Source organism: Rattus rattus, chromosome 17 (assembly GCF_011064425.1).
Source record: "Rattus rattus isolate New Zealand chromosome 17, Rrattus_CSIRO_v1, whole genome shotgun sequence".
NCBI classification, from domain to species: Eukaryota; Metazoa; Chordata; class Mammalia; order Rodentia; family Muridae; genus Rattus; species Rattus rattus.
In genome coordinates this window covers 11,595,837-11,667,925 of record NC_046170.1, presented here as the reverse complement: position 1 = coordinate 11,667,925, position 72,089 = coordinate 11,595,837, and positions in this window count along the sequence as shown.

Below are 72,089 nucleotides of genomic sequence, written 5' to 3'. Positions count from 1 at the left end.
ACAATGCCCAGCACAGAGAACCACCACAGGTGTGGTAAGGGAAAATCTAGTCAGAACTCGAAGAAATGAAGGAACAATTCTTAGTGTTAATGGACATTGCCCAAAATGTCAGTCTCCGCTTTCAGGGCTGATGGAAATTTTTTATAACAAATAGAAGTTGTGTATTGAGTAATCTGAACATTGTTCATAGTGGATGTTGTTGGATTCAAATGGTCAGTGGCTGAATAGACAAATTGCTAGCTAGATTATTGGCAGGTAGACAGGAATAAAAGGAACTTTGGTATTGTTGTTTGTTTCTTTCTTTTGTTTTTTGTTTTTTCTGAAATGCCAATATTTAATTTATTTTTTGTTTATTTTTATTTTAAATTGCATAAGTGTGTTTGTATGTGTGTATGTCCGGGCACACATGCACACACACATATATGTTTTTTTGTCTTTGAGTCTGCTTATTCTAATGTATATGCAGCAAAATCAAGAATTGATTTGGATTCATTTATAAAATGTATTCCATCTTAACAGCTAAATTTGTACTCATACTGGAAATATAACTAGGAGAGTCTCAGTATCTTGACCTGTGTCACAACATGGCTAGTGGAGCAACCATCATGTATTATTGCAAAAGAAAAAAAAAAGCAACTTCTTGATTGAATGGGTAGATGTAAACATTTGGCAACTTCCTGCATGAGTGCAAATGAAAAATGATTATATTAGGGCTGTGATTTTTTCTATAAGAATGATTTTCTTTGTGTGGCAGTAGGATGCTTTCAGGAAATTATTCTTTCTGGCTATGAAGGTGTTTCATTATCAAAATGAACCTGCATTCAGTCTTCTAGAGTAACTTTGTTTCCTATGTTCATTGAATGAATTACTCTTGATGTTTGATAATGAACTAGAACATGGAACTATCAGGAGAGTAATCAATCCCCCTGCCCTGTATTTAAAGAATCTGTGTATTCCAGTTTATAGTAGGTCCAACCATCATTATCCAAAATGAAAGGTGACTTAGGGAGACACTTGATAGCTTCATGGGTCATCTCTTTCTCTATCCATGGAATACTCTAGTGGTCATATGAGTAATCAGAAGATATTTATCAAATGTCAATGCAACCCAGTAGGTATGAAACAGATCTCCAGATGCCCCAAGTTGAACAATGTCCCAGGTAAAAATTATAGTGCTGCTTTTTTAATAAAAGACACATATGTATCATTTACATCTCTGTCGACCATCAGTATTCATGTGACTACTTGCTGACAGATAGCAATAGTTACACCTAATGTGGAATACTCTCCTCCCAGCACAACATGGCCATTGAACTCTTAGCAGCTGTGATCCCAAGGCATGAAGCACTCTCAGAAGATTTGATTGATTAGCATTTTGTCAGACAGAAGAGGTGATATTGTGTACCTCATTCCTTCTGGGGTATATATAATAGTTGCTGGAAAATGTGTTTTTCTTTGACAGCATCACTGTTCCTACCCTCCTGTATATAGCCATTTTATGCATGCAGGAGCAAGTAACCCTAGTTAAACTCACTGGGCCATACCTGAATGGGATTTTTTTCTTTGTTTGTTTGTTGTGCTCCATCTAGGGGAGAACAATGTTTTCTTGTCTCTCTAGGAAAAGTTCACACAACAGTCTATATTTACACATGAATACAAAGAGAGAAATAAAAGTAAAATTAAAGATAAAAAAAAGAAGCAGAGTAAAGAGGATGGAGGGAAGGGGAGAAGAAAGAAGACATAAAGGAATAAAGATGGGGGTGGGAATGGAGACAAAAGGGAAGAGCAGAGCAGAGCACAGCACAATACAGCACAGCACAGCACAGCATAGCACAGCACAGCACAGCACAGCATAGCACAGCACAGCACAGCACAGCAGAAAGTAAATACTTGAGTAGAACCGAGCTTTTCTGCTGTTTGCTGTGCTCAGCTGTTTTTGTATACTGGTCTCCACTCTCTGCCTTATGTTTTAATTACACTGAAGCTTTCAAAGAAAACAGGTTTGATGACCACAGCTGTGTTTGAGGTCAGAGATAGGTCAAGAGGATATGACATAGGATTCCCAAAACATCTGCCACTGTAATGTACCAAAGACTGTCAGGAAGTCTACATCTGGCATCTGCAGTGGCCACACATGCACTAACTGCTGCATACACCAAGAATCCACAGATGTGTCCCTGAGATAGACCTAACTCCAGGAATTAACACCATGAATGAATGTTTAGAAATAGCATGAAAGCCAAGAGTAGATGCTTTGAAATATTCATCTCCATGAACGTTCTTTGCTTGGCTTCTGAGTGTTAAATTTTCATCGGTATCTTTGCTGTCATTGAGCTGCCTGGACATATACTGACTTCTACCTGGTACATTGCTGGGCTCAGTCTGGGGACTGGAATTGGAGTCTGGGCATGGCAGAAATTGTTTCTTCAGGGTCAAACAGCCTTATAATTTGGATTAAAATAACCTTTTATAATATCTTTACCTATTCATATGAATGGAAAGATAGAAGACATTAAAATGGGAGAAACAAGGTTTCCTTCTTTCCTTCAAAGGGGGGAAACTGAAAGAAAGAAGGAAAGAAGAAGGGAGGAGGGAGGAAGGGTTGGAGAAGGAGTAACACAATGCTGGCTGGAATTCCAAGCATCACAGCATCGTGGCTCCTGGGTATTCTCTAGATTTTCCAGAGCTCTCTGAAAACATAATTTTTCATTATCCAGTCTTGAACAGTTGTCAGTAAAAGATGGGCCTTTTGTTATCACAGATAATTAAAGGAAAAGAAAAAAGATAGGCTTGTTGAATCGTTGTAGACATTTCAAATATAAGAAGTAACAGAAAGGACCTACCTCAAGAGAGTAATTTCTCTGACCTAAGGCTGTGAGGCTCAGAGGCTCTGCCCACACCCTCATCAGTTGCAGGAATCATAAGCCAGAGCTCCAGAATGTCGTACAAGTAGGCAAGACTATCTTATTTATAGTCCTGCCATAGAGGACTCGGGTGATTAACCATCTCTAATGAGCGTAATGGAAGACAATGACAGCCGTTATTTACCTCAGGACAAGTTAAGGAGAAAATGCATGTTGGCTGGAAATCTCTTATGCAACTTGTAAAGGGGGTTGTGGTAGAGGCAGTTGGTGGTTGAGAATCAATGAGGCCTAAACCTAACTTTCATTTTCTGCTCATATGTAGGATGTCTGTGTCCAGACCAGTGTAGTGAGCAATGGTAACTCACAGTTACAGTCAGAGAGGGAACTGCCATTTATGGAGCATCTACCATGTGCTTAGAGCAATTTCATCTGCTTCATATATTATTTTATTTTCTAATGTGACCTCAAATCAAAAGCTTACAAAATAGCCATTTTAGAAATAAAGAAAAAAAAAACCAACAAAACAAGAACTCCATTTCCTTTGAGAAGATGCTTATTTAGTGAACATGGTGTTTGCTTAGTTCTCCAAAAGTAAGAAATACTGGGATGTTTAAATGTAGATCTGCATGAACACCAAACCAAAATATTATTGCTTAGGACAGTTTAACACTAATATTTACCCACAATCAACGGGTTAGGGTACCTGCTATCAAGCATGAAGACTTAAATTCTATCCCTGGGACCCATGTGGTAGAAGAGAACCAGGTCATATGTGTTATCCCCTGACCTTTACCTGTGAGCCGTTGCACTTGAACACCTCCTCCACCTACCCACTCACCCAAGCCTAAGATAACAAGTGAAAAAAGTACATTATGATATAAACACTTATTCTAACTGAGTGCTAATTTTCCATCTCTGCTTCTGGAGGAGATTTGTCTTAGTTTGAGCAACAGTACTATTACCATAATCTTGGTGGCTTAAACAGAGAAATTTCTTTTCCTACCATTTCGAAAGTTGTCACCTTGAAGACTAATGCTCAGTGGGGCAAAGGAGCTCTCTTTCTTGAACTTAGCCTCCTGCGTTCTCACTGGGTGCTCTTGGTTATGTCTCTGTCTCTTTATATAAATATATGAGTCTCCTTGGAGCAGAGCTTCACCCTTTTTACCTTACTTAAACTCAGTTACCTCCCAAAAGGGTTTCTTCAAATTCAGTCAACTCTAGGGGTTAGAGCAATAACACAGGAACTGAGAAGAAATTCAATTCTGCCCATGAAAGAGATAAAGGAGATACATGAAGAGTCAAAATATTTGTATAATTGATAAGGCCTGTAAATCTGAATGACAGGGTATTTAAAGTTTGTCTGCTCCTATCTTCTTTAGACTTAGGCAGCTAGCTCTTTAATAAAACATAGATGGAGATGTATAAGTTTCTCATAGCTTTTTCCTTCTTTTAAAGTCTAGCTGGTACTCCGTCTCTTTTAAGATCGGCCTCAGTCCTTGGGGTATGCCCCCGTTGTCTATCTCACAATTCACATCCAACATTGCTCTCTGTGTGTCTTTGTTTTTCTTCATTTCCCTCCTGCTGTGTTTTCTTCCTGTGCAGCTGAGTTTTTTCCTAGGAACAGAGAAAACATCTCATCCTTCTTATGTCTCTATTACCGGCTTAGTAAAGATGGATGGCTCACCTACTGTTGGCAAGCTTGTTTGCTTTCCCCCTTGGAGATCTGGGTTGAGCAAGCAAGCATAACTTTGGAGTGCACAGAGCATGAACTACTTTCTTGATGAAAATTTAATCTTCCAAGGAATACTACAAAGGAAACTTGATGAGTAAATGGGATAGGAAATGAAAAGTAGAATCTCTTTCACACAGTACAGCCAGAAGTCTGTGTGTCTGGAAGTTGAGTGACAATGGAATTGGCCTCTCCACTCTGCTTGGAATTTGGTATGTTACTTTGACTTGGGGCACTTAGATTTTCTTTATTATTTCTCATAAAGCCTCATCTTTTCTGTCCTGGCAAGTCATCCAGTAGAACCGTTGGTCAATTATGTGTCATTTTGAGAGTATGTTCCAAACCACTTGACCTAAAGTAACACTGCTAGTCATCCTCTTGAATTCCTCAGTATGCCTTTATTCATAAACACGTAACATGATCTTTGCTTTATGTTTTAGTTAATGGGCTGTTTTCTTGATAATTGTTGAGTCTCTAAGAAGTTCCATGAAATCAGAGATTGTGTCTACCTTTCCAAAATCTTCTCTGTCCCTAAGTGTTACCACAATAGAAAACTTTTACTGAGTGAATTGAATAATGTATTGAATACCAAATAAAAATTAAACAAATTAAATAATAATAATAATATTAATGATAATAATAATAACAATAATAGTCTAATAGGATTTATCATGATGTCTGACATATGGTCTTCAATTTGGATGACCAGCCATATGCCACTGTAGAAATGCTGATTCTCAAGACTCAGCCTAGATATGGTGAATCAAGGAGTCTGGGCACAGGCTGTAGCCATTTACAATATCTCAAGATTACCAGGTACCTGTGATATATGCTCAGGCTTGAGGACCACTCGTCCAGCCATGCTTTTTAATTTTTGATGTACAAATGAGCCACATGGGATGTCTCAAAGAAGAATAAATTCTTGTTCAGGTGGTCTGGCTGTGGTCTTGTGATTCTGTATTCCTAACAAGCTCTGAATTGTGCTCGTGTTGCTGTCCACGAACTTGCCACTCAAGTAATCTTTGCAGCCATCTGGGGAGCTTTAAAGATTACTGATGCTAGTCCCATCCTCAGACATGCTGGTTTAATCGGTCTGCAGTGCAGCTGGACTAGGTCCTTTTAAAAGCTCCGTGGGCGATTGTAATGTTCAGGCAAAACTGAGACTTCAGGACCTTGAAAAGCTGTCAGGTGAGTGTATCTACATACTGCTACTCACTGCTGTCCAGACAGGTGGATGCACTCTCTGGACAAGGGATGAGGGCATTTGGGGGCAGAGCATGAAAGGAACTACCCTGAGAATCATTGCTGTTCCGAAGGGTGGGACTACAGAAGACTCAGATATTCTGTGAGGAATTTGAGACAATGAAGAAGAAACTGGAAGCTGGGTGAGAAACTAAGTCTCTCAGCCTGCTTACCAACACAACCACTCGATATAAGGATTTGATGATGCTCAGTCAATACAGACCCAATGAGTAAAAAAAACACCAATGGTTATTTGCTCCTTGAGATGAAACTTCTACAATGAACAAGTGTTCCAGGGATTATTTATCTTGGCAGGTTAATTAAAAATGACTCCAATAATTAGTTTTATGTGTTCAATTTCTTTGTTATTTGGAGAGCTTCTTTTCAGAGATTGCACAAAAGCTTCTGAATGGAGCCTCCCCTGACTTCTCTGTGCCTCTTTTGAACTTGCGTTCTGAAAAGCACACCATGCATTCAGAGCCTCCTTTAGTTTTGAAATAAACCTTTCTTTTGGCCACCAAACCTCAGATACATTAGGTCACATTTTGAGATAAGAAGACATAAAAGTGTTTTTTCCCCTTGCTTTTTCTCTTGTTCACTTGTCCTATGGGGCTCCTTAAAGAAGAGTAACCTATATTAGGATGTTTCATGAGTGCCATACCAAGTGATCAATAATGAAATAAATAAAAATGCCTTTTATAATAAATTAAATTACTAAATAAGATTATGTATATAATAGACAAGGCACAGGAAAATACTCAAGCCCTGAGTCTACTGCTCAACTTTTTCTGATCATATCTCATGCACTATTTTCTCTACTGCTATTGTATATTTTAGAGTTTCTGGATACTATATACATCCTGAAGGATGAACACGAAGGTGTCTGGAGACATTATGTAGATACACTATCTTTGATGAGTGTGAAGGCTTGGACTCTCATACTGTCTGTGATGGAAACTCATTTATTATAGAGGCCAGGCCTAGCTTGCGTTAAATCAACTTATGCTCTCAGATCATAGATGGTGATTACAGAATCTAATCCTGGTTTATCAAATTATTTCCTTGGAAAATTAAAGCATTGTGGTAGAAAGACTTGCATCCTAAAAGTACAAAAGACGTAGTTAAATATGTCAGCAGAGGGAGTTCTTCAGCCAGGTCCATTGTGAAGATGAAAGGTGGTTCCTGGTCAAGGAGCATGGGAACTGAGATTCAGTTACTTTGAAAATTTTATCAACCCCCAAATAAAAATTTTATTCTATTGCAATTATCACATTAAAAATTTTTAAATTACTTTTTCTGTTTATAGTTTATATCTAATGGCCTCTGAACTAGATAGCGTAGTTCTAAACTTAAGGTCTGTGAACTCATTCTCTGACTAAGAGGGACTTTAGAGTCTTCATGGCTATCTCGGTCACCAAGTTCTGGGGTCCAATGACTATATCAACTTTATGGACACCCAGAGAACTTTCAAAAAATCCCCCCCAAAAGGCCTTGAATAGTATAGTTTCAATTAAATAAGAACATAGATACTACTATTTTATGGAACAATGCATTTCCATTACATTAAAGCATTAGGTTGTGAAGATGTTGGGTCTCTCCTTGCCTATGGGTGTTCCACCAAGGTAGGAATTAACAAAAGTGGAATTGCCATCTGGAGCACACCTATCAACCCAGGAAAGCTATCTCACTGATTCACAGGGTCACCTCACATGAAAGTGTAGTGATGAGTTTAGCTAAACCTCTTTGGCTCCCAGTGGATTGCATTCCCAAGCACCCAGCAGAGCCCTCTGGATTTGAGAATGAAATACACACACACACACACACACACACACACACACACACACACACCAGTTAATATTAAATGCTTTGACTAGCTCAAAGGTTGGGCAGTTCTAAACCTTCCCACTGCTAACAAACATTCCCCTCTGGTACTTCTGAGTTAACATCTTTTAAAATCTCTATTTCATCTTTGCCACCCCAAACACAATTGAGGAAATATCCCATGTGGCCACTTTCCTTGATTCTCACATGACAAGAGGCCTTTAGGCCTGGTCTTTCTTCTTCCCCGTCATGGTAATATCTGCTTTCTTCCTCTTTTCTAGTTCCTAGTCCACACAAATCCAAGGTCCTGCCTCAGTCTAACTGCCCAGCCCTTGGCCATTGACTCTTTATTGACTGATCAAAAAGCAAGTGGGGATAAGGAAGTTTAGCATTTGAGCACACAGATGCCCAATTTGGGGTGGTGGTGGTGTGTGTGGTTTAATCCAAAAGATTAGAACCAATACCCAACATGAAGGTAATATGATGAAGGTGACTTGTGCCTGACAGAAAGTGATGTGAGACCCAGAGCATTAGTTTACTTTATTGTGTTTTACCTTCTCATTTTTGTTTTTGGGAAAATGGACAAAGCTTTGCAGCCATCCAGTCTTGATAAACTCATGACAAAATAGAGTTTGTAGCTAGAGTGTTCCATAGGCCCCTCTGTTTCTTCTAGATTCAATGACTAGGCAATTCAGATTTGGTTCTGTTCTATTGGCTATTGCCTCTTCACATTGCCAGAGATGAGCCTGCTATTGATGGAGGCACAGATGACCAAGTTTCTCAGATGCAGTTCAATGAGCATGCAGGTACTTCATCTTGAAGTCAGACCAGAAATAGAGCACAGGCTAATGGATGCAAATAATTGGTTATTTCATGGAAAGGTGTTGCAATTTGACTTGAAGGATAGCATAGATTCATTTGAGCCACTTGACATCTCCAAGAGCTTTGGTTTCCCAATCACAAACGCTAAGGCTAATTGGATGTAGTGGTCTCACTGTTCTGGACTTTATTATCCAATACAGAGGATTATCTTCCTAATAAACTTGTGAAGCGCATGTGCCCTTGTCTCACCATTGTTGTTTTTGCCATCATTGTGACTACTGTCATTATTGTGTCACTACTGTTCCCTGGATGACGGAACTCTAAGCCTTTGTAAGAGGAGACACATTAATTCAGGGCCCATGGTTACTAAGCAGTGGAGGCAAAATTCAGAGCCATGTCCTTAGTCCAACATTTTTGGAGGGAAGAACATCTGCATGTGTTTTAGATTTTATGGGAACAGATGAAATACCATATGGTTCATACTTTGGGGGAAATATGAAACAAATAAAACTTGCATTTTAAGAGATGAGAAGGGCATTTGTTGGATATGGGAAAGTCTTGATTTAAAGAAGTGTTGTTGAGTGTCTGGTACTCAAATAGTACCTACAGCAGAAACTAATATTACAGTTATAAAAGAGGAGAACTGTTGGATACCAGGGAAGCCTGGGAAAGGAGCCTCGTAGGCAGGTTACTACTTTTAATAATAGTTAATTGTTCAGACTTATATGCATTGAATTCTTCTCACTGACACCTCAATCTGTGTAATCAGCATTATAATTCTTAGCTAACATGAAGTTAGGAAAGAAAAAATGTTGAGTTACCCTAGGTCACAGAAATATAAGTTGGCCAAGCTAAAAATTCTGGCCCAAATTTGCTTTGTCACAGAGTTCATGTTCTGAACGACTATTCTATGACTTCCTTATTTGCTTTATGGTGATTTTGAATATTTAATACAGTATTACTTCCATGGTGCTTCTCTATCACTAGTGTCATATGTTGTAAAGAAACTATATTGTCTGGTTTTCCTAGCATCTGCCACTCCTTTCTTCTCTGTGTTAACACCAAAAATGCCAAGTATTTTTAAGTGAAGGAACAGGTAAGAGTAAGTGCTTTTACACTCTTTTTTTTTTTTCTTCTTTTTTTCCCATCTTTATTAACTTGAGTATTTCTTATTTACATTTCGATTGTTATTCCCCTTCCCGGTTTCCAGGCCAACATCCCCCTATCCCCTCCCCCTCCCCTTCTGTATGGGTGTTCCTCTCCCCATCCTCCCCCCATTACCACCCTCCCCCCAACTATCACGTTCACTGGGGGTACAGTCTTGGCAGGACCAAGGGCTTCCCCTTCCACTGGTGCTCTTACTAGGCTATTCATTGCTACCTATGAGGTTGGAGCCAGGGTCAGTCCATGTATAGTCTTTGGATAGTGGCTTATTCCCTGGAAGCTCTGGTTGGTTGGCATTGTTGTTCACATGGGGTCTCAAGCCCCTTCAAGCTCTTTCAGTCCTTTCTAAGATTCCTTCAACGAGGGTCCCATTCTAAGTTCAGTGGTTTAATGATGGCATTCGCCTATGTATTTGCTGTATTCTGGCTGTGTCTCTCAGGAGAGATCTACATCCGGTTCCTGTCGGCCTGCACTTCTTTGCTTCATCCATCTTATCTAATTGGGTGGCTGTATATGTATGGGCCACATGTGGGGCAGGCTCTGAATGGGTGTTCCTTCTGCCTCTGTTCTAAACTTTGCCTCCCTATTCCCTCCCAAGGGTATTCTTGTTCCTCTTTTAAAGAAGGAGTGTCTGATCATATCTGCTGGAACACTCTTTATTCCTCTTGGTACTATGTAACTAAGCCCAGAGCCAGGGGGAGTTCAGTCCTTTGGGAGCATGAATCATTCTGACTTTTAATATCATTACTAGGTAGAGCACATGGACGGTTCTCCAGCCTTTGTCTTAGTTTAATCTCCTATAAAGCACTATTTATGTATTCCATGTACAGGATATAAGAAGACAAGTGTGAGGTTAAGTATTACATTTTCCCATTAAAGGTTACAGTCACCTCTTACAGGAACACCAGTGATTGACATTGGTGGGTTAGGAAGAGCTATATATTTGGACCCAAAATGAGATCCCTTCCAGAAGGCTCTGGTGTATCTGAAACCTCATGTGAGTACTGTGGTTTGATATGGTTTCTTCCCTCTGAAATTTATGCTGGAGTTTAAGCCCCATTGTGAGATACAAAATAGGTATTTTATAGAGAGGCAGATGGAGACAAGGAGATGGGAAAAGGCAGCAAGAAAGGTAAAGATAGAAGGAGGGGGGGAGAGAGGGAGAGAGAGAGAGAGAGAGAGAGAGAGAGAGAGAGAGAGAGAGAGAGAACAAGAGGCAATCTATCATACGTGATCTTTATGAGGTCATAAGAAACCTTTTTTTTTCAAACTTATGCTATAGTACTGTATTATTAACAATAGGAAAAAGTCCAAATACATGGACCATTCAGGGGACTTTTAGAATAGCCAGGGGCAGGTGAGCTTACATGAAGCCTGTACATAGGGGGCTTAGATGCTCATGTCTAGAAACCTCACGTGTTACACTTAGTCAAGGGTTATTTTGGAGGTAACTTTTTACCCACCATAGGAGGGTTTTGGGTTTCCAGTTTTTTAATGACTTCATACTCTAGTTCTGGGAATTGCTGGTCTGATTTTTGTCCTAGTTCATGTACCTGGCAGTGTGATCTATAACTAAGAATCACTGGGCTACAGAGTTGCTACCAATATGAAGGGCTGAGTTCATGCAGCTATTTTGTTTACAGCTCAGGCACTCAAAAGAGGAAGACATAGTTAAAGGCTGGGGGTGACATGGATGTGAGGAAACCCATAATGACTTCTTAGGAATAACTGGAGGGTGCTGATATACTTACTAAGAGAGGTCCTTATGAGACCAAATTCCTGTGAGGATCATTATCCACTGATAATCAAATTTTTCAGCTTGAATATCAATGATTTAATTGTGGGGAGATGTGACATAGAAAGATATGTCCCTCCCTCTTTGTGTGTGTGTGTGTGTGTGTGTGTGTGTGTGTGTGTTGTGTTGTGTATGTTCACCTAGACTGAAAGTGTCTTGCAGCCCAGAGCCTGTCTTTGCCATGCATTCAGTGTGTGACATTGTGTCATTCTTCCCAGTCACCCTCAGCTAATTTTATTTATAGCAATTAGACAATGTCCTAAACTTTGTCTAAACTTATAAGACAAAGGAACTAAAGGTAGACAAGGAGCTTTGTAGGAGTTAGAATTATCCATACTAATTTCCTGCTGCAGCTGCCAGCACTGTCATTGAATGTTGTATATCAAGGTCCCTAAAGTCACTTGCTAAGTAACCCAACCCTGTGTGAAATGTCTAGGCTGCTATTTTTCCCAGGCAAGACAGGGTTAATAGCTAATGGACACACCATAGTTTAAATCACTGGTTCTATCTGTCTTTGGATCTGATTATGTTATGGAAGTGATTTTATGGTCTGAGTGGGAGGGAGACAGAAAAGGAAAAACTCACTTTGCAGGAGGATATAATGGATCCAAGGGGTTTGATTAAAAGTCTAACTTTAGAGACAATGAGATTGTGACTCAGTAGGTAAAATTGCTGTTACCAAGCCTGATGACCTGAGTTCAGCTTCCAAGAAATTGAAGGAAAGAACCTACTCCCTCAAACTGTCATATCAATTCTATATGTCTAAAGCATGTGCATAGGTGTATACATGCATGCAGATACATTCCATAAATACATGTAACAAAAGAAAATTAAATTTAATTTTAGATAAACAAGTTTTATTGTTGTCTAGAAATCAAATAATATTATTTTCCCCTAGAAGTTTCTTGTGTATGTTATCAAGATTTAGAGGGTGACCATTTATTGAGTGTGGTTGGGACCAGAGAATAGTTTCCATCTATATCACCTAGACATGGCTGTTATTTGCCTAAAAATCAGAGGGTTTTGTTAATTCTCTTCTTTATAGGGAAAACTTGTTTCTATTCCTTGAGTCAAAATTTGACACATATTTACTGTGAATACAGGCATTCATGAATGAATGCATGTGTCTGTCCATCTGTCCATCCATTCATCCATCCATCCATCCATCCATCCATCCATCCATCCATCCAGTCCCTTCTTCCTTCCATTGTTCCTGGAAAGCAAGACATAGTGGGCTCCAAATAATCTGATAGAACTTCTGTGTGGCTGTGTCCAAGTTACTTAACTCCTTCAGGGTTTGTTTAGTTCTCTATTTTATAAATTATCATCACACAACCTGTACCACAGGTGTATTGCAGGATAAAGAATACATCCATTTTTCTGATCCAAGAGAAATGTGGGTTTCAATTTGGGGATTCGTGTGAGCAAAGATTAAATCAACAGCAGAACTTAGTGACTTAGAAGACTATGGCTGTGTTTGAAGGAGTGCTAACCACTAGTTAGAAAGTGGATAGAAAGCTGATTTGCAATGTTACCGGGTTTGTTTGTTTTGTTTTGTTTTTAAAACCAGCCTTGGTATCTTCCTATAGTCCAAGTTTTTCAAGTGATTCTAAAGCAAGAACATAAGCTCAAAGACTGCCTGGAATTCAAAGTGAGTTCAAAGCCAGCCTAGGCAACTTGGCAAGGCCTGGTTTCAAGCTAAAATTTAAAAAGGCTAGGGACATAGATCAGCGATACAATGTTATTCTAGCAGGAATAATACCTATAGGTTTAGTCCCCAGCATTGCAGACAATTCCATCAAAGAAAGCTGAGTTTTTATGTATAAGTGACAATGAATTACAGAACCAAGGCAGAGTAGATTATTAAAGTGGGCAGAGAAAACATTATATTTTACATCATAAGTATTGGAGAAAATGAAAAGCAAATTAGTCTTTTTTTCTTTATGGGGATGAGGTATGTGATCAGATACTAGACAGTTTTGTATTCTAGGCCAAGGACATAAAGCTTTCCAATAAAGGCAATGGAGAATCATCTACTGTCAAGCAGGCCGATAGCTAGTTTATCAATAGATTTTTAGGAAAAACACTTTGGCATCATGGAGGAATGTGAATTGGCTAGATGAGACACAGTTTGCAGACAGAGGGACTAGATAGAAATGTCTCTCTTCTAGTCAGCTTTCATTTGTTTTTTCCTGCTCAAAAAACAAGCACACATTCACAAACAACACAACACAAAATTCTTAGCTCCCAACAAACTGTCTTTTATTACAACCCCAGAGCTATAAAAGTGGTGATGTATATAAAAGTAGTGCAGGATGTTTTCAGTAGCTTTATGAAATCAAAACAGCAGTAGATAGTTAGAAGGGGAATGCCCTGCATCAGTTTATAACCATCTGAGTTCGGGAAGTTGCAGAAGCAATGTAATCATACTTTTATAGCTCTACCCTGATCTTTTCTACTCAGATAGCTGAAACCCTAGCAAATCAACAATATTCAGCAGCGAAGTATGCGAATCATTGAATGTTGATGGTCCAAGAAGGTATAAGTTTGATAGAAGAGGCATTATTTCATCAGAGTGCTGTGACTACAGTTAAGAGTGACCCTTCCAAATCAAGCTCCCAGACCAATGACATTGTCAGTGAAAATTATTCATGCCACACACTTGGACAACTATGCCTTTACTTGACACCTGTCACAATTAGGGGGAAATGACTTTCACAAATTTATAGGTATAGATTTTGGAATCCACAGAAACTGAGAAACCTGCCTATGATCAAGTGGTTAAATTCATTGTCTTTATAGATAGCACCTTGGATGGATTATAAATTACATGCCTTATCTACCTGTACCTGTTGATTTTCTCTCTGCATGTCTCTGTAGATCATTACTTTACAATACCATTCCTTGGGGATCTAGAATGAAGTGTTTAATTAAGTTATTTCCCTACAGATGAGGCAAATCCCACTCAGGGGTTTCAGAAAGGATGCTGCCCCATTCATTAGCAAAATTGTCTGTCTAGGGTCTTTGGTAGACTAGAGATGATAACAAACATTCCAATTATAACACAGTCAACTAAAGGGACATTTACTTGAAGTAAATTATTTGGTTGTTGCAAGGTGTTTTGAGGGTCACCAGAAACACAGACTCTTATGGGTACTACGTAGCATGTTCTGTATCTAATAATATGTCCTTTAACTTTGTTTCCTACCTCCATTCAAGCTCGGATTAGTCTAACACTCTATTAATCTTTATAAACATAGATGAAAGATGAGAGATTTGAATACATAATACTCTTTCAATTAATTAATTTGTACTTATGTTCTTATGGTTTAGGAAGAAATCCAAGGCCTGCAATAGTAATCTTACAAATCTACTCATAAAGGTTTGGGAAATGACCCAAAGCACTTGATGTGGAAGTAGGAATATTGGAGTGTGCTTTTCTAGAACCTGCATTAAAGCAGGGCAGGCTTGATAAATCTCAACACATCTATCTAAACTGCTTAGAGTTGATGAATTATGGGTTCAGTGTGTATCTCTGACTCAATACATAGACGGAGGTGTGATCAAACATGATGCCTGATGTCAACTTCAGGGCTCCAGATACATGCATACACATGGGTACAGGTATGCGAATGTATGTGCATGCACACCCTTGTTATTACCTACACATGCATGTGTACATATCACATAACTGTATAATAGAAAATAAAACTTCTGAAAATATAAAAGCTAAACTGGGCTTTATGATCATGATCTCACTAAACTCTTGCTATTCAAATTCTTATATGGATTCACAGAGGTTTTGATTTAGTAACATCTATGAGTTGCACTAATAAAGAAAATGATGGCCTTCAAATCAGCTATTACTTAGAGTACATTCAACAAACTGTAATAAACAGATAGGAAATCTGAAAGTGTAAAGAGCTGGGCTTGAAAATATATCGGCTCCTTAGTCAGCCAATGTTCATTCTAGTTCAGTAGTTAATGTTAGTTCAACCAACCCTTAAATATATTGTAAGTAAGAATTAGATTAGATAATGTAAGTTTATTTCTGTGCTAGGCACCTACTGAAAATTAAATTCCTGATTGCTATCATAAGTAGAAATACTAACAATAAAATATATATTGGACACTTACATTGCGATAGACAGTGTCTTCAGTGACTTGTGGACTTTAAGTTATTCAGCCTGTTTGGGTAAGAGTTATAGTCTTAATTATAAATCAAGGAAACTGAGGCTTGGAGACATTATGCAGTTTGTTCAATGATTCCAAGCCAGTAATGGTGAACTAAAATTAGGGCTTCATAGTTTATATTCATAACCTCTATGATATGCAAGTACTCTCATAATAGCAAGAGGCATTCTACAGACAAGGAAGGAAATGTCTAGATGTTACACTGAGAGTTCAAATCCGAATCCAAACTAGGGAATGATTTAGGGTACAAAGTAGAGGCATTGGATCATATTAAAAGCATCTGATAAGATTCATTAATATTGCCAGTCTGACTGGGAGCTTGAGAGATGAGTCACAACGTGTACAGAGAAGCAGGTAGCTTATTCAGTGACATGAGCTTTACTTCTGGAAAACCCAACTACATGTCTACAAAATCCCCTTCATCACACTTCATGCAGAACACTTTATGTTCAGATAAATGGATCTGTATCAAATTTATCTCCCCTAGCTCACAAATTGTGGCCTTGACTTAGCCAACCATATCTATTAGTCAATAAATGGGGCTGTCAAGCCACTTTAAAACAAAGCCAAAAAATTGAATGAAATGCCAAGCATAAAGGACCAACATGGCAGCTGTCTTACAGCTGCGTTCCAGTGAGTTTGGTCCTCCGGATGAGACCTAGGGCTATTCAGAAAAAGACAATGGTGGTGCATTTGAATTTTCTCAGATAGCACTACCTCCTCAAGGAGCATTCCATTGGCTGCTCCGATTAGCGTCTCTCATTATGGACATCCACAGGTGTCTACACTTAGGTCAGATTCACAGGGAAAGTTATCCTAAAATTATCTACAGCTTTCGGTGTTCCATGTTCTTCTAAAACTGTAAAAGTAAGCCTGCTAGTATTACTTTTAGGTTTCTAAGAACCTTTCAGGAAAAAAGACATGACTTTCTACTTCTGGAAGGGGTGTGTTTGTGAAGAGCCTTTGACATACCAGTCCCTGTCATCTGCTCCTTGCCACCTGAGCCCCCTAAGGAGTGCTGTCAGATAAAATGCAAGAAGCTCACATAAATTGGCATGGAAGACAGTCAAGAAACACATTTAAAAAGTGCACTAGTTAAGATATACTTACCCTGAAAAATATGTGCGAGTATATTTGTACAAAATTGTTTGTTGCTTTTCTGAAAGGCAAGTTTCACTGGATATTTATTTACTATACTTGCTATCCATACTGCTAAGGCCTAGCAAGTTTAGCGGGATAGAACAGCTAAAATAAGACAGATCTAGAGAATCAAATCCTCAAGTCACTTTTTTGACCATATGGCCTTGAGGTGGCAATTTCTTATATGTAAGAGTCAGTATAATGAGAGATAAGAACATTTATTTTTGAGTTACTATGCAGGATAATATAGATTTTTCAATTTGGTGGGGTCTAGATTTACCAAATACATCTGAATGTTCACAAGAAAGCTTCAGGCATTGGTTAATCAAAGCAGGCACAGCAACCCTGATTGTGGCTCTCACTATTCCAACGGAATCCCAGGGAGAAAGCTGGATAAACCCAGACCCCATTTCTATCCTTCTTCACTTATTGACTACGGGTGCAATGTGACCAACCACCTCATGCTCCTGCTACCAAGACTTTCCAACGACGATGAGCTGTGCCATAAAACTGTAAGCAAAAGGAAATACTTTCTTCCAAGTGTTGCTGTTGTTAAGTATTGTGTAAGAGCAGGGACAAAGAAATCAAGACAATTACTGCAAAGATAAAATAAACAGATTGGCAAAACAGCATGACTGGTGTACCTCCTAGGGCAGTATACCTCTCTCATAATGTTCTGCTCTGTTTGTTAAAGGCCTTCACAGCTAGTAAGTCTTCCTTAAGCTGCACAGACCTGTAACTATTCCCATTTCTCTATGCTGCCCAGTGGGTAGGTTCCTTTGTCTTTGAAACCTGTATAGAACTCTGAAAGTTTTATGTCCTAGTTTCTCCTCATAAGTCTCTCTGATACAAGCAAGCAACTTCACTCTATGGGAGGAAGACTCATATTCCTTTCTTGGGCTTTCCATGTAGCACGTTGCCATGCCTTGCTTCAACATATGATCCCCATGAGCTGGCTTCCCTACGAAATCATTTGTTCATTTTGCTTCTGTTTTCAAAGAATAAGGATAAAGTTTAGGCTGTGGCATGTTGGTTGCATCACTGGTCATGTTGAAATCCAGATTCATTTTATCCAATGCATGGGATCAACCATGGAATGGGAACCATGAAGTAACCCTCCTGTCTGTCCTTGAATGTAGAAACAGTAGCACTCATAATCCACGAGGAAGGGGTTATATCCAGTTATAGGTAAGATATGGATGCTCGGTAGAATTAAATGATCTGTGCCCATATCACACTGATTGTAAGGAGGTAGCAGGGCCAAGATTTAAACTAAAGCCTGGCTCACACCAAAGAGCATCTCTTTTCCTCTGCCAGCACTGCTTTTGCCTGTTCACTCCCATTTTGTGTGCAATGATAAGGAAATGAAGCATTTGGTTTGTGAGCCAAGAACACGTGTCCCCCGACTCTCGCCCCCACACTCCCTGACAAGGGAGCAATAAACAGGGTCTTGTGAAATCTTCGTAATACACTTAGGGATAGTAGCCAGGAATGCTATTCTGGCTGGACATAGAATGCCCCGAGCCCTCAACATTTTGCCTTTTACGTTTCCTCAACCACAAACCTATTCATTGCCACAGAGGCTGTAGTATAGCTGTTTCCTTGTTTCAAGCCTGAGAAATCTCGTTAGGGTCTTGCCTTGGTGGCTGCTGGGGCCATGTAAGGCCATGTCTCCTGAATGCTGGGATCACAGGCATGCTTCACTACTCCGAACCAGATTTATTTACTTTGACTGCAGTTGTGTTTTCAACTGTATGGTCCAATGCATTTACATTTTCCAGGAATGAAATTCTCATTCTCTCTCTCCTCTCTCTCTCTCTCTCTCTCTCTCTCTCTCTCTCTCTCTCTCTCTCTCTCTCCCCTCTGTATGATGTATGTATGTTCATGTGAGTACTAATTTGTCCACATATGGTGTATGCATGCAGGTCAGAGGACAACCTCAAATGTTGTTCCATGCCTTCTACCTTGTTTGAGACAGGGTTTTATTGCTGTTCTCAGCTTTGGGTTGGTTAACTGCCCAGTTCTCTTCCAAGAACTTTCTTTTTACTGACTCACATCTTAGTGCTGAAGCACCAGACTTACAGACTTGTATAACCATGCCTGGTTTTATGGCAGGATGGTGGAGCCACTGCTGCAAACCCGTCTTGAAGGGAACATCAGGGAGATGTCACTGGATCATAAAGGTGGGAGTAAGGAGTTGCTGGTGGAAATCAGGTGGGGTTAACTTGCTGCCAGCAATCAGTGAAAACAAGCAAGTGTAGCCTTGTACCTTGAGAAGAAGGAAAGCAATGGCCACTGCGACCCACTGTTCCATGCATAAGAACTTTGGGGACACACAAATACATCTTATCCATTCCAGTGTGTAACCGGAGACTTGAGGTATCTGTTGGCGCCATGAGGACTTTCATTTTGCATGAAGAAGAATGTCAGAACTGGGAATCTGACCTATGGCCTTGACTGGTCAATGTCTTGCCAAATGTGGTTGTTAAAATGTCAGCAGCCTTCTTTTCTGTGGGAATCCTCCTCCTTTCTCAGCCTCTGGCATGTGTGCACCCCAGGAGGGAGTCAAGGGGTCATGGGCAGTGCCAGAGTTCCCACTTCTTGCTGTTACCGAGACTAAAGTATGGAGGAAGGAAATTACAGTGTTGATTGTGGAAATGAGTTGTACCAGCTAAGTCCAGAAGATGTGCAAGTAGAAACAGTGCCACGGACCAGAAGTCTGTCATCTTTCCAGATGTCAAAGAGTCCCAACGATGATGCTCACAGTCCCCACGGTTTAACTTATATACTTTGCATACCTGGCTCTATGTTATAATAAGGGAGGGTGGTGGGAGTCAGGTGGAAGTCACAAAGGTAATATTAAGCTAAGCCAAAAATCTTTCATAATTGCCAATGCCTGTACCAATTTACATCAAATATTTCTGCAATTTTTTTTTTTTATCTTTTTCATCCAGCGACTTCAGAGGGTTTGAAACATGAAGGAATTTAACTTTGGACTACACCCTGCAACAGAGGGGGGCGGTTGACAAGAATTAAAGACACCTTTGATAGTTGCAACAGACGGTGGGACATTAGTACCAGCACTTAGTGGTGGGGATTGGGCTGCTGATACACAGGCTTCAGAATATTCAGGAAAAGCCCCAGAACAAAGAATTATCCTAGCAAAAATGTCAGCCATTGAGAAATCCTGACCACATACAGGTGACAAGGTGACCATCCAAAGTAATGTAGAATGGTAACTGCAAGAATGGTAACTTTCTCCACAATATTCCTTTTCATTTTTCTACTTCCATCTGTTGGTCTGTTCCCATTGTAAGTCTTGAAGGCTTTAGTAGTATCCTCAAATAGGTGTCTTTACTTGGTTCAGTGTGTCCTTTAACCAGGAGTGAAATCACACCCTGTAGCTTTCACCGGGTTGATCGCTGGAGCTTGGGCAGAGAACAAGTTCCTTTTTAGAACAATTGTGTGTATTTTTGGTACTTCTTTTAAAAACGTAGTTTGCGGGAATTTGCCGAGAAGTCTACAGAAGAGGTTGATCTCCAGGCACCAGAGGCTCCACCTCTGTGAGACTGACACCCTAAGGAAATCAGTGTGATCTCAGAAAAAACAATTAGAACCATGTGGTTTTTCATTTGCTACTGTTTTCAGAAGCCCTGCCAAAACATTTGCAATGAAGACAAAAGGGTCATTCATGCCCAGCAGTGCACACTGGGGAAAGCAGTGTCCCCTGGATGGAGAGAGGCAGGCAGTCTGCCGGCTCCCACCGTTAAGCTTTATTAGTGGGGCAAACACAATTTAGGGAATCAATGAGGGGGTCACACACTACTGCTAGTTAGAGAGGAATCCTCCATGGCAGCCCTCTCTCTGTGCAGGGGAGCTTGGCAGGGAAGGGCTCCCACCTAATTAGTGTCCTTCTGAATGTTTAAAAGCAGAAGCCTATGAGGAATTTCTATGACTATTTAATTATGGTTGGGTCTCCTTTGTCTCAAAACAGGCTAGAGTCTGCTAGTCTAATGCAGGACCACAGGGGAGCTTTACAAAGGACCCTAACTAGTTGGCCTCTCCATGTTTTTGCCATGCCCCAAGAGTGAGGGAATTGTATTTGCCCCAGAAAACTGTCCCATAGATGTTGCAAACCACTGAACCTTAGGGACCTCAGGAAGTAATGAGATTCTCATCAATGCAGCAATTCAAACCTAAACAGAAGAAATGTTGAAAGAATTGATGAAAGAAATTTAGAAAGAACAGGAAGAGAAGGTCACCTACATTTAAAAATCCCAGATTTGGGATTATTATCCTGTCTGTGAAAAATGCCTGGTTCTGTGTAGGACCTTTTTGTTTATTAAATGATTAATTGATTGAATACACTGAAGTAAGCTGTTGCCTCAAGGTTTGAGGAATGCCTATATATTTTAGCATAAGAATTTCCTATGTGAATACAACAATTCTTACATGAGTTTAAAAAGTGTTTCAAGTCTTCATTAAATGTTGATTATGAAAACAGTTTTTGATTCCAGGGAATTGGCACATTCTTTATCCTTTAAGGACCTGATCATTTCAGAAAAGACGTTTGCAAACAGTTAATCTAAGATGATAGAAAAAATGCAAGACAAAGAAATCATTGCTGTTCTTGTTGTTAAAGAAGGTTATTAGGTCTGTGTTGTGCTGTTATAACTTGGATAAGAAACTGAATAAAAATTCCCAAACAAAGGGCAGCCTAACCCAGGCTGACATGCAAGTTCAAGGAAATTTCCTTGACTTTTTATTTAAAGCACAGTAGCTCAGCAGGGTGTACAGAAAAGTGAAGTTTAATGACCAGAAGTTCAGGGATTTGCCTCAAGACCTGTGTGTGTGTGTGTGCGTGTGTGCATGTGTGCGTGTGTGCGTGTGTGTGTGTGCAATTTGCAAGGTGGCCTTGAGGAACCGCTTCTGCTCCAAAAAATCCATTTCTTTCTTCTATGAAACTATAAGAGTAAAATATGCCCAAGTTCGCATTTTAGATACTTTTCAATACTACAGGAAGTAGTGTATGTTAGCATTTTTTTTTTTTTTTTCGGAGCTGAGGACCAAACCCAGGGCCTTGCGCTTGCTAGGCAAGCGCTCTATCACTGAGCTAAATCCCCAACCCCTACGTTAGCATTTTTTAAAGTTGATATCATATGATAAGGAATTATGTTTTTGCCATGTTTTATGGTTATATTATTTCAGCATCCAACCTCAAATGTCAATAAGTTCTAGATGAGTTCCTTATTATAGAAATCCCATTATTCCACATTCAAATTTCTTCTAAGGTTTGAGGACATGTTATGTAAATGTTATTATCATTAATGATCAAGAACTTGGATGGTTTCTTTCATTTTATTTTTGAGTGTCTGATGAAATAACCATTAATTGAGGGGAGAGGCTCCAGACTGAGAGAGAATGTCTGATATATTGCATTCTTTCCACTCCGCTTTTATTCTCTTTTCTTTCTTTATGTTCTTGTTATTTTTTTCCTGGCCTTCTCCCCTCCCCTACATATATATGGCAGACACATATCTTGTAATATAAGGTTAGTGAGATGGATCCCTTGAGCTCAGGGCCTTTACAATTTACTGATGGGGAAAGTTGGGTCAATGAAGATTGAAAATAAACTATCAAACATTTTCCCGAGCAAACTTGTACAGAATCATATGCAAGAAGAGGCTTCTTAGAAGCTTGAATGTCAGGGTCTTGAAGGGTGAGTGGGGATTTAGAAGGACAAAAGGATGAAACTGTGAGACTCAACACAGAAGAGTGTTCAAGAGCACCTTCTAGGAAATGAGACAAGGTAGATGGCTTCCTCAGCCATGAAACATTCTGATTCCACATGATGGTTACCTAGAATAATGGGCCTGCTTAAAACTCAAAGTTGTGATATGATCTAGACCACTCTATCATCCGTGGGAAGTTCATTTGGAATGAGGAAGTTAGAAGTGGGAAGCACAATTTTGAGATACACAGAATGATAGACCTCAAGGGCAGTGGCTCATCCTCAAGCTAAGAATGGGAAAAACTAAGCATGTTCCTGAGAGCAAGGGAAATGCCATTCCAGTTGGTACTCAGTAGGGGCAGATAGGCAAGGTTGTGGCTGATCCAGTCTTTTCCTGGTTCTTTCTCATCTCAAGCTACCTTCTCTGGAAAATAATTTTGTTTCATTTCATAGTATTTTCCCCTGATCTGTAGAACAAGTGGTTTACATAGCTCACTTTTAGAAGGTAGTACATGTTCAGGACCCACATGGTTCCATGATCTGTTAGAGAACATTCTAGGGGAAGGGATAATTACTTTGTTGTCCGTTTGTTTAAATGAGACCACGTGTTAAGGGGATAAATATGGCCATTTCTGTTTCGTGTTTTCTATGTTTGGAAGCAGCATCTCCATCATTTTGTTGATATTGTAGAAGCACAGGTGAAGTTTGGGTTTTAGCAGGCCACTTAGCCTCAAAATTTGTCATTTTTAATTGGACAATGCAGGTATCTTATAAATCAATTTTATAATGATACCTTCAATTCTACTCTTTCCTCTTATTCTTTCTTTAGTAGTGCTTCATGAATTTTTCATGTGGCCTCCCTGCTCCTGATATGCTGTCACAGTCCAAACACTTAACATTTTGGGCAGGTTAGAAATAGCTATAGCCCACCAGCATGTATTTGCAACCACTTGTGGGATTTATTTCCTAGAGGAGATACTTCCTTCAAAGATACACTGGGTCTCATCACGGTGGTCATTTCATTAGACCTCAGTCAGGAGCTCAACCTTGGAGGTGTTATATGTAGAACTATATTATGGCTCTATCTTTTCCAAAGATCAATTAATGAGGCTGGAAGTTAGTGGAAGAAGTGATATTAGTTTGGGAAAAACTGAAAGTTGCTGTCTAAAGAATCCAACTAATTCTCCACGACAAAACCGAAGTCTTGTCTTCTCTAAGAATGTAGATCATTTTTTCCCTTTTGTCCTTTTATCTCTAACTATGGTGTGGCTAGCACATATTATGAAACATCAAACTATGCAGATATAAAATGTAAACAATCACCTATCCATCTCTTGGAAGTGTTTTTCAGATTCAGACTTAGACAGAAGTTAGTAGGTGCATGCATCAGTCAGGACCACTTTGGTTCTGCTGCAGTAACAGTCAGGTTCCACTTCTCAGTGGATTCAAAAGGGTAATTATTTTTCATGGTACACGTCTAATCAGGATTCAGTGGGTTTTCTGCTTTCTATACTTTGGAAGCATCTAATCATAGGGAGGTTTGACCATCTTATAAAAATCAACATTTCAATATTAGTTTTCAGAGCAACAAGATAATTTATAGACATACTTCATTTTATAAAAGACAAGTATGACCATGTATTTCAAAAATCAAGAGAAACATACTTCCATACACTTAGATGTATAGGAGAATTAGATACATTCATGTATTCATAAATATCTAAGTAACTAAATAATTTGGCTGTCTCACATTCAAGAATGTATCATATGCACACCAATAAGAGAACAAGTCTTAAATTCAAACACGTTCATGAAAATAGTATTTGCTGTATGTGGTAAGTCTCTCTCTCTCTCTCTCTCTCTCTCTCTCTCTCTCTCTCTGTGTGTGTGTGTGTGTGTGTGTGTGTGTGTGTGTGTATGTGTGTTGGGGTTATTTTAAATTGTGTATGATTAAGGGTGGGAGGGTCAGGGTCACAGAAGCAGCATACTGTTAACAGTTATTGATTTTCAGTTACATTAATAATATGCCAGTAGTCTATAAATTTCTGGAGGCTAATGGAGTAAATAATTAGTCTAAAATTTTACTTAATGATGCATTTTGAATATATATTAAAGCAATTACAAATAAGATGCTTTATACACATTGGCTCCATAAAAAGAGCAGAAAGAGCCTCCTAGAATTCTAACAATAGTCCCATAATCCTTTTGTCATTATTGAGAGGGAAAGTGAGATTTTAGAACAGGATGGTTTAGTCCACTGTTAACTAAATGTTAGGTAAATTGCAACAACTCCCTGAAAATATTTTTCTCAAATATGAATCAAGAACAGCAATACCCTATTTTGTGCCATATAGTTGTATTTAATGCATTACATTTTTAAAATATGCTTAGACTCCCAGGGTTGGAAATAAATTACATTGTCAATAAGACACAGTTTAGTGCTGTGCAATGTGAACTTCTAAAAAGTTCTTTTATATGCTAAACCAGAATCTCTACTTCATCCCTCATTTGAATAAGGAATGGATCTTTTGAACTATGCCAATTCTTCCAGAAGGACTTTAATTTTGCCCATGTATTATCTAAACTTTTCCATTTCATGTATCTTCCCTTGGTAGGCATGGTGAAATGATTTAAGAATAGTTCTCTGGCATGAAGATAAGATGGATATTATATATGCTAAGATAATAAAATTCATATAAAACAATGGAGAGAAAAGATGAAGAGAAGTATAAAACATAAATGTAAATACAAAAACATATGTGTGCACGTGTGTCATATGTGCACAACCTATTTCTGAACTGTCCTTTAGGTACTGTTGGCCCATAAGTTTCCCATTGTCTGTAGTACCACTTTTCACGGTTTCACTTACTCTTGATAAACTAAGGCCTAAGACATAAACTAAGGAATATTCTAGAAATAAATTAATATATTTAAATAACTTTTTTTATAGTGTGTTGCTATGCAATCTATTTCATTACCAGTCATTGGTCTAATCTTTTACTGTGCTTTAACACAATTCTCTTTGGTTTAGAAACATAATCCTAGAGATGTTTGTAAAGGAAAAATGGCATGCACAGTGCTTGGTACTTCCATAGTTTCAGGCATTACTCAGCGTCTTATAAGGTGTCACTCATGGATTAAGAGGGACCACTACATTTTCCTCTATCAATGTTAGCTGGGCTATCTTCTATTTTAACTTCCTCCTATTCCATTTATACCCTAATTACTGCTTTTACCAATCATGTAGCTCCAAAGTTATCTCCTATATGATCTAATTCCTTAGTTGTTTTGTCTTCCATTTTGGTTGTTGTTATTTCCTATTAATTTTGTAATTACACATGGGGATTCTACAACTTATTCAATGACATCTCAAAGGTTAGGAATATTGTTCATTCTGACTCAAGAGCAGCGACTCATTTTGGTTCTTGAGGTAATGGATAATCATCTAGCTAAGAAAGTAGACACAAGCCATTCTATTCTTCTGTACACACTGGGTTTTGTGAGACAGAAAGTCTGAACTTGACAGGTGGACGCTAATTCAATGGTGCAGTCATCGTGTTCCTTGTATAAAGTATTTCTCCATTTTTAACTAAAAGTTTCAAATCAGAAGAGTGTCAAGTTATAGGGCAGGGGTTAGATAATCTTTGAATGAGTTCAGTCATGAAATGATTCATTCTCACACTTACCTCTGGGATTCCAGACATATATTTTGTGGTTGTGGGAGTAATGCTGCCATATATTAGTTGCTTGTTCAAAGCATATATTTCATAGTTGAAGATCTAATACTCAACTGGTAAATATTGATTTCCAATATGTCTCATAACTGAAATTCAGCAGACCACAGTTTGCTTTTGAGTAGAGAAGTTACATTGTCAAATCATCAAATTCCATAAAAATGAACCAATAATTGCATATCTTTTGTAGGATGAGTTTCCATATATCTGTAATTCGGTGCATTACTTTTAAGGGTATCTACAAGGTTCTATCAGCCCATGGAGAACAATTACAACAGTACATTGGGGCAGGAAAGATGAATCTGTATTAAGAATTTGCATCTATTCCAGTATGGGCAAACTTGTCCTTTCCTTGAAGTGAGAGATTTGAAATAACCAATCTGATATAACATAACCTTCTTGACTGAATGATGTAATTAAAATGATATAATACAGCCATTTAGTTTTGCTGTGAGTTTCTTAATATGGTCATATTCTTTAACCCAATAAATTATGTGTGGAGGTTTACTCTAAGAGAAATAAAATATAAAGAAGTTTATTCCCACCTAAAGGGATCAATTAAAGAATTACCTGTATTAGCAAAACCTGGAGAACAATCTACTCTCCCATGCTGGGTGTTGCAGGTAAAGGGTTAAATTGTCTGCATCAATCAAGGAATCATTACACTGAATTTATCAACAAGGAAGAAGGATCAAATATGGTATTAACACTAAGTCGAAAATGAATATCACAATAATTATGTACTTAAGGTAACATTATTAAGATATGCATAAGCACAAATAAAACATGTTTAAAAAGAGAAAAGAAAATCAGTTACTTGATATTTTTCTCTCTCTCTCCTAATTCTCTCTTGTGCATATTCCATCAATCCTACATCAACTCCTGCCAACTTTCATCTTGATGACAGAAAAAGCCTGGGAATGATGTCTCTCCCGATCCCTGCTGGCTGCATCCCCATTTAGATATACTCTCTATGATATGGACAGGGATTGATTTTTGATTTAGTCAATATGTCTTGCTCTGGCCCCAAAACACACTCTATGAACAAGGCTGACTACAAATTATCAGAGAGCCCCCTGCCTCTGCCTCCTAAATGCTGGGCTTAAAGGCATATGTCATTACATTCAGCAATATGGGATATTTTTAAAATACAAATTTAATTACATAATTTTCTTTTCTTAAAAACCCTTTGTTTTCCATTGCTTTAACAATTAGGTATGCAATGTTTAGTGTACTTTAAAAGGCTGTCCATAGCCTTTTGTCCCCAGCAAACATCTGTAGTGAATTCACTTTTTAACCTATGTCTCCAATCACCCCCAGGTCCATATTCAGTCCCAAATTCAATCCATATGCCTCTGCTAAAAGGCACTAAGTCTTTAACCTTGACTGTTAGCGTTGGTAAGCTTTAAGTAAAAAGCTGTGCATATTTTATGTCTTTCTTTTTACTGTCTTGTTTTGTTTTCTAAAATATTCTTCATAAGCTAAGGAGTGCTTGTTAGTGAAATATAATTAATACAAAGATAATGAGCATCTTCTAAAGGACATCTTTCATTTCCTTACTAGAGCAGGAGGATTTATAAAAGGCAAATTATTTCAAGAGTTGGCTAATCTGACTTTGAATTTCAGGCAGAATGCCTACCACTGCACAGAAAGAAAAGGAGGGACTAAGTATCCGTGTCAACCTTTTGTAATTATTTCATAATTGTGAAAGAAGTTGAGAAAACATTACCATAAGTTGACAGGATTCAGAATAAATCAACATAAAAGAATACCAAGTAGTTTTTATGACAAGTGTGAAAGAGGGGTGCATCCTCTTCACTAGGTTTGAGGTAAAAGTGTTCCACTCCCACCCACAGCTCCCCGGGGGTCCTGCCCCTGAGGCTTCCTGCCTCCCACTCTTGCTTGTCTCAACAGGCATCTCTGGTGTTGAATCCCAGGCTCTAAGAATGGGAAAAAAAATCCCAGCTTGCTGATACCTCTGTTACTGCCAATAGCATTTTTGATCTGTAAAGGAAGTCTTATTTTTCCATCTAGTTCTTTTTTTTTTTTATTGAGTGACTAAGATGATTCTTAGATCTTGTCTTTCCATCTCATTTCAGTTCACTAGTATTTAAAGGTGCTATAAGTGCCCAGAGAACTTTAGTCCCTGACTTCCGCTTAGTCGGTTGATCTTTCTGCCTGTGCTTTCTCTTTCCCCCATGTGGTGATTTTTATATGCTTGGCCCAGGGAGTGGCACTGTTAGGGGTGTAGCCTTGTTGGAGTGGGTGTGGCTTTGTTGGAGTAGGTGTCTCGCTCTAAGCATGGGCTTTAAGACCCTCTTCCTGACTGCCTGGAAGCCAGTCTTCTCATGGCAGCAGCCTTCAGATGAAGATGTTGAACTCTAAGCTTCTCCTGTATAATGCTTGCCTAGTTGCTGCCATGCTCCCAGCTTGATGATAATGGACTGAACCTCTGAACCTGTAAGCCAGCTCAATTCAATGTTGTCCATATAGTAAGAGTTGCCTTGGTCATGGTGTCTTTTCACAGCAGTAAATCCTAAGATACCCCATAACTTCAATTAGGGAAGTGTTAACTTGTAGGACTGACATGGAAGATATGTTTATAGGCCATTGCTAGATCTAGAAAAGGCTATGAATGAAGGCTTACACCATAGTCTCTAGCACATTTCTGGCCTCTCTTGCAAGGACAAGCATAAGCAATTGGCTGACTTAGTGGTGGCTTCTGCAATGACCCAGTGTGGTAGCTTTAAATGCTAGATGCATTCTTTTGCTCCAGGAACATCTCCATGGATTTTTTTAATGGGGTAAAATTAGCCTGTTATAGGCTCTCATAACATATGCTTTCCTTATGTATGATTTTCATTACATGATGTTCCTCAGAAAGAATTCTTTTTTCATTCTTCCACTTTTGTCCCTTAAGCCACTAATGTCAGAACCAAAAAAAAAAAAAAAAAAAAAAAAAAAAAACTAATGGTAAGTGCTTTGTGGTGGTTTGAATAAGAATGGCCCCCATATGCTCATATATATTTGAGTGCTTAGTCACTGGGGAACTCTTTGATAGGATTGGACAGATTAGGAGGTGTGGCTACGTTGGAGAAAGTATGTCACTGTGGGTGGGCTTTGAAGTTTCAAGTGTCCATAAATCCCATTATTTTGCCTGCAGATTAGGATATAACTCACAACTACTTCTCTAGCACCAGCATGCTATGCCTGCTGCCAGGCTCCCTGCCATGATAAAAATACTCACCCTCTGAAACTGTAAGCAAGCCCCCATTTAAATGCTTTCGTTTAAAAGAATTACCTTGGTCATGGTGTTGCTTCACAGAATTAGAACAGTGATTAAGACAGGATTCATAACTGACCGTTGACTAAATTAACAGATAAACTTACTCAAGTTGTTGGAGTTTAGGCAATGATAGTGTTTGTGTTAGAGTAATTATTTCACTTAAAGCAATAAAAATATGAGCATAGCATAAGTTTCCTAAAAGTAGATAAATAAAAGCGTGACCGAAGAAGAGAGAAACTACTATAGATTCAATTCTTGAACAAAGGAAATGTCTAAGATAAGAAGTAAATACATTCTTCCACAGAACGTATTGAGAGTTATGGAGTTGGGGGGCTAGAACCCAGGCTGCAGATTTATGGGTCTCTTGAGTTAAAAGACAGAATCTTACATTTTCCTAAGATCATAGGACATTCTCAGAAAGAATGAGAGTGAGAGCAAAGTGTCCATATATGAATCACTCAAGAATCTTTGTGAGATGTTTAACTATGCAGGTGTGGATGAGACCCTATAGATGCCAGAAGCAATATTAACAGTTTAAAGGAGGTGAGATCCTTGCAAGTTTTCCTCTGCTATCTACCAAGAGCTTTGGGTAACCCTGCTACATGATCGAATTTCGAATTTTACTAAACATCTTTGCCACTGAAAATACACAGAGGCCAAAGTTAGAGAACACAACCACTTCTGTGAATTAAAACATCTGTTGTGGACTTAGAGAGAAAGCAAGATAGTATCAACCTAAAACAACCTTAACCTAAATGCTACAGCATCCAGGTATTAGTGTATATACTCAAGTGTCATTGTTTCAAAGGAAGCAGCAGAATTAAGAGTCTCTGTAGCATAGCAACAACAATGCCCAGAAGGTTTTTTTTCCCACTTTCTTTTTTACTACTAAATATATGAAGACAGGGGAAGAAATCTTGATCATGAAGAAACAAACCAGTAAACAGATGCACAAATAACCAAAGATTAGAAAAGTGCTCCTCAGCCTTCCTAATGCTGTGACCATTTAGTACAGCTCCTTGTGTTGTGGTGACCCCCAACCATAAAATTATTTTCATTGCTACTTCCTAGCTGTAATTTTGCTACTGATAGAATCATGCAAATATCTGATATGCAGAATATCTGGTATGTGACTCCTCATGAAAGAGCCACTTGATTTCGAAAGGTGTTGCAATCCAAAGATTGCAAACCACTGGATTAGAGTTAGCAGCTAATTATTTTAACTTATATACAAATATTAAAGAAATAAATATGCAAAAGAAATGGAATTAGAGAATCTTATTTGAAAAAAGATCAATTCAAAAGTTGAAGTAAACATTCAATTGTTGAAATGAAGATTAATTGGTTGGGATTAATGGCATCCAACAAATCTGTAGGTACAACAAAGTAATTCACAAAAATATATAGTGAAATATCTGTTACTAACTAAAAGAAATGCCTTAGAAACATCCAGAAGTCAGAAAATGCAAAGGATTACAGCAGTCTTGCTGTTTTAAAATAAACAATTAAAGAATGAAATCAAGAAGATAAAGGAACGTTATCTTAAAGTATCAGGTCAGGGGACTATGTTTGGAGTAGCACTGTTACACAGATAATTAAGCCAGTAAAAACAGTTTTCAAGCAAAAAATAAAGAAGTTTTCCCAATGAACAGAATCTGAATCAGAATCTAGTATAGAATATATATATTAGAAGAAATACAAAACGAAACACTTCAGGGCCAGTGTAGGTGATGTAAAATGAGCACTAGAGTCTAAAAGAAAAGGAGGAACTAGAAATGGTAGCTATGAACATCTCTGTTTTTCCTTTCAAATACAGTTTTCTTTTCTATTCCCTCTTCTCAATAAGATTCAAGAATCCTCCCTTGTGCCCCCCTTATTACTGACCATCTTGATTAATCAGAGCATGGTTATCTTGTACTTTATGAATAATATTCACTTATAAGTGAGTACATACCATGTTTGTTTTTCTGGGTCTGGGTTAGCTCACTCAGGTGATCTTTTCTAGTTTTATCCATTTGTCTGCAAATTCCATGACATCATTGTTTTTAATGGCTGAGTAATAGTCCATTGTGTTAATGAACCACATTTTCTTATCCATTCTTCAGTTAAGAGACCTCTAGATATTTTCCAGTTTCTAGCTCTGACAAATAAAGCTGGTATGAACAACAGAGTCAAGCAAGTGTCTTTGTGGTATAGTGGAAGATCTTTTGACTATATACCCAGGAGTGATATAGCAGGGTCTTGAGGTACATCTATTCCTAATCTCTGAGAAAGTGCCAAATCGTTTTCCAAGATGGTTGTGTAAGTTTTGTACTTCTACTAGCAATAAATGAGTGTTCCCCTTGCTCCACATCCTCACCAGCATGAGCTGTCACTTGAGTTTTTGATCTTACCCATTTTGTCAGGTGTAATATATGGAATCTCAGAATTGTTTTGATTTGTATTTCCCTAATGACTAAGGATGTTGAACATTTCTTTAAGTGGTTCTTGGCCATTAGAGATTCCTCTGTCAAAAATTTTCTGTCAGATCTGTACTCTATTTTTTAATTGGGTTATTTGGCTTGTTGATGTCTAGTTTGTTGAGTTCTTTATATATTATGGATGTCACCCCTCTTACTGATGTGGAGTTACTAAAAATCTTTCCCCAATTTGTATACTACCTTTTTGTCCTTTTGCCTTACAGAAGGTTTTCAAATTCATGAAGTCTCATTTGTTAATTATTGATCTTACTGCTGATCTATTGGTGTTCTGTTCAGTAAGTTCTCTCCTGTACCAATGCATTCAGGCTATTCCCCACTTACTTTTCTATCAGATGTACTGTATCCAGTTTTATGTTGAGCTCTTTTGATCCACTTGGACTTAAGTTTTGTGCAGAGTGATAATTATGGATCCATTTGAATTCTTCTACATGCAGACATCCAGTTAGGCCAGCATCATTTATTGAAGATGCTTTCTTTTTTCCATTGTATAGTTTTGGCATCTTTATCAAATCAAATGTGCATAGGTGTAATTTGCTTCATCCATTAAAAACAATGACATCATGATATTTGCAGGCAAATGGATGGAACTGGGAAATATCATCCTGAATGATACCACCCAGAAGAAAGACAAACAATGTATTCACTTAAGTCACAAAGTACAGGATAACAAAACTACAAACCACAAACCATAGAAGCTAAGTAACAAGGAACTTCTACATGTGAATTCTTGAATCTCACTGAGAAGTAGAAATGGATTAGACATCAGGGGTGGGTGAAAGTAGGGAACTGGGTTGGGGAAGAGATGGTGACATGGTGTGGGGAGAATGGATGGAGTGAATACTGGGAGAGACAACTGGAGTCTTGGGACATCTCTGGGCAAGCTAGAAACCTAGGAAAATAGAAACTCCCAGGAATCTATGAGGGCAACCCTAGCTAAGACTCCTAGCAAGGGGGAATGTGGAGCTTGAAATGACCACCTCCCACAACCAGTCTGCTAATAGAAGGGTTGGGACACTTAACCCAGCTGAAAGATGGAGTAGAATGAAGGAAGGGCAACCAATGACTGGCCCAGCTTGAGACCATGCCACAAAATGGAGTCTAGCACTGATACTATTAATGATATTATCTGCTGTACTTACAGCCAGGAACCTAGCATAACCGTCATCTGAGAGGCTATTCTAGCATCTGCTGGAAACTGATGCAGAGACCCACAGTCAAACATTAAATGGAGCTTGGGGAGTCCTGTGGAAGAAGGGGAGGAAGGATTGAAGGAGCCAGATGGGTCAAGGACACCACAAGAAAACCTACAGAATCAACTTCCCTGGGTCTGTGAGAGCTCATAGACTGAACTGCCAACAAGAGATCACTCATGGGATAGATCTAGGACCAATGAATATATGTAACAGTTGTGGAACTGGGTCTTTTTGTGGGATCCTAAGGCAGGAGCAAGGGCCATCTATAACTCCTTTGCCTGTCTTTGGATCCCTTTCCCTAACTGGGCTGCCTTGTCTAGGCTCAGTAGAAGAAGATGCTCCTAAACTTACAGCACTTTGATATGCCAAACTGGTTAATATACATGGGAGACTTCTGCTTTTTTGAGAGGAAAGGAAGGAGGGGTGAATTGAATGAAATGGGATAAGAGGGAACGTCTTGGAGGATAGGAGGAATTTAATCTATCGGAATGTAATCAAGATGTAAAGTAAATAAACATATTAATACAAAAGAAAAAATGCAGTGGATTGTTTGGGGGGAAAATTACAAAAGTGAGATTGGAGCTGAGGAGAAGGAACACTAGGAGAGAGGAGAAAAGGAAAGAGACCATTTAGCTTAAAGCTCATTCTGTTCATGAGCAGATGCAATGTCAACTCAGAACAGACTTGTACAAGCTCAGAATGTATTGTTATCTATGAAACGAGCACTACTAAACAACAACAAAAACTGAATAAAACCAAAGGCCAACCAAGAGGACTGGTTAACCAAAGAAAATCTGGCCAGAATTTAAGTGAAGAAAACAGGAAACAAATACAAAGTAACAAGATACTCAGCCCAGCACATCCACAGATAGCAAACTGCCAGCCATGCTTCTAAGAAAAGTGAAGGAGCCAACATGAAAGGCAGTTGTTATATTGCTCTTAAAGGAAGAATCAAACTTCTCAGTGACACATTTTACCTCTAACACATAAGTTAGGAAAGAGTAAAGGGGCGAAGACATCACGAACCTTCATGGATATGCTGGGAAAGCCAGTATCAGGAAAGCAGACTCAGGCCAAGAATTATGGGACAGATGAATTATGGGACAGATGAATTATGGGACATTATTCTTAAGGGTTTTTCTGGTGCAAGGACATCTTAGCAGTTGGGAGCCAAGAAGTAGCACAAAGTCATACCCTGCAACAAACTTACACAGGAACAGGATGGTGTTAGAACGGGAAGAGAGATAGCAGAGGGCTGGACTGAAGGGAAGGATTTTCTAATTGTCCTTTGGAGCATGCAGAGTAAGTTTAGTGGGAAAGTGTTATAGGATAGGAAACATTGTTTGGCCATTAACACTGCATCATTGAAGATTTCAAGCCTGAAGCTTGGAGACAGGCTAGGGGCAGGGTTGTTGTTGTAAAAATATAAAAATAAAAAAGTAACAGTGTCTTTTACCCCGCTAGGTCCGCGCTGCGGTGCCCCGTGATATCTGCTAGATATCTTGGCAGAAACACAGCCCAGCCACACACTTTCCTACACTCAAACCCTCACATAAAAGAACACACAACACAATAATCTTTGACCCAATTGATAAGATATAATTGCCCACTTAAACATACAAAGCCCAGTACCGCCGAACCCTTAAGAACATTGGTAACAAGCTGTAAATACACAGAGCAGAATCTTAACATCACCTGCCATGGCTTCTCCCCTCTCTCCGTCTCTCCTGTCTCTTCCTCTCTCCCTTTGTCTCCTCCTCTTCCTTCAAACTTCTCTCCCGCCCATCCTTCCTTCTTTCTCCAATGACAGGCCTCCTTCTATCCTGTACCTGCCCCTCACCTGTACTTTACAAATTCAATGGGGAGGTGGTTCTGGTGAAGTCACCTGAGTTCTGAGTATGTGACTATGCAGCTGTCCTAGGGGCAGTGGAATTAGCATCAAAATACAGATAACTTCAGGGCAAACCACAACACAGGGAATTTTTTTTCCTTTGGTCCGTTTGTCCTACAGTTGTGCTGTCATTAATACAATGATTTCTCAAGAATGCTAGAAAAATGTGTATTCCATGAAAAAAATACTAGAAAATCCATAAGGAAAAAGTTGACAGAAGTCAAGAGAAAAAATATAGATTTAAACACCACTTAATTAAAACTGGTGGTGAAAGCAAATGAATATGTAAAAGAATACAGCATAGTCGTGGACATTTCTATGCCTGCCCCAGCTCCCAAATAACTAGGCGTTGTTTCCCACTGTCTTCTAATTTAACCATTCTCTTTATACTAATCTAAGTTTTGCCACATTGCTGGTCAGTTAACTCTCTTTCCTTCCCAGACTGCTTCTTCCTCCAGGTTGGCCAGCTGAATCCTGGACCTGATTCCTTCTAGAGTTCCTATCTTTCCAGGAAGTCCTACCTTCTACTTCCTGCCTTTCCTATAGGCCATCATCTTTTACATAAAACAATCTGAAGGTGAGACACGGAGACAGATGATGCTTAACAATACCAATCAGATATTGGTGTTGGTTCAGTTGGTTCAGAAATCAGCATTTGTATGTATTGTATAGAGACAATCTTTACACAGTACATTAAAAACATCACTCCAACAACACAGAAAATTTGAGAATGATTTTACCCAGCTTTACTGTACTGACATTTGTAGATCAGATATCCAGTGACTACAACACACAGATTACAACAAGCATATTGGGGACATTCATCAAGACAGACTCTATGCTAGTCTTTAAAAATACCTTTCAGTAAATGTCATTTGGTTGGAATCATAGACTAAAATAACATTTGAAATCAATAGTAAAATGGTGTCTGGAAAAACCTACAAATATTTTAAAAGAGGAGAAATAACAAGAATAGTTAAAATAATTTCAAATGGATGGTAGTTAAAACACTAATAGTACAATTTGTGGTAGGGCTTGGAGGTGACTCAGTGGGCAAGAAAGCATGAGGTTCTGAGTTCAAAACCCCAGCATATATGGCTTTACATGCCTGTAACCTCAGTAAAGGCAGAGGGGAAGCAGCAGATTACAAGAATTCATCCATCAGACAGTCTAATTCAAACAGCAGGATTCTGGCCCGGTGAGAAACACTGCCTTAAGGTAATAAGGCGGAGAACAACAGAGAAAGATGCTTAAAGTCCTGCTCTGGTCTCTTTATGCTCGTGGTACTCATACAATCAAGGGACGGCAACACACACACACACACACACACACACACACACACACTCACACACACAGACAAATTGTAAGAAGCACCAAATACAGTTAGAGATAAACACATATTTTAAATGTTGATATGGGAAAATGTTTTAAATAATTAATCTCCATTTTATCACACAAAATATGATAAGTTAATTTCAAGACACAGGAAAATGCCAGTAGAGTCCAATGCTGACCAATAAAGTGAATAAGTTTGAGGTCATTTTTTTAAAGTTTCCTAGAGAAACAGGATAGATAGAAAATATAAATTGCTAATAACAGTATGCTAGAGAAAAAGTTCATTTTTGCTGATGTCCACATTATCCTCAAGTTTGATGATTTACAGTCTACAGTGCTCTGTACCCAGTTATATTCAGGATTAAAATTTATTATATTATTATTATTTCTTATTATTACTATGAATTTTTAAGTTAGCATCTCATGTAAATCAGACTGATCTTGAGTTTATTATGTAGTATAGGTTGGCCTTGAACACTTGATCCTCTTAGCCTCTACCTCCCAAGTACTTGGATTATAGCATGTACCACCTTGGCCCAGTCCATGGCTAAGATTTTGGGTTTTTTGGCACATGCTATGAATGATTTGAATGTGCCCCCACCCCAATTCAGGCACAGAAACTTTATAATAGGCATTTTGAAAATTTTAAGAAGTGAACCTTCAAGAAGTGATTAGATCTTGAGATTTCTCCTGAAATTGTAGACTGACTTCATTTCCTAATAAAGGCTTAAGGGAAAGGGTTTCAGTTCAGAGGTAAAGCCCCTGACTAACATGCACAAAGGCCTTGTATTCAATTTCTTGCATACACATGAACATACCCAAAGAGCTAGTTGACGTAGAGTTAATCTCTTTGGCTCTGTCTTCTGTCCTATTATCATGCAGGACGCCTAGGAACAATGAAGGATGTAGGAGCTCTATGTTAAAAAACAAGTATTTGGGTGAGACACAGATGTTGAAATATAAAAATATACTTAGCATTCTTATAATATATAGAATAAGTTTTTATACATACCTGTATTCATGGTTAAGAGTTTATTATTATCATCTATTTATATCGTGTGTGTGTGTGTGTGTGTGTGTGTGTGTGTGTGTGAAAGAGAGAGAGAGAGAGAGAGAGAGAGAGAGAGAGAGAGAGCGCGCACGCAATTCAATGGAGGAAAAAAGTCTTCAAGAAATAATTTTCAATCAACGAAATATTAGTTTGGATAAAAAAAACTGGTCTTAAATCCTGACAAACCATTCATAAAATTATTTTGAGCTAGATTATAGACATAATCATAAAAATGAAAACAATAAAATTATACAGAAATGCTTATAATAGCTTTATTGATAATAGCTAAAAAGTTTTATGAAGCCCAATATCCACTCTGTATGAATGTATAAACACACTGTGATTCATTTATGTAATGGAAAATAAAACTAACTTCTATGATGCCAGCAAAGAGACATGTTACCCGAAACAATCAGACACAAGTAAACTGTACTGTGTGGACCATTTACTTACATGGAATTCGAAACCAAGCAAAACCCATCTTGTGATAGAAACCAAAAAGACATCTTCATGTATAAAGCAGGTGAAAATATTTTAGGCATTAAGAAGCACCAAGTAGGGTCTCGGAATGGAGCCCAGCTGGTAGCATGCTCACCTAAGAGACAGGAGACAAGAGTCTGTAGTCCCAGCTTCTAGAAGATGGAGTCAAGAAGCTCATGAATTCAAGGTCCTTCTCAGTGAGTGAGGCCAGTCTGAGGTACATGAGACTGTACCTCACAAAACACCAAACTGAACACACATGATAACAAATAAAAACAATCAATTGGGCTTTAAAAAATTAAATTCTGCTTTTGAAAAGCAGTACCATAAAGGAGGACATGTTTAAGTCAGAAACAGGGAAATGGAATTATAATGTTTGTGGTCATAATGTACCAAAAGCTTATATGATTCAGTAATAACATGGAATCCAGTAAGAAAGTGGACAAATTGCTTCCCAAAGAAGGCAGACAGCTAACAGTAAGCACATAAGAAGATGCAGCATGTGAGTAGTCTACAGGAATTGCACATTAAAACTAAGCAAGGCATTGCCTACAGATGGAAGACGAAACAAAATTTGAAATACTGAAGTATCCAGGCCGATGAACACATACATGGGTATGGCCTGGAACTCCCCTGCTCCGCTGGTGGGAATGGGAAACAGCTCGGACACATTGAGAAATGTCTTGGTAACTTTACCTTTCATTTACCTAAGTAAAATGAATATACATTTCTACAAAGAGATTGTACGAGAGTTCAGGCTGGCAAAATGACCTAGTGTATAAAGGCCCTTGCTGCCAGTCTAATCTGTATGATCAGAGTTCCATAACTGTAGTACATGACGCAAGTCTCCTGAAAGTTGTCCACTGACTTCCACAGAGGTGCCATCCATGGCTTGTACACACACACTCACACACACTCATACACACACACTCACACACATACTCACACACATGCACACTCACACATGCACACTCACACACACGCACACACACATACTCACACACATGCACACTCACACACGCACACTCACACACTCACACACACACACACACACATGCACACACACACACACACACACACACACACACACACACACACACACACACACACACACACACACATGCACACTCACACACACGCACACTCACACACACACACACACATGCACACACACATGCACACTCACACATGCACACTCACACACACACTCACACACATCACACACATGCACACTCACACATGCACACTCACACGCACACTCACACATACGCACACTCAGACACATGCACAGTCACACACATATGCACACTCACACATATATGCACACTCACACATATGCACACTCAGACACATGCACACTCACACACATATGCACACTCAGACACATATGCACACTCACACACAGGCACACTCACAGGCATGCACACATGCACACACGCACACATACCCCCACTCACACACAAGCTGCAGAGATGCCTTAGTGTGTAGGCTCTCATTCTGCCCCACCCAGAAGATCCCAAGTTCTGCTTTCAGCAGCAGCAACAGGTGGCTCACATCCACCTATAACTCCAGTTTCAGGGGATCACACTCCCTCCCTCTTCTGGACTTTGTTGGCATGCTCATGTACATGCATAAACCCTCTGACTGATATCACACACACACACACACACACACACACACACACACTTATTTAAACTATTTTTAAATTAATAAATATATTTTAAAAAGAATTTTCACAATACCTTCATTGATAATTGCTAAAATCCTTTTGATCAAGTTCAGTGTCCGTGAACAGATAAGGGGATGAGCACACTGTGATTTAATCTTGTAATAGAGAATGGAACTAACTTCTGTGATACACAACAGAGACAAATGTTAAAGGCCTTCTGCTGCATGAACAAATCAGACATAAATGATATCTGCTATATGATTTCAAAGAGATGGAGCTTCAGAATAAGCTCAAGTAACCTTGTGGCAAGAAGAAGCTAGGACAGTGATTGCTTCTAGCGAGGGGATTGGGTGAGGTGGACATGGACAAGGCTGAAAGTAAACTTTCTGAGGAGATAAGAATGCTGTCCATATTCCACTTGAGATAGTGGGGTTTTTTTTCGTGTGGGAAACACAAATGTCAAAAATTCAATGAACTGCACACTGAAAATTGGAGAATTTTGGTCTGTTTCAGTAAAAATTCTGTTAGAAAAAGATCATCACCAAAAGGGGCTATCCCTTTGGAAGTAGACTGGTGAAGTTGGGCCAGGTGCCCTGAGCTGGATTCTTGGTTCTTAATACCATGCCCTTTTTATGCGTATCTTATCATTCTAACCTCCTGCACTACCATGGCTTCACCTGGGGAAAGGGTGCCACAGAACTTGTCACTCAGGTCTCCCAGGCTTCTTTCTGGCCAAGCCCACCCCTCCCATACCTGCAGAGTATGGTTCTCTACCTCAGACTTCACAGCAGGTTGATAAAGCCACCCTGCTCAAGCAATTCTCTGCCTTTCGCCCATATGCTTGCACAAATTTGCAGCTGATTTCTCCCCGGGGAACAATCTCCACTTAAAGTCAAAGCCGCCAAGGGGCTTCTCTAATCTCCAAGCATTTGCAGAGCTGAACGGTGTTTTCAATTCCCAGAACCCCCAGCCTCCTGCATGCAGACAGGTAACGCAGTTCTCCCCTCCACTGTACTGTGTGATTCTGAGCCGCTGCTTATAGGATGGTGGTGGGCCTGGCTCTCTAAGAGAGAAAAGCCACAGGCTCCCCTATCACTCCTCCTCAGCCGCAGCTAGGGCTGAGGGTTTGACATTCTGAACAGTCTGGGACAAACAGCTTTCTCCCTTCCCAGCCACTATACAATTGTTGCATCCTTCATAAACAATCACTGATAATATTTTCTTTTTGGACTGGCACCTGCTTTTTTAGGAGCCTGCTCCACTCAGTGGCTGCACCGAGCAGAGCCCTCAGCCTCCAGGCTGCCCAAAGGCAAGCTAAGCTCAACAGGGGAATGACTCAGAAAGGCAGTTTGGAAAATCAGAACTGGGATTCAGAGACTTCTGAGTGCATGTGTCCCAGAGGGAATGCCTGATGGTGCGTGGTATTTTCAAGTCACTGGCTTGAGGTTGTGTGTGTGTGTGTGTGTGTGTGTGTGTGTGTGTGTGTGTGTGTGTGTGTGTAATGCAACACAACAAGCTTTCTTGCTTTAGGCAAACGTTTTGGAAGGCTTCTTCTAGCAGGCAGAGAAGGCAGTGAGCTTGGGCATAGTCTGGAAGTCAAAAATCAAAGCTGAAGTTGGGCACGATGGTAAACACTTGTGATCTGGATCCCACACTCAAGGTGAGTTTAAGACCCACACAGGCTACCTAACAAGCATCCATTGCACCCAAGACTATCTATAACAACAAAAATGTTACGGGAAGACCCACCTAATTCCTTTCATCTGTTCTTTAGAGATGGGTGTAGAAAGTTGGGAATTGTATGACTGCCTGAATCGAAGGCAAGTGCTTTGCAGGCAGGGAGCACAACCTGGAGTTCATGGCAAGAAGATTAGCCAGACATCAAGCAGACCCATCCCTGGACACACTGATACTGGAGAAGCTTGGGGCATCCTGGTATCTGAAGTATCCTCTTCTAAGGCGGACACTCCCTGTAGGTCCAGTCTATGGACATAGAAAGAGGACACAATATGTAGCCAGGCAGAAAGAATGCCAACTTCCAGACCATAAGGTGAGATTCCACAGCAGTTACTTTCGTTGCTGCTATGGCTAAAGCAACTTCTGGAGAAAGAGTTCGTTTTGTCTTTTAGTTTGAAGGGATATAGATCATCTTGGCATGAACAGCATGGCAGTTGGGGTGTAAGGTATGTGGTAATGTTGGATCTGTAGTCAGGAAGTAGAGAGTCGGGGAAAGAGACAGAGCAATCAGTGTTCCCTGCAGGTCATTTCATTCAGTTTGTTACCCCAGCACTACAAATGCTGCCTCCTACCTAATTTAGATTGAACCTAATCTAGAAACTTCCTCATAGGCAACTTCAGAGGTTTGTTTCCATGGTGACTCTAATTCCCATCAAGTTGATAATCAATATTATGCATCACAGGTTCCAAGTGCCAATTCAAAGCTCTGTGCCCATTGCAAGGTTTCAGCATGTTCCACAGACCTTCAGTAACTGCCTGTAACGTGCAGTTCCTGTGGCTCTCGCCTGCGGGCCACAGGTATGGATGCAATGGACTACCTGTTGCCAGGAGATATTACAAAGTGGCAAGTATGTATCTTCAGAAACTGAGGCAAAGAACAGTGAGAAACACAGAAAGGCATATTCAAGAAAATCAGAGCTTAGGAGTCATGCAGCTGTGCATTTGAAATCCAGCTGTGCCACTTTCTAGCGGAATGCTTTGGAAACCAGTAACTAGACTGTGAGGGCTTCTTTCTTTGTGAGCTGAGGAAAATATATCATATACTTTTGTTCTGAGGATCTGGGCAAATGCTAGATAAAATAACATTCAACTATGGGCTTGTCACGGAGTTCCTATGGAATATGTGGTGGTCTTTAGTTTAATAAATTTAATTTTGGGTCATTAAACCTGAATTGAGGCAAGCCATACGTTCGTGTGTGTGTGTTCGTATGTATGTATATGTGCAGATATTGAAACCTACTTGTTGATTTAGAGTATTGTGCTGATCAGTTTTTGTCACCTTGACATAAACCAGAGTCACTGGGGAAAAGGGAATTTCGATGGAGGAATCACCTTCATTAGATTGGCCTGTGAACATGTAAGCCAATAAAAATTCTTCCATGGTCTCCACTTCAGTTCCTGCCTCCATGTTCCTGCTTTAAGTTCCTGCCTTGGCTTCCCTCAATAATGGACTGTGATCAGGATGTATAAGCTAAACAAACTGCTCCCCAAGCTGCTGGTTGGTTATGGTGTTCATCACAGCAACAGAGAGCCTTCAAGAAAGAGATCTTTTTTTCTATCCTACCCTATTTCTTTTCCTGAAATCTGGAGCTCACTGCGTTGACTAGCCTGGCTAGGCTAGCATCTGGGATCCATGTGTCTCTGCCTTCCCTTCTTGCTGTGGTGCTATTGGCAGTCTTTGCTAAGCTCAGATTTTATGTGGGTACTGGGGATCCAGACTCAGGTTCTCATGCTTATGCAGTGAGCACTTGACCATCCAAGCTACCACTACATCGCCCCAGGAATACTCCAAACCTCGCTTTTCTTACATGAGTACTTTGTCTTTGCAATCATAGAAGAACTGTTGTGTCTATAGGAAACTGTCTAACCCTTCTGCCTTACCTTGATATGACTAAGGCTGCTTCTCAAACTTCAGTTGACACTCCTGATTCTGGGTCTCTTTCTGTCCATACCTTGGCATTTCTACTAAGCATCTAGGTAATGTTGATGCTACAGGTCTATGGACCATACTTCCTCTGCATATATTCATATCCCCATAGTAATCATGTGCGTGTATCTACACATCTTTTTCTGGGTCTCTTATGTAACTGTGAGCACCTATGGTTGACTGTACGACTGCATCTCTGTCTTTAAAATGAACACGCTCTTTGCTTCAGGCTGTGGAATTATGGGTCATAGCTTCACTGAGGAATGGATGAAGTGGCTGGAATGCAGGAAGAAGTAGTGATTATTAAGAAAGAAAGGAAGAATAGAAAGAAAAGATTCTCTTGAGATATGCAAGGTGCTCCAAGTGTTTAGGAGACTGGAGAGAATGAATTCCAGGGTTATAAAAACTTTAAAATACTGTGGCTTGTCCAAGGCTACTTTCAAATTACACAGCCACCAAACACAAACATGCTCATACACATGTGCACACCCATACCCACACCTATACACGCTCACACCCATTTACACATATTTACATGCACACATACATACATGCGCATGTGCACACACATACACAGATATACTTAACTTCTAAGCATAGCGTCAGGCTCAGTCTGACCCAAGTCCTGTCTTTTTCTGTCTTTGTCTCCTGATTTCTCTAAAGCCATCTGTTCCTTGCTGTTGCCCTCTATTTTTCTTCACCATCCTCTCCCTCTGTCCTTCCTCCCTGTGTTTCTCTGATCTCCCCTTTTTCTGCCTGTGTCTTTCTCCTCATTCCATTCTCTCAATAACCAATTTTCTTATCATCCTGTCTCTATACCATCCCCCCCCTCTGCTTCTCTCCTCCTCTCATTTCTCTGATTTCTTCTCCCAAAAAAATTCTCTGTCTTTCTGTCTCTCTGAGGTGGGGAGTACACAGTCCATCTACATATCGAAACAAAACCAGAGAGGGAAATCAGAGAATGGGTCTGCTGGATTCTTTTCCCAAAAACCTGAAAATCTGGCTATGATCTCTGAAGCTGTTCAAACTATGCTGAGCCAGCAGCCTGCATTTTTTCTTTGCTACGAAGGAAGTTGAGGCACTGCGTGACCACCCCTCTATCACGCACCCCCATTAAACACGATCCATTATACAATTTCCTCTGTTATTTTTCCCCATTATACAGCAGGAAACAGGTGGAACTCAGACCACAGCCATGATGCGGGCAGCTCAGAGGCACCCATTTTCCTCAGTTTTCTGCTATGCCCCATAGCAGTCATATCCTCCACACCTCATATTATTCCCTTCAGAGGAAGAATAACTTTCCATTGCTCTGGCTTTACCATCAGCACCTGAACTGTTCTCTCTGGAGGAAGGGCTCCTCTCTGTTTTCTTCACCCTTTCCAAACGTGTTAATCAGACTTTTTGTCATGGTGATAAATGCCTGAGAAGTACAATTTAAAGGAGGGAGGAGTTGTTTTGGCTCACAGGTTCAAGGTTTGAGTTCAAGCTCTACTAGATAGATTGCTCTGGTTCTGTGATGAGGCAGAGAGTAGCAATGAGACCACATGGCAGAGGAGGCTGCTTACCTCATGGCAGACAGAAAGGAGACAGCAGGAATAAACCAGGGACAAGATACAGCCTATGAGGGCATGCCCCTGGGGAACTTACTGCTTCCAGCTAGGCCTGACTTACTAAAGTTTCCAACCCAAAATAACATCAGCAACTAGGGAAGCAACTCTTCAACACATATCCTTAGGGGAACGTTTCATATTAAACTCATAACAAAATAATTTACAGTGGTCCTGATTTTTCTTTATGAGAAATATAAGATACGATGAAATAAATTAAATGAGTACTTTGAGCTAAGTCATCTTTGAGGTCCATCCTTATATTACCACTGTCTGTGATATTTCATGAGTTCAGAAACTCTTAAACTCATATGTGCAAACACACACACACACACACACACACACACATACACACACACCACATATACACCTGCACATACACACATATACATATGGACACATACATACATGCAAATACATCATTGTGGCTGATTTAAGTTTCTACAAAAAGGAAAACTACATAGAAAAGTATTTCATTTTTCTTTGATGCTTATAAGGAAGTATGTAAGGTTGATGATCTTTCCTTTAAAGAAGGGATAGGTGATCTGTGAATGATTGCCTCTTGGCCTTGCAATCATTCAGTTGCTTTTAGTTTCTGTCCAAGAAGCCCCAGTGCTGTTGTATCAGGGCTGTCACAGTATTTAAGCACCTACCCATATCCAGAAAAATACCTGAAGCTTGTAGGTGTTGCAGGTGACATCTACTGAAGCTGAAGATACTCAGTATACAAGAAGACTCGCTTTGGTTTCTCAGTCATTTAGAAGAGAAGGGCAATGCCTCTGGTATTTGTGGACACTTTCTGTTGTGGTCTTCATAGCATCATCAAAACAAAATGCCCAGCCTAATTCTCAGTGCACGCCTTGGCTGTGCATCACACTATCCCACAATTAGCACAGTGATGGGTGATCTGGCAGCCTGAATGAAATTGCTGCAAGTGACCTATTATTACCCGCAGATTACATTTTACATGGAAATTAAATGAATTCTGTCAGAGCTCTTGGAGAGAAGAAAATGCTGCATTGTTCAGCTCTGTGAACTAGAGAGACTGCACGTGGCGATAAAGAGACCTGTGTTTGCACAAACAAGGCGTGGGCTTCCACTTCGAAAGATGCATTTGTTACACCAAAGCTTGAAATAGGAAATATGTGTGGGCAGAAACCACGGAGATGAAAGGGGAGAAAACTAATTATTACTACCAGAGCATTTGCGAATTGGGGTATTTATATAATGTGTTAAATTTTCTTTGTCGAGAAAATGTTTGTCATACCAGTGAGAATGGAACTCTACCTTACAGGGGGTATTTTAAGGCTTCAACACTTTTAGTTCAGTTTGATTTTCTTTCTTGAAATCATCTCTTTTAGTTTTCTTCAATGAGTAATGCCTTTAAAGCATCATCTCTCTTTTGTAGGCTCGGCATGCCCTCTTTTCTCTCCGTGCTTTGGCTTGTCTTATTTTCCTCAGGGGTATTACAGGTATGAATACTAGATAAACCACGAGGGGCAACCATAAGCACTTCCATGTTTGGGATCCTTGTTCTATGGAGTAGAGTGGCATACCTCTGCCTAGTCTTGGTGGTCTTGTGGTAATCTCGTCTGTGGTTGAAAAGTCAAACTAGAGACCTTAGTAGGAGGGCTTTGGGAACTCAGAGCGGAGGCTACAACCATAGGAAGTACTAGCAAGGAGGTAAAGGGTCCCTGTGCATATGTTTGAATAAATTCTAGTAAAAACCACATCTCTAAATGCAAGTGATGACCCAGACACTCTGAGGTTACATGCCTGTGGTGTTCCCGGTTTGGGTTTCACGTTTTCGCTTGGCTTTTCTGATACGTCATGTATCATAAGCAATATACAATCAGGGCTTGGAGAAAGAACTATAAGAAAACATTTCACCATCTAAAGTGTAAAGTTAACTGGGAATGTCATTATAGTCATTGGGAGACTGGGAGTTTTGGGGAAATTATTGACATTCTAGACTAATCATCCAGAAAGAAAAGTGGAAGGGATTTAAACTTTCCTATGGGCCAGAATCATTGGTAGAGATTGGGAAGTGCTAAGGTTCTAGGAAGTCCAGAAGGACTTGGTCTGAGACATCTGTGTGCGTAAGAGAGAGGTGGCATGGTGACCTGACAGCCATGTAGGCTGAGGAAAACTCTGGTATAGAAGAGAGATGGTGAAACTTTGCCTCTGATTTGCTAGTGGATTTTGTATAAGATTCTGAAACTGTAAGCCTAAAACTAAAGCTATAAGAAGTACCAATACATGCTTGGTAATAATTGCAAGCCCTGTCACCTCTACTGCAATGAGAAAGCATCTGGCTCAACTCAGGTGGAGCCCTGTGGTCTCAGTCAGCAGCTCTGAGAGACAAAGAAGTGCACTGGTTTTCAGAGGTATAGCATAACTCTCACTGACGGTTCCTGGGCGTTACGCATAACTGCAGAGGACTAAGGAATCAGCAGTCTCACATCAAAATGTGAACCAAGAGCCCAGAGCAGTGGCTCCACATCAGGACTTTCAGTTTAGAAAAGGAAGGAAATGATTGAGGAGAAACAGTGTCTCTCACAGGAAGCAAGAAAGGTGGCGTGGTCTTTTACAAGATCAAATGTGACTTAGAGGAATGTTAAGGCCATTTAAAGTATTCGGAAAACGCTGAGCACTAAGTTACCCCGTGGATGCAAAGACTTCAGACACTCTGCACATATGATCATGGACTCCAGATATCTCATTTATAAATCACCACCTCTGCTGTGTGTCCCTTTCTTTCTCAGTTATTAGCTAGCTAGCTTTTCAGAACACTTCTAATACATGTTTACATGAAACGGGATAACTACAAGCCAGAATTTGTTTCCAAATTGAAAGAAAGGAAATTATGCTCGACTTTAGACTGTTGAGACCCTGCAGGAAATCATTGAGTTAGGTTTACCTTTTGCAATGAGTAAATTTCATAATGAAAACTGTATGCATAGATGTATGTGCATCTAGATATCTGTGTAAAACATACACGCTCAAAGATTGTATTAAATTATTTTACAATTAATTTCCTTAGTTTGGCACAAGATCATACACGTTATAAAAGCTTTTCTATATTAATTTCATTGTTTCTAAAATCCCCAAACATGCTGCTTTTTCAGTTGGTTCTATCAATTTGGGCACAGGCACACCATTTACAATGAGGTATTTCCATGTATTCTACAACAGAATGACAATTTTCACAGCTTATTTTCTATGGAAGAATAAAAGGCTTAATTCTCTATTTATTAGTTTTTTTTATGAATATTGAGAACAGGGAATGAGCCGGAAGCCTCACAGGTATAAAAAGACGTTTTTCAAAATACCAGTACCTAAGTGTGGGTCCATCTGGCAGATCCTTGGAGTTTCAGTCGCATTCTTTCAGGGGCTTAACGGCTTTGTTTATGTATAATTTACATAGCAGGCACTTTACTCATACAAAGTACACAATGCAATAGAATATTTATAGGATCCTGTTGCCCCCACCATGATTCAATTTTCAAAAATTTTTGTTGCTCCCAAAAGAAACCTACATTTACCCAAATATGGACACTGACGGGCTTTCAGTCTATATGCCAGCTATTCTGAACCTATTTCTCCAAACAGAATCATGTGTACAGACTTTACATTTTGCATAATGTTTACAGGTTCTCTCCGAGTTGTAATGTGGGCCAGAACGTTCTCCTTTATCACTTATTTGCATCTTGAGAGGATTCTTCAACTTTCCTTGTCCGTTCTCTTTCCTTTGAACATTTGGGTTGTCTCGGCTTTGGGGCCATTATGAATATTGCTGCTTTAAACATTTGCACACACAGTCTTGTGTTTACATCTGTTTTCGTTTCTCTTAAGTATATACCTAGCTGGGGAGATGCTGGATCATATGGTAATTCTGCATTTCACTGTGAGGAGTTGGCAAACTTGTGGAAAATGGCTGCATTGTACTGCATTCCCCCAGCGTCGAGTAAGAATTCTAATTTCTCTACGTCTTTGCCAACCTTTTTTTTATTTATTTACTTTCTTTTCAAAATTAAACCATCTTTCTGGCTATAAAATGGGATCTAATTGTAGGTTGATTTGCATGTCCCAATGGCCAATACTGTCGAACATCTTTTTCACGTGGTTGTTGCTCATTTGTGTATTCTGTTTGGATTTTTCTCTGCAGATCTAACATTCAGCTTTCAGAACATTGGAATCACTCACATGTGGATGTAGCTGATAGCTAGGTTAGAACGCTTTTTAAATTTTGAGGTCTTTTCCAAAGCTTTTTATTTATTATTTTTGGCTTGGGTTGGTTTCCCTTGAGACACTCCCACTATGTATCTCTGGTCTGCCTCAGACGCCCAAGTGCTGGGATTACAAGCATTTAACACTATTTCTAGCTTGTATATATATGTATTTTAATCTCAGAAAACATGACTAATCTATTATTGTGCGTAATTATTGCCCACAATCTGACCACCAGAACACATAGATGATGTATCATGATCAAATAACACTAACACTTCTAGTCTCTTAAACATGCCTTTAAATGTTTTATATTGTGCAATAGTGATTATGGTAATGAAATAATAAATAATATAATTTTCTACTATTATGCTAATTTTGATTATTTACCTTTTAAAAGGAAATCATAAACCTTATGTTTTAAAACCAAATTTATTAGGTTGTAGGTATTATTTCCTTTAACTGCTTTTTCGCTTACAGTAGGTCCCTTACCTAGCAATTCTCATTCCCTCTCTTTCCGTAACAAATTTCCTTGTTTGTCTTCTTTTTTGTCTTTCCAAGGAAACAGATTTTGTATTTCATTATCATTATTGCTTTAAAATTTTAATAATTATAGACATCGCTAATTCCTCTTTCCCTCTGATTTATGTTGTTGCTTCTTCCTCTTTATACAGATGAGTATTGCATTTCTTAACATCTCCTTATACTTTAATTTCAAACGGAATAAAAGTTTTATAGAACTAGGACCTCACAGGTGAATGGGAAACATTTTTGAACTGTGGATTTAGTTGATGGTGTGTGCTTGAATTTAGTTTTCAGTTGACTTTCATAGATCTTGGTATGGAACAATTGGCTTCTTCTCTATATTTTAGGTTTATATCCCAGTTATTTGAGGCTATAGTTTTTGACTTCAAGTAATTTTAATTTTTCACCTGTTTTGAGTAAATATTGCTAATTGGATTGCATTAAGCTAGGAGACTGTAACTAAAAAAATCTTCATTTAATTTGAGGTGAAGTACATGCTGGTAGTACTGGCAAAATGATGTGGGGGAACAATTTGTCAATGTTCAACAATGCTTAAGACATAATAGTCTGCAGTACATTCCACTACATATGAAAGTCATCCATATATGCAAGCAATAAAGAAATGTTTGTGAATATCCACACAAGAAGTGTTTATATATATATTTATTTGTACTCATTTGTACACACACACACACACACACACACATACACACACACACACACACACACACACACACACACACAAATTGTAATTCCAGGAATCTTAAGCAACCTACTATTTGTAAGTCTTTTGTATAATGGGATTGAATAAGTAAGTTATGGTTAACACACATAGTAGATTTCTATACAACTAAAATGAGCTAATGTACATGAGTAGATACATCTTACAAACACAAAGGATTGTGAAAAGTAAGGCATAAACTGTATGTATGGTGTGGAGACATTCATTTAAACATCAGCTGAGTGCAAAACCACTACAATGCTAACTGTGGACGTATCTATCCAGGGTAGAAAAATCTTTACAGAAATGTTGTGTACCAGATTCCAGGCAATCCTTTCCACCTTTGGGGTGGAAGAGTTGAAGGGATGTGGTAGGATTTCAGCTTTCTAAACTGTTTATTCCTCACCTTAAAACAGAAGCAAACAGAGCAGACCAGTAGTATCTGTTGGATGTGTGATTCATGTATCTGAGTTTCTGTTTATTACTGGGTTTCATTTTTGCTCGGTTGTTAGGCAGAAGAATGGCTGGATTTGCCTACCACAGTTTCTTCCCCATGAAGAAGAGATATGGATGACAGTTAATTTTAAAAGGAAAGTTTGGAAGTAACGTTCAAGTTAATCCATAGAATTAACAAGTGAAAGGCTATTATTAATATCATAAACTAGAAAACAGAGGAGTTGATCAGGCTAGAATTACTTTCTAATAAGTAATAAGAATTTTTTATCCTTCTGAAAGGAGCTTGAGAGTTTGAAATATTTTATGTGACTGTGAATCAAATGTAGAATTTGGGAGCTGGGAAACTGTAGGATTGAGTCCACATTGTATTAGATCAACCCAAAGCCTGAAGGGTATGGGCTTAGAATAAAGAACTAAAGAGAACAAGATATTCTTGTCAGAGGTGTTTAAGCAGAAACAAAAGAGTTCTTCCTGTGGGGTGTTTAGCAGGGATTCCTGTTAATGGATGCTTTGTAATACTATTTATTAAGGATTGTTTTCATTAGGTAAGTTAGTATTGTTGTAATGAAACATCATGACCAAAAGCAATTGGGGGAGTGCTAGATCTCAAACCTAGGACAAAGGGCTGAAGTGACTATTTAACTATCAAAGCAGACATTGGCTTCCAGGTTTTCCCAGGACCCCTTCTACCTGCTACAGGGCACTCTTGGATAGCATATTCCACTGGCCTCCTGCCTTAAATTTCTCCATTCTTGGGGACAGGGGTCTGGGTTACCCTTCCGCTAGCTGCCTTTCCCTGTATAATCCAACCATTTTGGTTACTTGTCCTTTTGGTATACCTTTTTTGTCTACTCTTTCCCCTTCTGATCTCTTAATTTGGTTCTCCCTTCTCCCTTCTTTACTCACCCCTCCTCTTCTTCTCACATGGTCCAGCTGAGTATGGTCACATTCACTCTAGACTCTCCTAGATGTCTGCCTCTCACTCTGTATGCTCTCCCTTTTATTTACAAAACCAAACCATACCAAACCATACCATACCAAACCAAACCAATTCTTTTTTTTTTTACCATACCTAGGGATAATCATGTCATCATGTCCTTTCCTTCTCTCTCTTCTCTCTCTCTCTTCTCTCTCTCTCTCTCTCTCTTCTCTCTCTCTCTTCTTTCTTTTTATTCATTTGCAAAAACCCAGGACCAGTCATGTCCTTTCCTTTTTTAATTTCTTGTTTACACTCAGGAAAAATGGGGTTCATGTCACTCATAGTCCCATGTGAGGGCAGGAACTCTAGCAGGGCAGGAAGCTGGAGGCAGGTGATCAAGCAGAGTCCACAGAGGACTTCCTGGGGCTTGCTTAGTCTGCTTTCTTATAAAACTCAGGCCCCACCCACAAAGGGCTGGGCTTTCCCTTAGCAAGCACTAATTAGGACAATGCTCAAAGGTGTGTCTACCAGCTGATTTTTATTATGGAGATATTTTCTCAAGTGATGCTCCCTCATTGCTTGTGTCATCTTGACTTAACACTAACTGGCACAAGGATTTACTAGATTTTTTTTACAAAGTATTTTTATACATTTTTATTTAAAAAAATAGGAACATAAGACTTCTAGTTGTGTAGATTGGAAATAACATCACTGATGCATGCCAAACCACAAACCTTGGTATCTCTTTTTGAATATCTCTCAGGTACCTAATTTATGTTTGGTTTCCAATCCTGGACAAAGGATGAAAGTACATATTTTATATATCAAAGCATACCTGGCCTCCAGGCTCTCCCAGTATCACTCAGTCCCTACTTGTCCCCAACCCTGAACTTTCCAACACAGGACCTAGGCTGCCCTTCCTTGAGAGGTTCTTCCCTATGTAATCCAGACGTTTTGGGGCTCTCTCTTCTTTTTCTCTTTCTTCTCTCTCTGCATGTATGCCCTTTATCTCTTTCTCTCTTCCCTACTCTTTCCTCATGGCAACTTCCCTCACCTCTTTCCTTAGGACTAGTGAACTCACTGGAAAACAGCTCCCCAATAAACCTGCTGTTCATACATTCTAATCAGGCTTGAACTGGCTCATTTCACCTGTGTAGAAATAACCTATCAATAAATAGATTTGCTAGATCTATTTCTTGAAACAAACAGAAAGGAAGAAAACAAGCAAGCAAGCAAGCAAAAGAAAGAAAGGATGAAGGAAAGAAAGGAAGAGTTATGTCAATCAACTAAAGAATTAGAACAGACTAATTCAGAGAATAAGTTTAATCATAATTCATGAGCACTGGTCATCTTTTATACGCTCCAAATAACTTTTGCATGAGGTAGTCAGAAATAGAAAGAACAGGAGTGACTGTGATTAGGTAAAGTTCACTATTCAGTGAGTATTAAAGTAAACCTAGGTTTGAGGAAAGGGCTTTGCAGTATAAAGGTAGAAATATCTCAGTCTCCTTTTAGAGTCTTTATGTCTCTGGGTGAGTATGTTGGTGTTGCTCTATCTGTCCCAAGTCCCCTTTTTCTATACACTGAACAATGTTTAGTACTTATGTGGGATCTGTGTGGTATAACCTCAGAAAATCAATGATCCAAATATAGTTAATGGAGTTAGCAAGTGGTTCCTTATTGTAACACTGAAGGGTATTCCCCTGTATTAATCATCAAAGTCATTGGCATATTGCATCATGTGTGGCTGAGTCAGACATAGCTCTGAGTTTATCAGGGACTGCAAAGAATTTGGATGAATAATATATGCTGATTATGAATTTCTAGTGTGTGGCCCACAACCACTGTGATGAATCAGGCAGCTAGACAGTGGGACTTTTGATCAAGAGCACATTTCTACATCAAGAAAAATAGATGAGATAAATGGTATCCCATGTTTAATGGAACCTGGGGCAAGGGTTGAGTGATAGATCCTTTCTGCCCCTAGATTGACTGACATCAAGGGGTGCCCAAGAGAGTTCACAAAAGGTCATTGCATCTTTCCTTGACACTTCAATTTCCTATTGCATCTACCTCCTAGGTGCTGCTAACCTCTTCTTCGATGAGAATAATGCTCAAAGAAACAGATGTGAAAAGCTGTTCAATGTCAGAGACACAAGAAATAGCAGGATTAAACAACTTATAGAAAGAGCTGTCAAGAGGTAGTATTCTGCTCCTGTGGTGGTCCTTGATACCCAAGGAAGAGTTATTAGAGGTAGCCATCTTCGTGTGGGAGGTGATACATCTGGTTTGTCCTTGGCTTTGGATTCTTTGCTTTAGCCAAACATGGAGATGATCCTATCTGCATTTTCACATCTAGACAGTTGATTAATATCATACTGGGGTCAAGGTAAAGGCTTAAACTCCAAGAAATTTGGACCATTAGTATTTGCTGAGTAGTTAAATGCCTATTCTAGATACACATGATTCATTTATCATTTCAGTTAGTAGTTTATCATATCATTTAGTAGTTTCCCTACTATGTAAGTGCTAATATTCCCATTTGCGGGTGAAAACCCAAGGTTTTGGTAATGACTCACCTCTTGAAATGACTTGATTGGCGGTAGTATCAGAAAGTAACAGTCATGCTTATAATCCTGATCATGATGGTGAACACTCACACAGCTCTCACTATCAGCTATGCTGTCCTTCAAGAGTGCTTTCAGAGATAAATTCACTATGTATCACAAAAGGGAAACAAGGTGGCATTGCACTTCATATTTCTTCAATGAGGAAGCCGAGGCAGGAAGGTTATATAACTTGCCCCAAATCAAGTAGTTTGAATCAAAAGATAAGGGAATTGGGACTTGAACCTTGGTAGCTAGCATTAGCTACTGTACTTCAAATGCCAGCTTTAAAGTGAAATGCAGAGAGGTAGGAGGAATACATTCTTTTCCCAGGTTTCACTGAGCACCCTTCTTGACACACTTGCGCCTCTGAGTCATTGAAGACAAAAGATTTCTCTCAGCCTCAAGGGAACCTTGCACTGCATTTGGTCCTTCTGCAATCAGTCTACGGATTCCCTTCTCCTCTCTGAGAATCTCACATGGTTGTGCTTACTTGGCTAACACTTTGCCTTTGTTTTACACCATAGGCTACAGGAAAGCAGGTATCAGTGGTGGAACTTCCTTGTTTATCATTATAGAGTCAAGGCCTAGAATAATGCCCATACAAATCAAATTAATCTTCCAGATGCTTGTCAACTATATTTCATAAAAAATTCAATAAGAATATTAGAAGTTTGGAAGACATGTTTGGAATGCTCTATATCATATTTTAATATATACTATCTTTCAAAGCCCAAAACTCCTACTGAGTTGCTTCAGGGGGTACCATAAAAAATATAGGCAGCCTCATTCCTGAGTTGTAAACATTGAAATGCAACAAGATGCCCCAGGACAGCTGAATGAAAGAGAAAATCTCTTCATCCTATGTGGTATGGAAACAGCAAACAAACTGTGCTTTCTCATCCAAGCTCCAAATCAAAAGGCTGTGTGCCTTGACTTACAATCAAAGATTCTCACCGTGGCAATTCTATAAAGCATGTTTAGTGCTAAGTAGAAAGTACTGTGTATTATTAATGATAGTTAGTGAAACGAACATCTGCAGATGATGAAATGAGCATATGATCAAATAAATGGATGAAGATAATGATGTCAGGTTCCTTTGAAGCTGAGTAAAAAACTGAACTGATGCTTTCTATATGTGGTGTAATGTGATGCTGATGTCTCTATTTCTGAGGTTACTTTGTGTATACGTGGGCCCCTTGATCAGGGCAACCCCATGTTCTTAGGGGAGCTAGTACATTGATCTTCATTTTACAAACAGAAAGGGTAGTGAAGTTAGTTTTAAAATAATGAATTGTTATTTTGAAGGTTTTGTTTTTCATCCTACATATTCTATGAGTAGTTCTACATTAGGCCCTACAAGAACAAAAAGAGTAGAAAAGACTCAACTGCCTACTAAAGGATCCAGAAACCCTGGCTAGCTGAAGAGCAGAAGCTGAACCAGGGGAACTACACAGGAAGCTCAGTTACTAAGCCAAGATTCCCAGCACTTAGAATGTTCTCAGATCCTCAGTGCTGACCCAGTTTCTGTGGCTAGAACGTTCTATAGCAGGTTTGTCTCCCTGCGCAACTTATCCAGGACACTTGCAGATATGGATAAACCGAGGGACAGTCTGCTGCTTATAATTTGCCTTTGACAGAAAAATCTGTTTCATTAGAGATGGGTTTGTTTACTCCAGTTTCATCCCTCTCTTACATTTTCTTAATGACTTTTAAGCTTAGACCATTAATCTTCTTGCAAGAGTTAAACCTTTCTCTCAATATGTTCTTTTATAGATATCTGCACACTCAAAAGCTTACATTGTTTTTGCCCTCTGTGGGCTTTCTTGAGGACAATAATTAGATATAAAGCTGTGTTGTCAGAAATATAGAAGAAAATGACTGAGAATTAGGTGTGACTTGGGGCTCCAGCCTCCTGGAATATTTGTCACATTGAAGAAAACAAAATCAAATAGTTTCATTCATTTTCACTCTAGTAAAAGAATTGAGTTCCTTTCATCCTTGTTCCTTTGTGTGTTGGGAAGTTAAGTACACCGAGGTGGCCATCATACAAAGGGCAGAGTGGAGCATGGTCAAACTAAAACCAGATGAGCATGGTGGTAGTTTATATAAAGAGTCACAAAGGGAACAAGAATTTCCATCAAAGGAAATGCTGGGAAAACTTCAGAATACAAATAAACATTAGCCCAGATATATGGTACAATGAGAAGAATAACAGAATTTAAGACCAAATGAATAATAAGGGGAAAAGAAGACAGGGAACTCTGTGTATATTTTGTTACGAAGCTGCCTTATGCTACTGTTCTTTCTTTTGCATGGATGTAACAAGTTCTTTTTGAAGGCTGAGTTATCTTTGCCATCCTTACTTCTGCCCACAACAACATCCCTAAGGCCACTCTGTTTACTTAGCTACTGATTTCTTTAATTTTCAGGCTAAACATCATATTCCCAAGAAGGCTTGTCTTGACATGCTAAACACAATTTTGCTTAGTTGTGCTTCCACAACACTTTAAAAGTCCTCTTTGCTAACTCTTATTCTGCTTGCTTATGTTATGCTTTCCTCAATCATGTGTGAGGGAGGGCATGATGGCTGAGACTCTTTCTGTTTTGTTCTCTATGTATTTTTAGGACCAACCCAAGACCTGTTGTCTAATGAACTCTTCATTAATTTGTATGTTTATCCAGGGGTAGGGTGGAGCATTAATTTTATCATGAAATACAGTTAGAGAGGCTAAAGAATATATGGATGAAGGAAGGGAGGAAAGCGAGAAAAGAAAGAGAAGGAAGGGAGAGGGAGAGGAGAGGGAGAGGGAGAGGGAGAGGGAGAGGGAGAGGGAGAGGAGAGGGAGAGGGGAGAGGGAGAGGGAGAGGAGAGGGAGAGGAAAAAGGACTTGGTACAGACACCTTCATTTCTAAGGACAAAAGTAAGTATGAGGGAAAAAACAAACACAACGAATTTTCTTCAAGTTTTGATGGAAGATTTTTAGGAAAGGAAGATAAAAGAATTATAGTTGATAACATACATACATCGGTAGCTATTTTCTAAGAATTCACCAAAACAAATAATTCCTCCCTTCCAGATAGCAGGGGACAATTTTTCACTGTAGATATTGTGAGAGCAAAAGGGGGAAATTGGAGGTTAGGTCCACTTATGTTGGATTCCTATTTTCTGTAACTCAATCTAGATATAGATGTATGACTGAGAATGCATGTCAGGCTACATGTGATAGATTAAGTACTTTAACTGCTGATTGATTGATATTAATTTGCTCAATGAAAGTTTACTAAACATAATCACTGGGAGTTACCAGAAGTCAGTAGACAAGACTTAAGCTCAACCTTTTCAAATCCATCACCACCAAGAAGAAAGACATCAAAGAATTAAGCCAAGAATCAATTCACCACAATGGCAAGGAGTACTTTAAAGAAGAAACCCAGCTTGAAAGGAGTCTGAGCCAGTGACCATGCCCCTTATAAGGCATCTGAAACCTTCTTTGTACCCAGCACCAACAGAGATAAGTCAACACTTTGACTGTACTTTTCATGAGGTTTCATTGGCTTATTTGGCGGAAACTTGTAAACCAAACTGTACAATAGCAACAGTGTAATTACATGATTCTGGACTTGGGAGCATGCCAAATATGCCTACCAGTACTCATACATCAGATGTCTGTCCACTTTTTTTCAACTCTCTTTGTGTTATAAATGATTCTTATGACACAGTTAGTGAGGTCCCTGTTTGAATATGAAATGTCTCCTATAGACTTATGCTCTAAAAGCTATGGGGGCTGGTCTGGTACTGCTATGTATTCAAATACTTACTACTGGCCCCCAAGATTTGGTTGTCCCTAGTGAGAAGATCCTCAAGAACAAGGAAATATCCATGTATACTAGCTCTTGTGGTGGAAACCTTGCTTCCCAAGTTATCCTTGATTGGTTAATAAAGATGCCTATATCCTGGATTGGGCAGAAGGGAGAAGGGAAGAGTAAAGCTTGGGGTCCCAGGCAGGGACAAGGGAGGAAGGAAAATGAAGAAGATTCCATGGGGTAGGTGAAACTGCCAAGTGAAGTACAAGAACCCCCCTCTTCAGGTGTTTCCTCAAGCACGTTGGTTGCATCTATGTAATTAATGCAGTCTCAATGCTTCAAAGTGTTTTATAGAATTTTGTAAAAATTTACAAAATTTTACAGAATTTTGTGGAATAGGTGACATCTGATGCAATTATCTATGCATATGAATTCTCAGTGGCCATAGGACATTCATTTACTGAGTCTGAAGCCTATGCCATGACCTTCATACAGGACTTTCATAAGTATGATGGCTTCCCTGGGCCAGAGTGAGAAATGCCATCTGAACACACTGACTAGAGGTTTGACTAGCCTCAAAATGGACTTTTACCCCCAAACCAGAGAGGAAGTCTTATCACCTTTGTATTCCCTGACTTTGTGGCCAAAGCTGGTGTGAAAGAAGATGACATCTCCTCATTATCTGTGAAGACTCTCCAATGAGTGCGTCAAAGCTGAGGGCAAGTGATTTCCTGGGCTGGGGTGGAGTCCTGGCTTCCACTGATCAGTTCATAATTTGTAATTTGCTATAGTTTTAATTTGGAAGTGAGACTAAATTATAGACACAGGTTCTAAGGGCCCTAGAAAGCTAGTTTGGGGACTTATAGGGGCATCTAAAATGAACTGAGTTAAACCATAGCCAGAAGAGACAGATGGACAGACAGACAGACAGAGAAAATAAGAGGGGGACTTTGGCCCGGACTGTAAAGTCCTTTTTGGTGGAATGACTCCCTATTTTTGGTATGCCGCTGGTCACAGGGTGGCCTGACGCCTGAGTATGGGAAGGATACAGTCACCACAGCTCGTGGAAGAAATGGGTTTAGGGGTATGTTCTGGTGGGCATCATAGGTATACAGGGAGCAGGGGGCTGGGAATCGATAAGGGGAGGCACTCTTATGCCTATTGCTTATGGTATTTATTCATTTGATGTGCTTGCAGCACAATTGCAATCCTTTGTCCTGTGTCGATCTCAATCTGTTATCAATAGATATTCTGCACACAGACTGCTGGCTTTCTTTGGACATTTGGGAATATACTGCACATGTATCAATTCTATATGTTCCTGTAGCTGAGCTACAGTGACCAACTATTCGGTCTGATACTAGAATAGATGTTATTAGGAGGTGGTGCGATGCTACTGTTTATATTCAAATTGCTCTAAGAAGGAGATCCCTCTCCATCACATGAGTTGCCCCTGCCTGCTCACTCACTGGAAGATCTTAAGAGCAAAGTTACTGGTTTTCTGCGAGGCAGGGATTCTCCCCATGAGGGGAACAGAAAGAATGCTGCTGTGTGAGTTTCTAGGCTGATGCACTGTGGAATTTTGACTCAAGAATGCAACATCAACTCTGACCTGAATCTGCCGGCTTGACCTATACATTTCAAACTTTCCAGTCCTTGCAGTTTCAGGAACCAATTCCCTAAAACAAATCAATCTCTCAGCCTCACTTCCTTTTCTCTCTCTCTCTCTCTCTCTCTCTCTCTCTCTCTCTCTCTCTCTCTCTCTCTGTGTGTGTGTGTGTGTGTGTGTGTGTGTGTGTAGAGGTAATATGTCTGTGCCTACAGATGCTCCTTAACATATAACCCCAATAAACCCACCATAAATGGAAAATATAATAAGAAAGTAATGCATTTACTCCAGCTAACCTATTGAATATTAAGTCTTAGCAGTAACTCAGTGCAGTGTGTTTAATGCTTATTACTCTCATGGTCGCATGGCTGACTAGGGCCTGGGGCTTTTTACCACCGTATAGCAGAGTGAGAGAGTATCACTGTGTGCATGACTAGCATATATGAAAGGATAAAAATTCAAAGTGTAAAGTACAAGTACAGACGAATGTGCAACATTGTAAATGTAAGTCATATTGTGTGTGTGAGGTGTATGTGTGTGTGTGTGTGCACACGCATGCGTGTGTGTGTGTCCTTTTCTGCCTCTCTAGGACCCCTGACATTTATGCCTCCTGTATTGGAAAGTTGTTGTTCTGTTTTGCTTTTATTTCAAGTAATGAGAGCCTAGGATGGCATCTCTGGAGGTGGCCTTAGGCCATTTGGTCAGTAGAAGCAAATTGGTGTCTCCTTGCAGTAAAACTCTAGGGCAAAGTTTTGTCACAAAAGAGTGAAAGTCTATCTCTCCTACAAGTGCATGACAGCTAAGCTTGTCATAGACTCACTCACAGGTGGCTATCTTCCCTCACCTTTCTGGCCCCTGTCCCTGTTTGCTTGTCTAACCTATCTTTCATACCTCTGGTCAAAGAGGAATTGAGAGAAGAAGTGAGATTTTCCCAGTTCTGCCCTTGCAAGCCTTTAACTTTGTTGAACTTGGGAGATTAAAATGGCAGATCTCTCTCCCTCCAGACCTCTGTAGGCCATCCCACAGATTGGCTGCAGAAGGGAGCCTGGAGAGAGGGGATTAATCGCAGATCGCTAACAGCTCAATGAAAAGGCCTGTGTCCAGGAATTCCCTCTGCCAGAGGTCCTTGGAGCATTTGCTGCAGAGAAACGAGTTTGCAAATAAGCACTTTTCTTTGTGAAAACCTCTTTTCCCAAGCCCTGTGAGCTCCCAGATCTGCTTTCGGCTGTGAGGCCTGTCTTTTCATCTTGAACTTTACATATTCTTCTAGTTTAGCTCCGTCACACAGAGCCCTTTGGCAAGCAAGCCACTCTCTCTCCCACAGTGAATGGTTGGGTACTGTGAGAGAGAATGAAGTTTACAGTCAGCCAACTTTCCCTCTCCACAATGCTCTCCCTCCGCACCTCTCTTTGTGTTCAACAATGGAGTCAAAGAGGGGAATAAAAGTTCTAGACATGCTGAGCAACTGAGAGAGAGAGAGAGAGAGAGAGAGAGAGAGAGAGAGAGAGAGAGAGAGAGAGAACAGTCTATTTCCTGGTTAGCCCTGTAATCCTCAGCAATGTGTGTCCTTTGAGGTTTAGTTAGTGGTTTGAAAAGAGTTCCATCCAACTTCTCGGCAATTTTAACCTCTCTTTCATTTTTCAGAGATAATCCAACCAAATACAAAATCCTTCGTATTTAACCCTTGGACCTGACTTCTGTATTCACTTTCAACTTCTCACAGCCAGTAACCCTGGCCTGTTCCTAGTCCTGGACTGTCATAGTATAGCCCGCCTTTTCTCTTCTTTGTCCCCTCCAAAATATTATTCCCGCTACAGCTTCTATGCCGCTCTTGTGAACAATCAAGTGTAGGCTGGGAGAGGAGTTCTTGGGGTTCTAATTCTCAAAACAGAACCTGAACCACTTTTCCAATGTCTCTCTGATAAGTGTGCAGTGCCTGTACCTGCTTGAATTCTGGTAGCTCTGTTCTCATCCTGAATGAACTTATTTAGGTCTATTCCATTTCTCCCTATATTTCCTTGAGTTCAGGTCAAGTCTCTCCATCTGGAGATATTGAGAAGTTTGATGTCATTACTGCCTTTTTCCTTCTTTACTGCCTCATCTGGACCACTTGCCTTCATGAGAGTAGCTTGGCAGATGACATAATTTGTGTTCAGTTGTGCTTCTGAATTACCGGGAGGCACAGTTTAGCATGATCTAGGTGTTAGGTACACTGAAGCAAGAGTCTTTTTATTTTAACCTTGTTTTTTCATTGTCTGAACCTCCTTTCCTAGCCTGTGAAATGGACAGATGTTGAATAGCAATCTCAATGTGCTGCTGGTCCAAATGAACAAGAACAATGAAGGCTAAGTGCTCAACTCATTGCTCACACAGACCAAAACCTCAACGGTGACCTTAATTAGAAACAACTGCTAGTTCCACCTGCCTGAGTCACCCCTCTATTCAACCTCCCTTTTTCCGTTTGCATTGCCATCCAGCTCAACCATCCATGAAGCCATTAAGTACAAGGAAAGGAAAGAGTTAAGCTTGTCTCTATTCACCACAAATCCACAGGCAGTAAATATGGCTCTGCATTCAGGCTTTAAGTATGGGCTGCAGTTAACTATAAACAGCTGTTGGAAGATAATAGCATTCTACTGGTAAAATAAGGCCAGCCCTCCCCCCCCAAAACCCCCAAGGATGTTTCTGTAAAGAGCCTTCAAGCACTGATAGATGGATCTCAGGCTAACTGTCCTCAGAATTCAGAGACAGGGGCACAAAAAGTGTCAGCAGGCTTCCCAGATCAAGCTGACATGTATGTGGCAATTCTATTTCCTTTTTCCAAAGCATCCCCTCTGTCTTAACTGCAGCCTGGTCCCTCAGCTGTTCTTAGGGACAATCAGTGCTGGTTCCCACTGCTCTCTTCCTTTGCCCACACATTAACAAAGAACTGGACAAAGGGCAAGGCTTAGCCAAGAGGACACGTGCGCCATTCCTTGGGGTACAGATCTTCTTTTAGCCGATCCTCCCTGCCCACATTAGGAGGCTAAGTGTGTGTCAAAGCGCAGTAATGTGACTCCATCTGGACATAGGCACTGTTAGGTCCATCTCAGCATTTGACAAAGGTGGAGTTTTTGTTCCGTTCCTCCCTTTACCGGAGGCATTCCCGTGCTTTCTTTCCATGACCGGTAATGCGAAACACTGTTTCAGGAAGCATGCAGAATTTGTCACCTATAAATCTCATGCCGTGCACATAGTTGGTAGCTAATATGCATGTGTTCTTCTGAGCACAGGGGACAGTGTGTGTGTGTGTGTGTGTGTGTGTGTGTGTGTGTGTGTGTGTGTGTGTGTGTGTGTAGTGAGGAAAGAAAGATTGATAGATTCATAATCTTGGACATGAGAACTTTCAGTGTTTTGCCTGCCTGGTGTCTGCCTTTACTCCTTTCTCCCTCCTTTCCTCCCTCCCTCTATCCCTTCCTTTTTCAAAGCAGTTTGATGAGGCCCAAGAAAATTAAGTGTATCTCAGGAACAATGAGCTATTTAGTGGTAGACACAGGGAATGTACTAGTCTCAGACTCCTGGATCATAATTTTAATTAGCTCATATCAAAAACTTACAAGACTGAAGGAAAGGGCTCTCTGAAGCTTGGAAAAATTGCTCAGTAGGAATGTTTGGAGGGAGCAGCAACCGGAAGTTTATGGTTATTATCTCATAAGTAGAGAGTAGCGGTTGCCATTTTTTTTCTAGCTCAGTAATAAGTCACAGAGCCTCACAATGTCTAATAAGTGCTGTTCCTTTAGTGACTGAGTGGTGGCCATGCCCACTGCTCTGAGGCATCCTTTACCTCAGATGTTGCAGCCACCTCACTGGCTAGTTCAGTGATTCCAGCTTAATATAGACAAACTGGGGTGTAGAAGGATTGTGAGCTTTACTTACTATTGCCTAGATAAGATTCTAGAGACAAGTTTCAAAACTTTGTTTTAGCGGCATATGATAAATCCTTGTAATTCCAGCACTTTCAACCCCATGGCAGGATTATTGATGTGAATTCAAGGAAGGCCTGAGCAATGCTACTGTAAGTTCTGGGCCAGCCTGGAGCTACAGAGTGAGATCTTATCTTAATAAGTAAATATTAAATAAATAAAGTAAGTCCAAACAAACAAACCCCTTCTGTATTCTGACCAGAGCTTGATCTGTTGACCAATGAGATGCCATATTAGACATTATAACTAAATAACAACAACCACACACTAATTATCTGCTTGCAGATTATGCAAGCCATATGTACTTTTTCTTCCTGTACTCAGATGTTCAAAATTATGATCCTGAGATGTTTTCATCATTTATATACCACAAGAATGAAATATGAGGTGTTATTAAGATGCACATCTTGTTGGAGTCCGCTCAACCCAGTTTAAAAGAAACGGATTTCTAAAACCAGCCTAATGCTTTTCATTTCATTTTATTTTTTTATGGCAGCATTACTTCTCCCTAAATATTTCAAATCTATATTTGTGTTCTACTTTTTAGCAAACAAAAAGTTTGTAAAGGTCAAGGTCATCTTCCCAAAACTGATAATGTATAACAGGCATTGAAATGATTACAGAATTTCAATGAGTGAGGAACAGAGTCCAGGAAAGGGTTTGGTTAAGGGCAAGTGTAATCAGTGTCTGTCTGCTATCTGGAGGCTATCAGTAGACTGCTTGGGAAACTGCTCTGTGTTTGAATGGATAATGTTAGCTCAGACGGATGGGCTCTGTTTGCCACTCCATGTGATGATGATAACAACAACAATAATAGTTGTCTTAGTTAAGGTTACTGCTGTGAACAGACACCATGACCAAGGTAACTCTTGTAAGAACAACATTTAATGGGGGTGGCTTACAGGTTCAGAGAGGTTCAGTCCATTATCATCAAGATGGGATCATGGCAGCGTCCAGCCAGGCATGGTGCAGGAGGAACTGAGAGTTCAACATCTTCATCTGAAGGCTGCTAGCAGATTACTGACTTCAAGGCAGCTAGGATGAGGGTCTTAAAGCCCACACCCACAATGACACACCTATTCCAACAAGGCCATGCATGCTTCTAGTGTCACTCCCTGGGGCAGGCATATTCAAACCATGACAATAGTGATAATAATAATAAGCTGCTTTTGTACTTTGCTCACTGTGCCTGGCCTAGACTGTCTACAACAGGGGCTTCCCTTACTTATCCTTGAGTTTCCTGCTGGAGTTGGCATACCCATTAGGAACTAAGGAAAGCAGAAAGAGACACTGGCTGTGGTCTCTGATTTCCTGTTTCTCTGTGTGTGAGACCTTGGTTTGATTTAGCCTACGGATAATCACAGCTCCTGTCAAGAGAATCCTTGCTCTCAATTTTCTCTGTATGGATTCCTTCCTTCTTAATATATGAATCCTGTTGCTTCTTCTCAAACTTTAAGGCTTAATTCAATGGTTTTTACCTCCAGGAGCCCCAAAAGCCTCATAGAGCAGGAAGGATTTAACTATTAGCCTTTCATGCCATAAAAAAAACCTCGGCAATCCAGATCCCTAGAGACAAATTCTTAAATTAGATGTTGAGCTTCCTGAAGACAGGGATCAATATTGTTTATTTCTTTCTCCTCAGTTCCTGATGTACAATTTACACACAGGAAAATGTTATTGAGTTAATGAATTATACTGGGTTCTCCTGCTTCCCATTCATCTAAGATTTTCCTAAGATAAATACTGAAGCATTTACTTATTTTAATTATTTAGAATAAAAGGCAACTTAAAAGCAAACAAACACAAAACAAGAATGTCATCATTTGAAGGAAACCATATCCAAAAAAAAAATAGATTTGTTTCAGAAATTAAATAATTTGGTAACATATTTTTGAGTACAGATTATACCACTATGTTTAATGCTCCCAGGGAAAACTGAGGCACACAAACATGTTGACCATAAACTATTCTCAGATGGTTTCCTACTTGGAAACCTCAATGTCTTGGGTTTGTAGTACTTACTCTGTTTTCCCTGCTTTCTGTTTAGTAACTTACTATGAGATATCCGTTAATCACAGACATTTGAGCTCTTTGTAAAGGTAAGAGCAAATGTTCTCTATTATGTCTAAATACTGAAGCATCTGCAAGGACACTGCTGTGACGTTTTATACTTTGCCTTTTATGGTGGTCTGAATGCTGAACACCCTCCACAGACTCAGGCATTTGAACGCTAGTCCTCGCTTGGTAGTGCTTTTTTCAGAGGTTCAGGGGGATGTCGCCTTGTTGGAAGAAGTACTACGTCATCAGGCAGGTTTTGAAGGTTTAAAACCTTGCTCCACCTCCAATTTCCTCTCTCTGCTTCTTGCTTTGGTCACCATGCCTGTCTGCTGTCCGTGCATCCCCACCATGATGGACTCTTATATCCATCTGGAAACACAAGCTGTCTTAGTTAGGATTTCATTGCTGTGACGAAACACCATGACCAAGGCAACTCTTATAAAGGACAATATTTAATTGGGGTTGGCTTACAGTTTCAGAGTTCATTATCATAACAGAGGGAAGTATGACAGCATGCAGGCAGACATGGTGCTGGAGAGATAGCTGAGAGTTCTCCCTCTTGATCTGAAATAGCCAGAAGGAGACCTGAAAGCTCAGCCATGCAATGATGACATAACTACTTCAACAAGGCTACACCTCCTAATAGTGCCACTCCTCATGGGACAAGCATTCAAAACACATGAGTATATGAGGGCCAAACCTATTCAAACCACTACACCAACATAAATTCTGCCTTCTATTAGTTGCTTTTGGTCATGGTGTTTTGTCAGGAAAGGAGAAAAGTAACTAAGATGTCTTTTAGTTTCTAGATGTTTTAAAAATGAAACATTGTCACCTCAGAATGTCTTGGGAAAACAAAATAATCAAGCATCTGCTTTCCTGGCTAAAGATAGTCACCTGGGCCTATCAGAGGTATGAGGAGTTTTAATGATTATATTTTTATCTCAGGTCCTTCAATACAGATACACACAGGCATCAGAAATGAAGAAGCCCATATACATTGCTTTAGATTGTCACCTGTCATAAGCACATTTAGGGTGCTGCCTTCATGTAACTAAGAGATGGAAATGATAATGATTATATAAGGGAGGGAGGTGTGCACAACTGGGTCCTTTTCAGGGCGTGTAGGATGTAATTCGTGGCCTCTTTGACCCTCAGTTTTCTGCTCTGCAAAATGGGGATGAATGAAAACCTGGTTTGAGATATTTCAAGTGGTCATGGGAATGAGAACAACAGGCAGAAGTATTCTGTGAGCATATATGTAGCGTAAGTTCTTGTCTCTCACAGCGGTGGTGATGAAGAGGGCGAACATCCAGTATTCCAAGTGGAAGTCATGGGCTTGTGTGGGTCTCTGGGGAAGGTATTTCCAAAGAATCCACGTGGAATTTAAAAGGTCACTTTCTCTGGACTTAAGGACTGCATCTGAATGTGGTCTTCCCACTGGTGGCCTGAGGCAAACTCACACAGCTCACACACACCTTCCTCTAGGTTCCTTATCGCTAACTCTGGATACTTGGCGTCTGAAATGGCTCACCATGCTGGGTGATTCTTTTCATCCTTGTGGCTGCAGGAGATTCAGCACAGACTTGAACTTTCAGTGGAGTGATTAGATCCTGATACTCTCTAAGTTGCCACTCACTACTTTCTTCTCTTGATGTGAATCTTTTTTTATTGAATTTGAGTCCAATTTGAGAGTTTTCTTCTAAATTTAAGTAAATTCAGCTTATCTTTCTGGTTATGAAGTAGGAGTAAGTAATGAATGAATGAGAAATAGATGAGGAACATGAACGATACTATAACTCTAATTCACAAAATGTGACCATTAGTGTATTACTTGAACTCATCTTAGAAACCATCCCAGGAAGGCAGATGGGCTGTGATAAACAAGTATAGCCCTGTCATAAGAGCATACTTGAACTCCACTGAAGAAGACAAAAGGAAAAAATGTTGAACAAAGCGACGTTGGAGATGAACAGTTTGTAAGAAGTAGAGCAAAAAGAATCTCACGTAACCGCTCACAGAATCAGGTTGACAGTATTGTTCTGCACAGGGCTATAGGTTAAAGTTCTGATTCCATTGTACATTTAACCTGGAATTGCAGAATTAAGCAAAATCTGTGGCAGACAGTGTAAATCAGGTTGCCTCTTGTTGAAGTAGAAGCTTACAGATAACTGACAGGAGAAAGTTAAGTGAATCATGCTGTAATGAATTAGAGTAGGAGACATCAGTATGTTTAGTTTAATGCAGATATAATGTAGATATGGATGTGTATATAGACAGATAACATACAAACACATACAGATATGTACATACATACTACACACACACACACACACACACACACACATACACACACACACACAGGCAGCATCCTTATTCAATCTTAAGAAAAAACATCAAGCTCTAAGATAATCAAAGCTATTTCCTGCTTCTTCTTAAGTCTCAAGATAGTAAAACGTAGGTGATTTTGATGCGCTTCCACAACCAAAGCCAAATGTGAAGGACATAGTAACTCAAACTAAGAAATGCTTAATGTACCTCGGAGTTTAGTTAATTAAATGTATCAACTGGACATTGTTAGAAGTACACAATAACAACACAGTATGCTATTCACACTGTTATCTCAATTTCTTTGTAAATCTAGAACTGCTTTTTAAAAGCCATTTTCTAAAAGTAAATGAATAACTAGTTATTGATTTATCTTTACAAACTATTGAGCATCAAATGATTGCTATGTTTATTATGTTCCCTGAACTGTTAAGTTCAGAGGATGGCTGCTATTTTGATTTGCCTGTTCATTTAACTTGATCTGTTATCTCAAAGAGATGTGGGAATTTATGTTCTGTCAGCTGAGAAGCCCCATAGTTGGAACAGAGTAGGCTTTCAGAGATTGAGTCTACAGTGATGAGATCAAAGATGGGATTTCTCTGTGTGTCACATGGGTTAAGGAATATTCTGCTAGAAAGCTCCATCAAGGCCCGCCTGCATTATTCTAAGAATGGTCTAGAAAGTATTTGAAGACAAGGCATGAAGGATGAAAAAGGCAAGAGACAACCAATCATTCTGGTACAGGTGTCCATATAATCCTAGGTCTTAAAACTTCAGACAGATATTTGGGGTGGATTCCAAATACTTAGGATCTGCCTTTGTTAAAGAATATTACAGAACTCTAAATGATGCAAGAGAAGCAAAGATGGAGTTGATCCACAGTAACCAGGTGAGGAAGGCATTAGGCACAGGTGCCTGACATCCCTGCTGGTGACCAAAAAGTAGAAGAAACATTGAGAGTCTTTCCTCTAGAGAGAGGGAGTTTGCTATTGGCTTCCTGAATAGGCTCATTCCAGCTGTGGTGTGAAGTTGGATTGGACTGTGAGCAGGTGGCCTGCTTGGAGGCCATGGCGACTGAAGCTGTTTAAAAAGTATGACATTTTCTTGGGGGGCAGTTATACTCCCCCTGACTTCCTAAGTCAGCCACACTTATGTGAAGTGTCGTCTAAATATTCTCTTTTTATGTGCTCGCTAGAAAGGTAGAAGCAATTTTGGCACAAAAATGCATCTGCAAGGCCGAGTGAAACGTTTCCTTTTACTACCAGAACTTGTTCCAGCCTTAGTTGCCAGGAGGGAAGAATGCAGGCTAGAAATGAAGAATTGGTACGACTTCAGAAGTTGCCCTTTCAAAGCTCTTCTACTTTTAGATGAAAAGCTATTGGGTTGTGTAGAGGCTGAGGTTCTGGTTTATCTTTCCACTCAGGTTTACCATGGCTAACCAGAAACTTCACTTTAGAAACAGGCTAATCACTCAGAATGGTTAAAGTGACAAGAACTATGTTTGGTGGCTAAGCATTGGATTTCTTATTGCATTTATATACTGCACCCCCAGTGATGAGGGTATTTTCTCTAAACACTTAACAGCTGACTTAGAAATTTCTTAAATACAAAATGTATTCAAACACTCACTCTTACCAAGCCCACCCTCACCATGCCCACCCTTACTACCACCATCATCCTCCTGTGTACCACCTCTACCACCAACACTGAGACCAACATGACATTCTAATTTATAGATCCCACATTTTTAAAAGTATAAAATGTAACTATTAATACAAAATCCCTGAATTTCTCATCATTAATAGAAATGACATGTAAATAATCCTGAGAATTATGGAGTTATAACTTTGATAAACCCAATGCCTGATACATAGTAGATACTTAAGAAATATCTGCTAGGTGGAAATCTGTTGATTTTTTTTTACTATGTTTTCCTTTCTTTTGTGTGTGAGTTTTACTCAACAATATGTAAACAAGGTATCCTAACTATGGGTGCTTTCCTGCCCTCTGATGAAGCATAGATTAAAGAAATTAAGTAGAGTTTTTACAAAATGTTGAAATAATTTCAATCTTGTTATTAGGGATTCCATTGATACTTTAAAATGTGCCCCTTAGAAGGGGTTTGGCTCATTAACAATTAAATCTACTAGACAATGAGGAGGTTGCTTCATGAATTGTCTGTCCATCATTCATATATCTACCCATTCTAGATTACTTCTATTATCTGTCATACAACTAATCTATTTACTTTTCTTTTTCCAGTTATAGTTTCTATGTTGTCATTTGTGTGTCAGGCCAAACAGTTCTCTCCATCACAGATTCTATGATTTGTACTTAATATCCTTAGTTGCTATGTGCTTACACCTATCTTCTTTTCTTTTCCATGTTAGCTTGTCCACTGTTGTTTTCAGGTCTTGTTCAGGCAGCCATATTGGTGAGCCTTTGTGGGTGTGCCCTTAGTAACAAGCTCACAGTAACAATCTCTTAGTAACTTTGTCTTCCTGGCTCTTACAGTTCTTTCATCCTCTTTTCTCCACTGATCCCTGAGCTTTAGGTGCAGGAATTGTGTTGAAGATGCATCACTGTGCACCATGATCTCTTATTATCCACATTTTGATCAGTTGTGGTTTTCTCTAATAGTCTCTGCCTGTTGCAAAGAGACGGGTTTCTGAAATTATATATACACAGGAAACAGTATAGAGACTAAGCAGTTATTTTTATGTATTCAAAAATATACATGTATGCATGTAATAACAAAGAAGAGGCCATGGGTTTGAAAGCGAGCAAGGGAGAAGTTGGAGGGAAGGGAAGGAATTATTTAATTATATTAAAATTTCAAAATAAGTTGTTAAAAGTCTCAAAGTGATTCTTCTTTCGATGTGGGGCTACCTGAGTTCCCTCACTTAAGATGACTTTCCCCCTGCCAGAGATGCCAGGAGCAGTTTCATCAGACTGTTTCTTCCAACAATAGTGAAACAGAACAAAATTTAATAATCAGGTTTCCAAACACAACTTGAAAAGAGTGGTATGCACAGAATGTTTATACTCAACTTCTCTCAAGCCATATGAGCCATAGGTTAACTGCTTTCTTCCAGATGCTTACTAGCTTTGACTCTGTGGCATTTAGTGTAAATTCTGATAATGGAAAGGAAGATTTGTGGGGTAAATAGTCCATTTCCTGTCATCTTGGAAGTAGAGAAAGAATGAGGGATGGTGAAGTGCTTGGATATTTGGAGTATGAGACGCAAGGCAGCATTGTTACTGCCCAGGAACTTGTTCCCAGAGCAAAATCCCAGGACCAACCTTGAATCTAATCAGTCATAGCCCTCATGTTACCTAGATGCAGGTGATTCATCATGTCTGGTGCTTGTAAACCTTAGTTGGAGACTGAGATAATCTAAAGAACTTTAAAAAAATATCAATACCAGGATTCCATAGCCAGAGATTTAGATTTATTTGATCTGAACATGTTGTCTGAATATTGAGCATTTCCGAAAGCTTCCCACGTCAATCAAATAATAAGCCAAGGTTGAGAACCATTGATTCAGCTCAAACTTTCTCATATAAAAATAGTTAAGTCGTTACTTCTCCAAAGTGAGAGATTCACCTCTGAGCTGCCAGCAGTGCCCCATAGAGAATGGGAACCAAGCAATGTTTACTTCACTACCTCAGAAATATCTTCTCTTTTCTCTTCTTCCTCAGAGAATCAATTTGTCCAAATAAAATAAACTTCTTCTACCTTGCTTTGATGATACACAGGAGCTTCTAAAAGCTATTTGATCCTGTTACTCTACTCATCAGCCAGAGCTGGTTAGAGCAGGTAAGACTCCAGCTATGAGAATCCGATTTTATTCTCTAGGTACTGATGGTGGACCTTCTGGCTGGTTCTCAAATGGGTACTGTGGGGCTACGTATTCCACCATGGGGATTGGGAGCAGAGAAAGGCTGCTAAAAGACGTGCAGACAAAACAAT